The sequence below is a fragment of the Triticum aestivum genome, chromosome 6D (genome assembly GCF_018294505.1).
Source record: "Triticum aestivum cultivar Chinese Spring chromosome 6D, IWGSC CS RefSeq v2.1, whole genome shotgun sequence".
NCBI lineage: Eukaryota > Viridiplantae > Streptophyta > Magnoliopsida > Poales > Poaceae > Triticum > Triticum aestivum.
In genome coordinates this window covers 113,304,592-113,376,105 of record NC_057811.1, presented here as the reverse complement: position 1 = coordinate 113,376,105, position 71,514 = coordinate 113,304,592, and the positions used below count along the sequence as shown (strand labels likewise).

The window sequence follows — 71,514 nt, the reverse complement described above, 5'->3', positions numbered from 1 at the left end:
CAAAACAGACTCCGTATGAGTCAGATATCCATGTTTCAGTTAACACTTCGCAAAACTGATTCCGAAGGAGAGTTACAGACTAGTTCTTGTGTAGTTGCATTCGATTTTTTCAATTCTACTTCACCAAACATCTCCATATGAGATCCAATTACTTGTAGATAAATGCAAGAGACCTCGGTTATGAGGATGCACTAGGTCCATAGATGGGACTTTGTGTATGTTCTCGAAATGCGTTTGACGAGTGCTCATTAAGAACGTTTCTATACAAGTTTCTGAACGAACTGCTTAAGAAAAGTTCTCCAAAAGTTCCCTATGAAAGAATTCTGTGAAGCATCTGGTCGTCACAAACGTTTTGACTACTTATGGTGACAAAACAGACTCCGTATGAGTCAGATATCCATGTTTCAATTAACACTGCGCAAAACTGATTCCGAACGACAGTTACAGACTAGTTCTTGTGTACTTGCGCTCGATTTTTTCCATTCTACTTCACTAAACATCTCCATATGAGATCCAATTAATTGTAGGGAAATGCAAAAGACCTCGGTTATGAGGATACACTAGGTCCATAGCTGGGACTTTGTGTACGTTCTTGAAATGCGTTTGTCGAGTGCTCATTAAGAAAGTCTCTATACAAGTTTCTTAACGAACTCCTGAAGAAAAGTTCTCCAAAAGTTCCCTCTGAATGAATACTTTGAAGCATCTGGTCATCACAAACGTTTTGACTACTTGTGGGGCCAAAACGAACTCCGTATGAGTCTGATATCCATGTTTCAGTTAACACTGCGCAAAACTGATTCCGAATGACAGTTACAGACTAATTCTTGTGTACTTGCACTCGATTTTTTCCATCCTACTTCAGTAAACATGTCCATATGAGATCCAATTACTTGTAGGGAAATACAATAGACCTCGGTTATGATGATGCACTAGGTCCATAGCTGGGACTTTGTGTATGTTCTCGAAATGCGTTTGTCGAGTGCTCATTAAGAGAGTTTCTATACAAGTTTCTGAACGAACTCCTTAAGAAAAGTTCGCCAAAAGTTCCCTATGAAAGAATTATTTGAAGCATCTGGTCGTCACAAACGTTTTGACTACTTGTGGAGCCAAAACGCACTCCGTATGAGTCAGATATCCAAGTTTCCGTTAACACTGTGCAAAACTGATTCCGAACGACAATTACAGACTAGTTCTTGTGTACTTGCACTCGATTTTTTCCATTCTACTTCACTAAACATCTCCATATGAGATCGAATTACTTTTAGGGAAATGCAAGAGACCTCGGTTATGAGGATGCACTAGGTGCATAGATGGGACTTTGTGTATGTTCTCGAAATTCGTTTGTCGAGTGCTCATTAAGAAAGTTTCGATACAAGTTTCTGAACGAACTCCTTAAGAAAAGTTCTCCAAAAGTTCCCCATGAAAGAATCCTTTGAAGCATCTGGTCGTCACAAACATTCTGACCACTTGTGGAGCCAAAACGGACTCCGTATGAGTGAGATATCCATGTATCGGTTAACACTGCGCAAAACTGATTCCGAACGACAGTTACAGACAAGTTCTTGTGTAGTTGCACTAGATTTTTTCCATTCTACTTCACTAGACATCTCCATATGAGATCCAATTACTTGTAGGGAAATGCAAGAGACCTCGGTTATGAGGATGCACTAGGTGCATAGCTGGGACTTTGTGTATGTTCTCGAAATGCGTTTGTCGAGTCCTCATTAAGAAAAGTTTCTATACAAGTTTCTGAACGAACTGCTTAAGAAAAGTTCTCCAAAAGTTCCCTATGAAAGAATTCTTTGAAGCATCTGGTCGTCACAAACGTTTGGACCACTTGTGGAGCCAAAACGGACTCCGTATGAGTCAGATATCCATGTTTTAGTTAACACTACGCAAAACTGATTCCGGACGATAGTTACAGACTAGATATTGTGTACTTGCACTCAATTTTTTCCATTCTACTTCACTAAAAATCCCCATATGAGATCCAATTACTTGTAGGGAAATGCAAAAGACCTCAGTTATGAGGATGCACTAGGTCCATAGCTGGGAATTTGTGTATGTTCTCGAAATACGTTTGTCGAGTGCTCATTAAGAAAGTTTCTGTACAAGTTTCTGAAGGAACTCCTTAAGAAAAGTTCTCCAAAAGTTCCCTATGAAAGAATTATTTGAAGCATCTGGTCGTCAGAAACATTTTGACCAATTTTGGAGCGAAAACGAACTCCATATGAGTCAGATATCCATGTGTCAGTTAACACTGCGCAAAACTGATTCCGAAGGAGAGTTACAGACTAGTTCTTGTGTAGTAGCATTCGATTTTTTCAATTCTACTTCACTAGACATCTCCATATGAGATCCAATTACTTGTAGGTGAATGCAAGAGACCTCGGTTATGAGGATGCACTAGATCCATAGATGGGACTTTGTGTATGTTCTCAAAATGCGTTTGTCGAGTGCTCATTAAGAAAGTTTCTATACAAGTTTCTGAACGAACTCCTCAAGAAAAGTTCTCCAAAAGTTCCCTATGAAAGAATTCTATGAAGCATCTGGTCATCACAAACGTTTTGACCACTTGTGGAGCCAAAACGGACTCCGTATGAGTCCGATATCCATGTTTCAGTTAACACTGTGCAAAACTGATTCCGAACGACAGTTACAGACTAGTTCTTGTGTAGTTGCATTCGATATTTTCCATTCTACTTCACTAAACATCTCTATATAAGATCCAATTACTTGTAGAGAAATGCAAGAGACCTCGGTTATGAGGATGCACTAGGTCCATAGCTGGGACGTTGTGTATGTTCTCGAAATGCGTTTGTCGAGTGCTCATTAAGAAAGTTTCTATACAAGTTTCTGAACGAACTCCTTAAGAAAAGTTCTCCAAAAGTTTCCTATGCAAGAATTATTTGAAGCATCTGGTCATCACAAACGTTTTGACTACTTGTGGTGACAAAACGGACTCCGTATGAGTCAGATATCCATGTTTCAGTTAACACTGCGCAAAACTGATTCCGAACGACAGTTAGAGACTAGTTCTTGTGTACTTGCACTCGATTTTTTCCATTCTACTTCACTAAACATCTCCATATGAGATCCAATTACTTGTAGGGAAATGCAAGAGACCTCGTTTATGAGGATGCACTAGGTCCATAGCTGGGACTTTGTGATTGTTCTCGAAATGCGTTTGTCGAGTGCTCATTAAGAAAGTTTCTATACAAGTTTCTGAACGAACTCCGTAAGAAAAGTTCTCCCAAAGTTCCCTATGAAAGAATCCTTTGAAGCATTCGGTCGTCACAAACGTTTTGACTACTTGTGGTGCCAAAACGGACTCCGTATGAGGCAGATATCCACGTTTCAGTTAACACTGCGCAAAACTGATTCCGAACGACAGTTACAGACTAGTTCTTGTGTACTTGCACTCGATTTTTTCCATTCTACTTCACTAAACATCTCCATATGAGATGCAATTACTTGTAGGGAAATGCAAGAGACCTCGGTTATGAGGATGCACTAGGTCCATAGATGGGACTTTGTGTATGTTCTCGAAATGCGTTTGTCGAGTGCTCATTAAGAAAGTTTCTATACAAGTTTCTGAACGAACTCCTTAAGAAAAGTTCTCCAAAAGTTCCCTATGAAATAATTCTGTGAAGCATCTGGTCATCACAAACGTTTTGACCACTTGTGGAGCCAAAACGGACTCCGTATGAGTCAGATATCCATGTTTCTGTTAACACTGCGCAAAACTGATTCCGAACGACAGTTACAGACTAGTTCTAGTGTACTTGCACTCGATTTTTTCCATTCTACTTCACTAAACATCTCCATATGAGATCCAATTAGTTGTAGGGAAATGCAAGAGACCTCGTTTATGAGGATGCACTAGGTCCATAGCTGGGACTTTGTGATTGTTCTCGAAATGCGTTTGTCGAGTGCTCATTAAGAAAGTTTCTAAAGAAGTTTCTGAACGAACTCCTTAAGAAAAGTTCTCCCAAAGTTCCCTATGAATGAAACCTTTGAAGCATCTGGTCGTAACGAATGTTTTGACTACTTGTGGTGCCAAAACGGACTCCGTATGAGGCAGATATCCACGTTTCAGTTAACACTGCGCAAAACTGATTCCGAACGACATTTACACACTAGTTCTTGTGTACTTGCACTCAATTTTTTCCATTCTACTTCACTAAACATCTCCATATGAGATCCAATTACTTGTAGGGAAATGCAAGAGACCTCGGTTATGAGGATGCACTAGGTCCATAGCTGGGACTTTGTGTATGTTCTCGAAATGCGTTTGTCGAGTGCTCATTAAGAAAGTTTCTATACAAGTTTCTGAACGAACTCCTTAAGAAAAGTTCTCCAAAGTTCCCTATGAAAGATTCCTTTGAAGCATCTGGTCGTCACAAATGTTTTGACTACTTGTGGGGCCAAAACGGACTCCGTATGAGTCAGATATCCATGTTTCAGTTAACACTGCGCAAAACTGATTCCGAACGAAGCATTCGATTTTTTCCATCCTACTTCAGTAAAAATCTCCATATGAGATCCAGTTACTTGTAGGGAAATGCAAGAGACCTCGGTTATGATGATGCACTAGGTCCATAGCTTGGACTTTGTGTATGTTCTCGAAATGCGTTTGTCGAGTGCTCATTAAGAAAGTTTCTATACAAGTTTCTGAACGAACTCCTTAAGAAAAGTTCTCCAAAAGTTCCCTATGAAAGAATTATTTGAAGCACCTGATCGTCACAAATGTTTTGACTACTTGTGGAGCCAAAACGGACTCCATATGAGTCAGATATCCATGTTTCAGTTAACACTGCGCAAAACTGATTCCGAACGACAGTTACAGACTAGTTCTTGTGTACTTGCACTCGATTTTTTCCATTCTACTTCACTAAACATCTCCATATGAGATCCAATTACTTGTAGGGAAATGCAAGAGACCTCGGTTATGAGGATGCACTAGGTGCATAGCTGGGACTTTGTGTATGTTCTCGAAATGCGTTTGTCGAGTGCTCATTAAGAAAGTTTCTATACAAGTTTCTGAACGGACTCCTTAAGAAAAGTTCTCCAAAAGTTCCCGATGAAAGAATCCTGTGAAGTATATGTTCGTCACAAACATTCTGACCACTTGTGGAGCCAAAACAGACTCCGTATGAGTCAGATATCCATGTTTCAGTTAACACTGCGCAAAACTGATTCCGAACGATAGTTACAGACTAGTTCTTGTGTAGTTGCACTAGATTTTTTCCATTCTACTTCACTGGACATCTCCATATGATATCCAATTACTCGTAGGGAAATGCAAGAGACCTCGGTAATGAGGATGCACTAGGTGCATAGCTGTGACTTTGTGTATGTTCTCGAAATGCGTTTGCAGAGTGCTCATTAAGAAAGTTTCGATACAAGTTTCTGAACGAACTCCTTAAAAAAAGTTCTCCAAAAGTTCCCTATGAAAGAATTCTTTGAAGAATCTGGTCATCACAAATTTTTTGACAACTTGTGGAGCCAAAACGGACTCCGTATGAGTCAGGTATCCATGTTTCAGTTAACACTGCGCGAAACTGATTCCGAACGATAGTTACAGACTAGTTCTTGTGTACTTGCACTCGATTTTTTCCATTCTACTTCACTAAACATCTCCATATGAGATCCAATTACTTGTAGGGAAATGCAAGAGACCTCGGTTATGAGGATGCACTAGGTCCATAGCTGGGACTTTGTGTATGTTCTCGAAATACGTTTGTCGAGTGCTCGTTAAGAAAGTTTCTATACAAGTTTCTGAAGGAACTCCTTAAGAAAAGTTCTCCAAAAGTTCCGTATGAAAGAATTATGTGAAGCATCTGGTTGTCACAAATGTTTTGACCACTTGTGGAGCCAAAACGGACTCCGTATGAGTCAGATATCCATGTTTCAGTGAACACTGCGCAAAACTGATTCCGAACGACAGTTACAGACTAGTTCTTCTGTAGTTGCATTCGATTTTTTCTGTTCTATTTCACTAAACATCTCCATATGAGATCCAATTACTTGTAGGGAAATTCAAGAGACCTCGGTTATGACGATGCACTAGGTCCATAGCTGGGACTTTGTGTATGTTCTCGAAATGCGTTTGTCGAGTGCTCATTAAGAAAGTTTCTATACAAGTTTCTGAACGAACTCCTTAAGAAAAGTTCTCCAAAAGTTCCCTATGAAAGAATTATTTGAAGCATCTGGTCATCACAAACGTTTTGACTGCTTGTGGAGCCAAAACGGACTCCTTATGAGTCAGATATCCATGTTTCAGTTAACACTGCGCAAAACTGATTCCGAACGACAGTTACAGTCTGGTTCTTGTGTAGTTGCACTCGATTTTTTCCATTCTACTTCACTAAACATCTCCATATGAGATCCAATTACTTGTACGCCCTGTTTGGATGTAGATATTGGGTGCTAGAATTCGGGTTTGGCATTGGCCTAGCCCGAATGCAGCTGTTTGGGTGGCCTGGGCATTCGGGTAAGGTATTTGCCCACGATATCGTAACTTGCTCCCCAACACTATACTGGCCCATTCTGAATACTTTGCCCCAGCCCTCTGTATTCAATGCATTCCTCACCCCTTCGCTCTCCCTCGCGACAAAATAAAGAAATAAAAGACCCGAAGGATGTGGGAGACCGAGCAGACGCACAGGGCGGCGGCTGCGCGCTCTCCGGCGACCCTACAGCCATCCCCGGCATCGACTTGACCAGAACCCTCCACCTCGCCCCCGTAAATCATCCAGTCCCTTCCTTCCCCGATTCCCCCTCTGTCTAGATGTATTGCTCCGGGTGTGGTCAGGCATGGCCATGCCGTGGTGTGCCAGTCGACCACGGCTGTGAGTTCCCGTGGGCCTCCTAGAGGCATGGTGGTTGTGTTACTGGAGGGAGATAGGACGACGGGATGTAGGAGATCTGAGGGAGAGAAATCACGGGGAAGAAGACAACACGGTGAAGAGGGGAGCTAGGGGGAACGAGGAAGAAGAGGACTTGGGGCCTCTTCGCGGTGCAGCCGCCGCTCATTTTAGTGACGCCGCCAGTCCACTGGGAGCTGCTGCATGATCTCGCCTGACTCCGCCGCAACTACAGGACTTCTTCTCTAGGTGCCGCAGGCCACCAAACACAATTCAACGCTTTTTACATCCAAACACAAAATTGGAATTGGTAGCCCGTTTGATTCCAACAACCAATGTTTTGTACAGCCAAACAACAAATTCGGCATTGATACTCAATACCAATGTCCTTGGATATTTGGCATTGGAGTCAATACAATGCCAAGCCCTCCAATTTCTACATCCAAACATAGCAGTAGGGAAATGCAATAGACCTCGGTTATGAGGATGCACTAGGTCCATAGCTGGGACTTTGTGTATGTTCTTGAAATGCGTTTGTCGAGTGCTAATTAAGAAAGTTTCTATACAAGTTTCTGAACGAACTCCTTAAGAAAAGTTCTCCAAAAGTTCCCTATGAAAGAATCCTTTGAAGCATCTGGTCGTCACAAACATTCTGACCACTTGTGGAGCCAAAATGGACTCCGTATGAGTCAGATATCCATGTTTCGGTTAACACTGCGCAAAACTGATTCCGAACGATAGTTACATACTAGTTCTTGTGTAGTTGCACTAGATTTCTCCATTCTACTTCACTAAACATCTCCATATGAGATCCAATTACTTGTAGGGAAATGCAAGAGACCTCGGTTATGAGGATGCACTAGGTCCATAGCTGGGACTTTGTGTATGTTCTCGAAATGCGTTTGTCGAGTGCTCATTAAGAAAATGTTTCTATACAAGTTTTTGAACGAACTCCTTAAGAAAAGTTCTCCAAAAGTTCCCTATGAAAGAATCCTTTGAAGCATCTGGTCATCACAAACATTTTGACCACTTGTGGAGCCAAAACGGACTCCGTATGAGTCAGATATCCATGTTTCGGTTAACACTGCACAAAACTGATTCCGAACGACAGTTACAGACTAGTTCTTGTGTAGTTGCACTAGATTTTTCCATTCTACTTCACTAAACATCTCCATATGAGATCCAATTACTCGTAGGGAAATGCAAGAGACCTCGGTTATGAGGATGCACTAGGTCCATAGCTGGGACTTTGTGTATGTTCTCGAAATGCGTTTGTCGAGTGCTCATTAAGAAAATGTGTCTATACAAGTTTTTGAACGAACTCCTTAAGAAAAGTTCTCCAAAAGTTCCCTATGAAAGAATCCTTTGAAGCATCTGGTCGTCACAAACATTTTGACCACTTGTGGAGACAAAACGGACTTCGTATGAGTCAGATATCCATGTTTCGGTTAACACTGCGCAAAACTGATTCCGAACGACAGTTACAGACTAGTTCTTGTGTAGTTGCACTAGATTTTTCCATTCTACTTCACTAAACATCTCCATATGAGATCCAATTACTTGTAGGGAAATGCAAGAGACCTCGGTTATGAGGATGCACTAGGTCCATAGCTGGGACTTTGTATATGTTCTCGAAATGCGTTTGTCGAGTGCTCATTTAGAAAATGTTTCTATACAAGTTTTTGAACGAACTCCTTAAGAAAAGTTCTCCAAAAGTTCCCTATGAAAGAATCCTTTGAAGCATCTGGTCGTCACAAACATTTTGACCACTTGTGGAGCCAAAACGGACTCCGTATGAGTCAGATATCCATGTTTCGGTTAACACTGCACAAAACTGATTTCGAACGACAGTTACAGACTAGTTCTTGTGTAGTTGCACTAGATTTTTCCATTCTACTTCACTAAACATCTCCATATGAGATTCAGTTACTCGTAGGGAAATGCAAGAGACCTCGGTTATGAGGATGCACTAGGTCCATAGCTGGGACTTCGTGTATGTTCTCGAAATGCGTTTGTCGAGTGCTCATTAAGAAAATGTTTCTATACAAGTTTTTGAACGAACTCCTTAAGAAAAGTTCTCCAAAAGTTCCCTATGAAAGAATCCTTTGAAGCATCTGGTCGTCACAAACATTTTGACCACTTGTGGAGACAAAACGGACTTCGTATGAGTCAGATATCCATGTTTCGGTTAACACTGCGCAAAACTGATTCCGAACGACAGTTACAGACTAGTTCTTTTGTAGTTGCACTAGATTTTTCCATTCTACTTCACTAAACATCTCCATATGAGATCCAATTACTTGTAGGGAAATGCAAGAGACCTCGGTTATGAGGATGCACTAGGTCCATAGCTGGGACTTTGTGTATGTTCTCGAAATGCGTTTGTCGAGTGCTCACTAAGAAAGTTTCTATACAAGTTTCTGAACGAACTCCTTAAGAAAAGTTCTCGAAAAGTTCCCTATGAAAGAATTCTTTGAAGCATGTGGTCGTCACAAACGTTTTGACCACTTGTGGAGCCAAAACGGACTCCGTATGAGTCAGATATCCATGTTTCAGTTATCACTGCGCAAAACTGATTCCGAACGACAGTTACAGACTAGTTCTTGTGTAGTTGCACTCGTTTTTTTCGATTCTACTTCACTAAACATCTCCATATGAGATCCAATTACTTGTAGGGAAATTCAAGAGACCTCGGTTATGAGGATGCACTAGGTCCATAGATGGGACTTTGTGTATGTTCTCGACATGCGTTTGTCGAGTGCTCATTAAGAAAGTTTCTATACAAGTTTCTGAACGAACTCCTTAACAAAAGTTCTCCAAAAGTTCCCTATGAAAGAATTATTTGAAGCATCTGGTCGTCACAAACGCTTTGACTACTCGTGGAGCCAAAACGGACTCCGTATGAGTCAGATATCCATGTTTCAGTTAACGCTGCGCAAAACTGATTCCGAACGACAGTTACAGACTAGTTCTTGTGTAGTTGCACTCGATTTTTTCCATTCTACTTCACTAAACATCTCCATATGAGATCCAATTACTTGTAGGGAAATGCAAAAGACCTCGGTTATGAGGATGCACTAGGTCCATAGATGGGACTTTTTGTATGTTCTCGACATGTGTTTGTCGAGTGCTCATTACGAAAGTTTCTATACAAGTTTCTGAACAAACTCCTTTAGAAAAGTTCTCCAAAAGTTCCCTATGAAAGAATCCCTTGAAGCACCTGGTCGTCACAAACGTTTTGACTACTTGTGGAGCTGGCAGGGGCTACATCGGCAGACTCCATCTCATAGGTGATGTCACGGAGCCGTCATCAGCATCCAGAGGCTGAGTTGAGCTGCGGTACACAGTTGGGTTGAGGCGCATGAAATCCTGCAGAGTTACTCGGGTTGGCTGCTGGTCCATATTGGGGCGAGGAAACTGAGCCATCATATTTTCCATGAATTGGCGGTTCAGTTCGAACTGTTGGATCATACCAGCCATGTACTTAGGTGGTGGTGGGGCATTTCCACCACTACCACGACCACCTGGTCTAACCATCCTGCTAATATATAACAGGGGTAGTTCAGCATTGAGAAATTTGCAAAGACAAGAATCATTCATGATGAAACATGCATAATGAAAGGAGCACGATAGCTACTACATAGTAGTCGGCATAACTTACAAAAGGGGTCATCCATAGAGTTCAGTACAAAGGCTAAAACACCATAGGCGGCACACAGGCTCGCGGCGAATGCATCTAACACTAACAAGCAAGCCTACATTAGTCCCAAGAGGTACTGTGGAGGTAGGTGTAGCCTGAAAGCTGGTAGTGTCGCATCGGGAACTCCACGTCAGCAACCTGGGGTCCGCGAATACTCTGATGCAGAACCTGACGCTCAGGTGGCAGAAGAGGACCAAGTGCGGGAGAGTAGCCTCCCACATCTGGCTAGCCGACACCCTGGGGCATCATAGTCCTGGCTGGGTAGATCGCAGAACGGGGCATCTCTCTAGATTGGACAAAGGGGTGCAACAGCGTCAGAGCACGGTAAAGGTGCTGACGGGTGGTGTACAACTCGTGGCGAAGAGCTCGGTTAGCTCGATCCAGCCTATCAGCATGCAGAACCAGGTTCTGATGGTAGAAGGGCTCTCGGGTGACAGTGGAGTAGGCAGCAGTATAGTATCCCTCCGCACCAACATCAGATGTGATAGCAATGTGCCTAAAAGGGGAGGTGTCCAACTCCCGATACTCTCCACGAAGACGTGTCAGAGCAGCATAAGCAGCATCGTGAACAGCCATATCGATGGTCACTCCAACACCATGAGCGGTGTGCAGCACAGTAGTGGAGTCATACTCCCGCGAGTAGAGGTGGACGATGGCACGGTACTGCTCCTGGTTAAAGTCCTGGTACTCCTCGTAGACGGTGTACTCAGGGTTCCAGCGATAACCCGGATAGGTCATCATCTCAGCTAGCACAACAGGTGATCCCGAGGCACCAATGGCCGTCGTGTGGCACACGACCTGCCTCGTGGGTTCCATCTGAAAGCAAAGACGTTTCAAAGGAGTCAAATGACAGTGTGTGAATTGTTCAAAATACTATTCTAAGAAACAACTATAGCTTATCCAACTTTGGGGTGAATGCGGTCACGGGATCCTAGTGTTAGAGTTAGTAAATTCGTTTAACCCGAGTAGAAGAGAGTTCAGAGTCCCAGAGTAAAGGTCGAGGATTAAAAGATCCTAGTACCACCCAATGGCGACGTGGGCCCGTAAGACACACAGCCATGTTAGTAAAAGTTTTGTAATGTCTAGACTCGACTTCGGCCAAGGAGTGTGGGAAGGGGGATTCCTACAGGCAGTCGGCTCTGATACCAACTTGTAACGCCCCCGATTTGACCGTACACTAATCATGCACGCAAATGTGTACGATCAAGATCAGGGACTCACGGGAAGATATCACAACACAACTCTACAACAACAAAAAAATCATACAAGCATCATAATACAAGCCAGGGGCCTCGAGGGCTCGAATACAAGTGCTCGATCATAGACGAGTCAGCGGAAGCAACAATATCTGAGTACAGACATAAGTTAAACAAGTTTGCCTTAAGAAGGCTAGCACAAACTAGGATACAGATCGAAAGAGGCGCAGGCCTCCTGCCTGGGATCCTCCTAACTACTCCTGGTCGTCGTCAGCGGGCTGCACATAGTAGTAGGCTCCTCCAGTGCCGTAGGAGTCATCGTCGACGGTGGCATCTGGCTCCTGGACTCCAGCATCTGGTTGCGACAACCAGGTAGAAAGGAAAAGGGGGGAAAAGAGGGAGAGAAGCAACCGTGAGTACTCATCCAAAGTACTCGCAAGCAAGGAGCTACACTACATATGCATGGTTATATGTGTAAAGGGCCATATCGGTGGACTGAACTGCAGAATGCCAGAATAAGGGGGGGATAGCTAGTCCTGTCAAAGACTACGCTTCTGGCAGCCTCCATCTTGCAGCATCTAGAAGAGAGTAGATTGAAGTCCTCCAAGTAGCATCGCATAGCATAATCCTACCCGGCGATCCCCTCCTCGTCGCCCTGTTAGAGAGCGACCACCGGGTTGTATCTGGCACTTGGAAGGGTGTGTTTTATTAAGTATCCGGTTCTAGTTGTCATAAGGTCAAGGTACAACTCCGGGTCGTCCTTTTACTGAGGGGCACGACTATTCGAATATGTCACGATCGGTTTTTCAATAAAATAATTATTGAGAGACCAATCCCTTTTATGGACCAGTAAGGAAGAATTCCTTCTCACTGGTAGACAATATCTTGGTCACAGAAGAAAAATACCAGGAGTACTGAATATAATACAAGGTTGAGCGGAGACTGCCGAACAATTTATTACATGCACACCGATAACACATGACGGCGGATGGGGTGGCATAACTACTAACTCACGATAATAACGGTGGCGGAAATATCACCGCAAAGCGAGTGATATGACTCATGAAGACTACAGCTCTTCGAGCGTCGGAGTGAGGCTCGAGGAGACTTATTACGGGTGGCGGAAGCGTATATAATACAAGTGACCAATATCCGGGATCGCACAGGACTGACTGGGACTCCTCTAGGCGTCGGACGCACTATCAAACTCTCCATCCAAGAGATCGCCTTCGTCAACATCTGGCCAAAACAACAAGCCAGGTGAGTACTATGAAAGTACTCGCAAGACAGTTCGGACATAAGATATAACAAATGTAAACATGGAGCATATGTATAGATTAACCAGTGCGTTCAGGCATAGAGATAATAAATACTGGGTGCCAAACGAGGGTCTGAATGACTCCTCGAGAGGAAACTGCAAGAATAGTAATACTGGTGCCAAACGAGGGTCTGAATGACTCCTCGAGAGGAAACTGCAAGAATAGTAATACTGGTGCCAAACGAGGGTCTGAATGACTCCTCGAGAGGAAACTGCAAGAATAATACTGCCGCAGTCGGGCGTCGGGGCGACACCACATAAAGGGCTTATATTTAAAGTAAGAAACAAAAACACGCCACAGTCGGACGTCTGAGCGACATCACATAAAGGGCTTATATTGTAGCTCAATAATTCAGTAGCTCGGGATTATAAATTATTACAAGTACGAGACAAATATAAGGTTAGTCCATCCACAGTAATAATAATTAAATTGGGTTCACCACTTGAGCTTGTTCACCGGGGGACAAGTTTTCCACGTGGATAGATAGGGATATACTGACTTCACTACTTGATCATGGATACGATGACTTGGAAGAATTTGACTCTGCAGAGTTTGTACTTAACCACAGCCAACGGATTTCAGTAGTCACAGGGACTAGTTCCGTTTACGGTGTTTTGGAAGAAACACGTCTAACCAGTACACACCCTTTCAATCTTCCGAAGCCAGGGATCACCCTCGGCAACGTTCAAGAAAAACCTTGAGACGGGGAGGCTACAACCTCGCGTAGCATGGGATCAAATTTCTATACGCGCGCTCCAAGGGGGTGCCCCCCCTCTCGGTCCCAACCGGAAACACCCATGCCCCCTGACCGGATGACTGGCTTTAATCCTGGGCCAAGGTACCATCATCCCGGCCCCTCTGTTTGGTGTGTACACGGAAAGAGGTTACCAACTTACTAAACCGCATCCTGGCAAAGAAACATGTGGTAGCACGGAAGGGAAAAGAATGATAACGTGGCTCCGTCCACGTTAACGTCGAGATTTGTCGGATGACGCAAGGCTGGTATGCTACAACAGTACCACCTTGCTGCCCTTCATGTCACCACATGATTAGGCCATCTCTCACCAGAGATCATCGCAACTTTGGAACATGCGGGTAGTTGCCTCGCAAGCAACGGGGAACTCACCGATACTCATATGCCACGCACAAACTTTCACGCAAACATGCAAAACACCTATCATATCAAAGGTTCAAACATGCTTGCCTGGTTCGGAGAAGTCGGAGTCTAGCTCGGCGAAGTTCGCGGCTCCGTCACCTCTTCCGGAACCTACGGCAATAACGAAAACGGGCACTAACGTGAAAACCAACGCGTGCATAAAAATTTCTCCAAAATTTTTCCAAATAAATCTCATAAAAAACTAGACAAAATTTTAAGACTGTCAGAAAAAGAATCACTCAAAAATCCCTTTTTATTAAAAAGTTATAAAGGTTTCTGTCCAGGGACTCATCTGTAATGAAACAGAAAAGTTCCAGGGTTTAAACTGAGAAACCAGAAAACGCTTCGGAAAGAAATGCGCTAGCTAAAGAGGGAAAGCGTATTTTGCCCGAGGCGCCAACAGAAAACGGTTCGAGGGAGAATAGAACAGAGGCTGACATGGGGGGTCCACATGTCAGGTTCAAAAAGCTCGCCGGCGCCCGAAGACTGCGGTGGACGCCGGCGTCGAACCACGGCGAGTCAGGAAGATCGGAGGGTACCAAGAGCTTCAGCGTGTTCTTCCGCGTCGGTGGGTGGTGGACTCGACCAACGGGAGCACCACGTCGACGGCGACACTTTCTCCGGCGGACGGCGGCTCGGGTGATGGTGGAGAACTCCGGTGGAGGGCTGCAAACTTCGAATTGAAGCGCGGGTCAGAAGGAGGGATGCATAGTGAAGCTACTGGCAAGAGATGGGAGGCAGAGGCGCACGCACGGGAGCGAATCGAGCTGGATCCCGTGGCGGGTCGCGGCGGCCGGAGTCGAGGAAGGAGACCTCCTCGGGGCTCTTCCAGTGGCTAGGCGTGCTCTAGGTGGAGTGCAGAGGTGGTGTGGGTTCGAGTTGAAGCTCGGGGCCTCTATTTATAGGCGGATCGACGGGGTGGCCGTGAACGGAGAATCTCCGGCGAGCAATTACGGCGATGCAGTGGATTGGCAGGAGGTTTGAGTGGCCAGGCAGCATCAGTGGAAGTTACTGGTGTCGTTCCCCCGCTAATCCCGGCTGGTCTTGGCGTAACGGCGCCGGTCCACGGTGGGGTGGCCGCACGGGCACGACGGCGGCAGAGAGCGCGCTCCGCGCCCTGCGGTTCACGACGAGAGTGGCAGCGCGTTCTGGGGAGTGGAAGGCCACGCGGCGAGCTCCGGTGGCTTGGGCGGCGCTGGGTGGCGCCGTCAGCGCCGCGCCTCTCTCTGGCGGCCGCAAAGCCGCCGCTGGCGTCGGTCACGGGGCGGCGCACCTTCTGCTGCTCGTCGCTGACGTCCGCAAGGTGCCAGACACTCGTGCGGTGCAGAGGACAAGGGGGAGGGGACAGGGAACACGGCGACACAGCGGCACTGGCGAGATCGACGTCGGGTTCTGAAGAAAACGACAGTGCACTGAAATGTTCTCTGAACTTTACTGAACCTGATTTTGACAATGCACTGCAGGTGTTCGACAGAATGATTTGGCAATGAGAAAAAATTTCCTGGGGCTGGGACTTGGTGAGGTGACCACTCAATGCACCCAGAGGCTGCCTGATTTTACTTGGAATTTTTGGAGAAAGATTTGAATGAATTTCACCAAATTTGACAAATCTGGTCCAAACTTGCAGCAAGTGTAGTTTGAAAAATTTGAACTGAAGACCAGTGGATCTTCATGGATCTTGGTTGAGGGTTCAAGGGACTAGGAAGGGAAAAAGGTTTGGGGGCAAAAATCAAAACAGAAAGTGGAGTTCCTTTGTAAATCACCAATGGCTAGAATAGAAGACAGAAATTTGTTTGAATATGATTTAAATGGAAAAATAATCATATGGGGAGGTTCAACTTGCTGGATTTGATGCAAATCATGATCCAAAGGTGAGGGAAGGTTTAGGAGAGTGGATTTGCACTAAGGCCATGGCAAGAGAGAAATGTTGAAAGTGGCAAAGGATTTATCCAAAAGCCATAGTGCATTTTCAAAGAGATTTTCAAAAGGCATTTTTCTCAAGTGAAAAGTATTTTGTCTTGAGTTCAAATAAAAAGGCAAGGACCTCCAAGACCAAAAGCAAGTCTTGGGTGAATCCAAATAAAACTCTTGTCATGAGAAAAATATTTGAAAGGGAGGGTCCTTTTGAAGAAATTTTTAATTCACCTCCCTCAAGTCAAATAAAATCTTTTGAAAAATCCAAATAAAATTTGGGTGTCACAACACCTACCCCCTTAGGAAAAATCTCGTCCTCGAGATTTCTGCTGATCCTCAAATAGATATGGATATTCTGCCTGAAGAAAATCTTCCCTTTCCCATGTGGCTTCATCCTCAGTGTGGTTGCTCCACTGAACTCTGAAAAACTTTGTCGTTTTCTGACGGGTCCTCCGTTCAGACTCTTCTAAAATCTTTACTGGCCTCTCTCTGTAGGTGAGGTCTGGTTGCACATCAATGCTCTCATGGGATACCTGCTTCTCTGGGTTACTTACACATTTTCTCAGTTGAGAGACGTGAAACACGTCATGGACGTCCGACAGCTCCTTGGGTAAGTCTAGTTGGTAGGCTACCGTGCCTCTTCGTGCCTTTATACAAAATGGTCCAATAAATCTTGGGGCTAGCTTCCCTTAATTTTGAACCGTTGCAGACCCCTCATAGGAGATACTCGGAGGTATACGGAATCACCGGGTTCAAAGCTGACCTCACGATGCTTCTGATCATAGTAGCTCTTTTGTCGGCTCTGTGCTGTCTTGAGTCTGTCCCTGATCTGTTTAACTTTCTCCTCGGCCTCTTTAAGCATGTCTGGGCCGAAGATACGGCTGTCACCTGTTTCTGACCAATTCAGTGGGGTACGACACCTCCGTCCGTACAATGCTTCAAAGGGTGCCATTTGCAAGCTGGCTTGGTAACTGTTGTTGTAAGCAAATTCGGCATACGGCAAACTCTCTTCCCAACTGGATCCATAGGTAAGCACACAGGCTCTTAGCATATCCTCTAGGATTTGGTTTACACGTTCTGTTTGTCCATCAGTCTGAGGGTGGTACGCTGTACTGAAAGCTAGTTGCGTGCCCAGAGCTTGTTGTAGGTGATCCCAAAATTTGGAGACAAATTGTGTGCCTCGATCGGATATTATAGTCTTTGGGACTCCATGCAAACAAACTATACGGGAGAGATAAAGTTTGGCCAGTCTTTGCGTGGAGTAGGTAGTCTTCACGGGAATGAAATGAGCAACCTTGGTTAGTCGGTCTGTGATGACCCATATGGCGTCATTTCCGCGTTGTGATCGGGGTAATCCGACAATGAAGTCCATTCCTATTTCATCCCATTTCCACTCCGGTATCCTGTTTGGCTGGAGTAGCCCTGCTGGCTTTTGATGCTCGGCCTTGATGCGCTGACATGAATCGCAACAAGCAATAAATGTGGCTATATCTCTTTTCATACCGTGCCACCAAAATCTTTCCTGAATGTCCTTGTACATTTTGGTTCCTCCAGGGTGGATCGAGTATGGAGCGGTGTGGCTTTCGGTTAAGATTTGTTGCTTGAGTTCCTCAATGTTAGGTACGCAAAGTCTGTCTCCGTACCATAATGTTCCTTCACTGTCTGTGACGAACTCTGAAGCCTTACCAAGGTTCATTTTCTTCTTTATACCTTCGATGCTGGGATGTCCCTGTTGAGCCTTCTTAATTTGTTCCACCAGGGTGGGTTGTATCTCCAGATTTGATACGGTGCCCTCAGAGACTAACATCATGTTGAGCCTAGCGAACTCTTGCTGAAACTCAGGCCTCAAGTTTCGCGGACCGTCATTGTCCGGGCTGGGGTTTCGACTAAGGGCATCGGCCACTACATTTGCTTTCCCTGGATGGTAGTGAATACCGACATCATAGTCCTTGACCAGTTCCAACCAGCGTCGTTGGCGTAAATTTAGCTCTGGCTGTGTGAAAATATATTTGAGGCTCTTATGGTCTGTATATATTTCACAGCGATTTCCCAACAGAAAGTGCCTCCACTCCTTGAGTGCATGAATGACTGCTGCTAGCTCCAGGTCATGTGTTGGGTAATTTTCCTCATGTTTTCGCAGCTGCCTGGAGGCATATGCGACAACTTTGCCATCCTGCATCAGCACACACCCGAGACCCTTTCGGGACGCGTCACAATATACTTCAAAACTCTTGTGTATGTCTGGCACAGTTAAGACCGGTGCGGTTGTCAGCTTCTTCTTGAGTTCTTGGAAGCTTTTCTCGCATGCTTCCGTCCATACAAATTTCTTGTCTTTCTTGAGCAACTGTGTTATGGGTTTTGCCACAGTGGAGAATCCTTCAATAAATCTTCTGTAATATCCGGCCATTCCTAGGAAACTCCGCACATCTGTAACGTTGGCGGGTGGCTTCCAGTCAAGTATGGCTTTGACTTTTTCTGGGTCTACGGCCACGCCTTCTTGGTTCAATATATGGCCTAAGAAACCAACTTGTCTTAGCCAAAATTCGCACTTGCTAAATTTGGCGTACAACTGATGTTTCCTCAATTCTCCCAAAACAATTCTGAGATGCTCAGCATGCTCTTCTGGTGTCCTTGAGTATACCAGAATATCGTCGATGAATACCACAACAAATTTGTCCATGAATTTCATGAACACCTTGTTCATGAGGTGGACGAAATATGCGGGGGCGTTTGTTAGACCAAAAGGCATCACTGTGAACTCATATAATCCGTATCTGGAAGTGAATGCTGTCTTGGGGATATCTTCTGTCCGTACTTTCAATTGATGATATCCCGATCTCAAATCAATCTTTGAGAATACCTTGGCTTGTGCGAGCTGGTCAAACAAATCATTTATCCGTGGCATCGGATATTTGTTTTTGATGGTGACCATATTGAGGGCTCGATAGTCTATACACAGTCTCAGTGTCCCATCCTTTTTCTTGGCGAACAACACTGGCGAACCCCATGGTGAGGAGCTGGCTCGAATAAATCCTTTGTCCAACAATTCCTTTATCTGCTTCTTCAACTCCACCAATTCTGAGGGTGCCATTCTATAAGGCTTCTTATAGATGGGAGCGGTGCCAGGTGCTAGTTCGATGCTGAACTCTATCTCTCGGTCTGGTGGCATGCCTGGTAGTTCTTCAGGGAACACATCAGGAAACTCGCATACCACTGGAACTTTTCTCAGTTCAGAAATGTCCACTTTGTTCAGTTTTGGTTGCTGTGACTGTGGCCTTTCTTGAGCTGAAACCTTATTGTCTTGCCTTGATGGTGAGTGAGAATCACGGTCCGATTGAAACAGTCAATGAATCCTTTGTTGGTGGTCAACCAGTCCATCCCTAAAATGACATCCAGTCCTTTACTCTCCAACACGATGAGATTTGCTTGGAATTGTAGTCCTTCGAACTCAATGACCACTCCTTGGCAGTAACCCTGAGCGATTTGCTTATTTCCGGGGGACTTGATGATCATAGATTTTTCCAAGGGAAGTATCGGAAAATCATGTTGTAAAACAAAACTCTTCGAAACGAACGAATGGGAAGCTCCAGAATCAAACAAAACCGTGGCAGGTACTGTGTTGACAGGGAACGTACCGAGCACGATGTCTGGGGCATTCTGCGCCTCTTCCCTGGTCACATGGTTCAGGTGACCCTTCTTGTGGTTGTTGTTGGGATTGAAATTGTTGCGCTTGGGGGCTGGATTGTTTCCACCATTGTTTGGCTTGGGGGCCGCGTTCCTCGGCTTTGGGCATTGTTTAGCATAGTGCCCTTCTTCCCCACAAGCATAGCATGTGACCCCTGGACGGTACGTGAACTCTTTGTCCCTGGCATGAAACTGTCTGACGGGCCTTGGATCGGTAGTCGTGGATCTCCTTGCTTCTGTCCTTGGAACCTCAGTCTTGCTTCGGTTGTTGCGAGCAAGAGTCGTCTTGTCCCTCTTTCGCTTACGGATATCTTCCAGACTACGGCGCTCATTCTCCAAGGTAATGGCCTTGTCCACCAGAGTTTTAAAGTCCGGAAAGGTGTGTACAATCAGTTGGCATCTTAGTGCTGGTGCCAGGCCGTCCAGGAATTTTTCCATCTTCTTGTTTTCTGTCATGTGCTCGTCGTAGGCATAACGAGATAGCTGGGTAAACTGACCATTGTATTCTGTTACTGACATGCCTCTCTGCTTCAGGTCATCAAACTCTCTCTTCTTGATTTTTATGATGCTCCTGGGGATGTGTGCCCCACGGAAGCCTTCCTTGAACTCTTCCCAGGTGATGTTGTGTTCACTGGGATGCATGTGTAGGAAGTTTTCCCACCATGCTGCAGCTGCTCCAGTGAGGTAGTGTGGTGCATAAAGCACCTTCTCATGATCTGAACACTGAGCAATAATTAGTTTCCTTTCAATGTCACGAAGCCAATCATCGGCTTCCAACGGCCTATCGGTGTGAGCAAAAGTTGAGGGGCGAGTCTTCTGTAACTCAGATAACTTGGAATGTGGTTGATAGGGTTCACGGTGGTTTCCCATATTGATGACATGATTCATCATCTCTTGGTGCTGTTGCTGGCTTTGCTCGAAGAGACGGCATACTTGAGACAGGGCTGCTTCGCTGTCCTGTTGACTGGACTGACCCTGAGTGAAATTGTTGCTAGTCTGTGCCCCATAAACCTCTTCTGGCTGATTGGGCATGGAGCGAGTCCACGGACGAGACATTTTTCCAGTCTGGGGTATTATTTTACAAAACCCATGAGAAAAGCTGTGCAGCACAAGGAAAATCTTGCAAAGGCAACAATTTAAAAGACCTCAAGGTTTTTAAGAAAACATAAACGATTTTGCACGGAGAAGAACTGCTTAGCATATATCTTACACGCGAAAAGCAAACACGCGATACAGCACTCAGGATGCGCGTACACATTCCTGACATGTTATTTAGACTAGCGTACTCCTCCGGAAGGCAGCAAACACACCAATACAAACTAGCGTACAGAGAAAAACACATCATACAAGCAGACATAACGCGCGGCTACTCGGCGCTCTCAGTCGGAGATGGTGAAGATTTCCTTCCCCTTGCCGATGGCAAGACTCAGCGGTCCAGGAGAATCAACCTCCACCTCCTCTCTAGCTGGCTCCTGGCGCGTAACGCTGCGCTGCGGTGATGGCGCGGGAGCGACAGGTGGTAGAGCGGGTGCGGCAGGCGGTGCAGCTCTGACTGGAGTAGGAGCGATGACTCGGTCGAACTCCTCAGTGGTAGGCAGACGGCGAGCAGTGGCCAAAACGGCCGGTGCATAAGAGGCTGAAGACGAGACGAATGTCAGAGGCGGTGCCGTGTGGAGAAGCTCCTTCCTGCTGGCAGGACCGCCCCGGACTAAGTCCATGCGGGCAGCCACAAGATCGTCTACGAGGTTGTCGAAAGACTCCTCCAGAGCCTTGAGATACTCCACAACCATCTCGATGGCTTCATCTCGCTCTCCCCGATGGCAGGCGAATGCATAGTGACTGGTGTATGGCACATGGCATGGGAGGTAGCGGTAGCGACGAGTCTTCATCGTAGGAAGGATGTCCCGAAGACGAGCTATCGCCTCACGGGCAGCCATCTGCATGGCATGCCTCTCCGTAGGCATGGCCCTTCCCACAAAACGGAAGTGGCGAGCTGCAGAACGTCCTCCCTTGAATTGCACCACAGCTTGGTGCATAGACACGTCGTCGCTGAGCTTGTGCTGATAGAGCGTGAACTCCGGGCGAGCTGCTGGCCCGATCGCGAGCTTGGTGATGGAGACGAGGAGCTTGACAAACCCCTCGGGCACGTTCGTGAACACTCGATTCTCACAGCTACTGCCAGCCATCTACAAAAGTAGGCAAAAATTCTGAGTAGTCATGTCATAAATTTATGATGACCAACAGAAAATAGCTACAATTGCAAAATGCTGAAAAAGCACAAAAGACGCTAATAACCGATTAGCGATCGCACCTAGTGGCTTCCTACAGTCAGCCTGGCTCTGATACCAAGCTTGTCACGACCGGTTTTTCAATAAAATAATTATTGAGAGACCAATCCCTTTTACGGACCAGTAAGGAAGAATTCCTTCTCACTGGTAGACAATATCTTGGTCACAGAAGAAAAATACCAGGAGTACTGAATATAATACAAGGTTGAGCGGGGACTGCCCAACAATATTACATGCACGCCGATAAAACAAGACGGCGGATAGGGTGGCATAACTACTAACTCACGATAATAACGGTGGCGGAAATATCACCGCGAAGCGAGTGATATGACTCATGAAGACTACAGCTCTTCGAGCGTCGGAGTGAGGCTCGAGGAGACTTATTGCGGGTGGCGGAAGCGTATATAATACAAGTGACCAATATCCGGGATCGCACAGGACTGACTGGGACTCCTCTAGGCGTCGGACGCACTATCAAACTCTTCATCCAAGAGATCGCCTTCGTCAACATCTGGCCAAATCAACAAGCCAGGTGAGTACTATGAAAGTACTCGCAAGACAGTTCGGACATAAGATATAACAAATGTAAACATGGAGCATATGTACAGATTAACCAGTGCGTTCAGGCATAGAGATAATAAATACTGGGTGCCAAACGAGGGTCTGAATGACTCCTCGAGAGGAAACTGCAAGAATAGTAATACTGGTGCCAAACGAGGGTCTGAATGACTCCTCGAGAGGAAACTGCAAGAATAGTAATACTGGTGCCAAACGAGGGTCTGAATGACTCCTCGAGAGGAAACTGCAAGAATAGTAATACTGGTGCCAAACGAGGGTCTGAATGACTCCTCGAGAGGAAACTGCAAGAATAATACTGCCGCAGTCGGGCGTCGGGGCGACACCACATAAAGGGCTTATATTTAAAGTAAGAAACAAAAACACGCCACAGTCGGACGTCTGAGCGACATCACATAAAGGGCTTATATTGTAGCTCAATAATTCAGTAGCTCGGGATTATAAATTATTACAAGTACGAGACAAATATAAGGTTAGTCCATCCACAGTAATAATAATTAAATTGGGTTCACCACTTGAGCTTGTTCACCGGGGGACAAGTTTTCCACGCGGATAGATAGGGATATACTGACTTCACTACTTGGTCATGGATACGATGACTTGGAAGAATTTGACTCTGCAGAGTTTGTACTTAACCACAGCCAACGGATTTCAGTAGTCACAGGGACTAGTTCCGTTTACGGTGTTTTGGAAGAAACACGTCTAACCAGTACACACCCTTTCAATCTTCCGAAGCCAGGGATCACCCTCGGCAACGTTCAAGAAAAACCTTGAGACGGGGAGGCTACAACCTCGCGTAGCATGGGATCAAATTTCTATACGCGCGCTCTAAGGGGGTGCCCCCCCTCTCGGTCCCAACCGGAAACACCCATGCCCCCTGACCGATGACTGGCTTTAATCCTGGGCCAAGGTACCATCATCCCGGCCCCTCTGTTTGGTGTGTACACGGAAAGAGGTTACCAACTTACTAAACCGCATCCTGGCAAAAGAAACATGTGGTAGCACGGAAGGGAAAAGAACGATAACGTGGCTCCGTCCACGTTAACGTCGGGAATTGTCGGATGACGCAAGGCTGGTATGCTACAACAGTACCACCTTGCTGCCCTTCATGTCACCACATGATTAGGCCATCTCTCACCAGAGATCATCGCAACTTTGGAACATGCGGGTAGTTGCCTCACAAGCAATGGGGAACTCACCGATACTCATATGCCACGCACAAACTTTCACGCAAACATGCAAAACACCTATCATATCAAAGGTTCAAACATGCTTGCCTGGTTCGGAGAAGTCGGAGTCTAGCTCGGCGAAGTTCGCGGCTCCGTCACCTCTACCGGAACCTACGGCAATAACGAAAACGGGCACTAACGTGAAAACCAACGCGTGCATAAAAATTTCTCCAAAATTTTTCCAAATAAATCTCATAAAAAACTAGGCAAAATTTTGAAGACTGTCAGAAAAAGAATCACTCAAAAATCCCTTTTTATTAAAAAGTTATAAAGGTTTCTGTCCAGGGACTCATCTGTAATGAAACAGAAAAGTTCCAGGGTTTAAACTGAGAAACCAGAAAACGCTTCGGAAAGAAATGCGCTAGCTAAAGAGGGAAACCGTATTTTGCCCGAAGGCGCCAACAGAAAACGGTTCGAGGGAGAATAGAACAGAGGCTGACATGGGGGGTCCACATGTCAGGTTCAAAAAGCTCACCGGCGCCCGAAGACTGCGGTGGACGCCGGCGTCGAACCACGGCGAGTCAGGAAGATCGGAGGGTACCAAGAGCTTCAGCGTGTTCTTCCGCGTCGGTGGGTGGTGGACTCAACCAACGGGGAGCACCACGTCGACGGCGACACTTTCTCCGGCGGACGGCGGCTCGGGTGATGGTGGAGAACTCCGGTGGAGGGCTGCAAACTTCGAATTGAAGCGCGGGTCAGAAGGAGGGATGCATAGTGAAGCTACTGGCAAGAGATGGGAGGCAGAGGCGCACGCACGGGAGCGAATCGAGCTGGATCCCGTGGCGGGTCGCGGCGGCCGGAGTCGAGGAAGGAGACCTCCTCGGGGCTCTTCCAGTGGCTAGGCATGCTCTAGGTGGAGTGCAGAGGTGGTGTGGGTTCGAGTTGAAGCTCGGGGCCTCTATTTATAGGCGGATCGACGGGGTGGCCGTGAACGGAGAATCTTCGGCGAGCAATTACGGCGATGCAATGGATTGGCAGGAGGTTTGAGTGGCCAGGCAGCATCAGTGGAAGTTACTGGTGTCGTTCCCCCGCTAATCCCGGCTGGTCTTGGCGTAACGGCGCCGGTCCACGATGGGGTGGCCGCACAGGCACGACGGCGGCAGAGAGCGCGCTCCGCTCCCTACGGTTCACGATGAGAGTGGCAGCGCGTTCTGGGGAGTGGAAGGCCACGCGGCGAGCTCCGGTGGCTTGGGCGGCGCTGGGTGGCGTCGTCAGCGCCGCGCCTCTCTCTGGCGGCCGCAAAGCCGCCGCTGGCGTCGGTCACGGGGCGGCGCACCTTCTGCTGCTCGTCGCTGACGTCCGCAAGGTGCCAGACGCTCGTGCGGTGCAGAGGACAAGGGGGAGGGGACAGGGAACACGGCGACACAACGGCACTGGCGAGATCGACGTCGGGTTCTGAAGAAAACGACAGTGCACTGAAATGTTCTCTGAACTTTACTGAACCTGATTTTGACAATGCACTGCAGGTGTTCGACAGAATGATTTGGCAATGAGAAAAAATTTCCTGGGGCTGGGACTTGGTGAGGTGACCACTCAATGCACCCAGAGGCTGCCTGATTTTACTTGGAATTTTTGGAGAAAGATTTGAATGAATTTCACCAAATTTGACAAATCTGGTCCAAACTTGCAGCAAGTGTAGTTTGAAAAAATTGAACTGAAGACCAGTGGATCTTCATGGATCTTGGTTGAGGGTTCAAGGGACTAGGAAGGGAAAAAGGTTTGGGGGCAAAAATCAAAACAGAAAGTGGAGTTCCTTTGTAAATCACCAATGGCTAGAATAGAAGACAGAAATTTGTTTGAATATGATTTAAATGGAAAAATAATCATATGGGGAGGTTCAACTTGCTAGATTTGATGCAAATCATGATCCAAAGGTGAGGGAAGGTTTAGGAGAGTGGATTTGCACTAAGGCCATGGCAAGAGGGAAATGTTGAAAGTGGCAAAGGATTTATCCAAAAGCCATAGTGCATTTTCAAAGAGATTTTCAAAAGGCATTTTTCTCAAGTGAAAAGTATTTTGTCTTGAGTTCAAATAAAAAGGTAAGGACCTCCAAGACCAAAAGCAAGTCTTGGGTGAATCCAAATAAAACTCTTGTCATGAGAAAAATATTTGAAAGGGACGGTCCTTTTGAAGAAATTTTTTAATTCACCCCCCTCAAGTCAAATAAAATCTTTTGAAAAATCCAAATAAAATTTGGGTGTCACAGAATAGATAAACTTCCCTGCAGGGGTGCAGCACATAACCCAACACGCTCAATCCCATTTGGCCGGACACACTTTTCTGGGTCATGCCCGGCCTCGGAAGATCAACACGTTGCAGCCCCACCTACGCACAACAGAGAGGTCAGCACGCCGGTCTAAATCCTATGGCGCAGGGGTCTGGGCCCATTGCCCATTGCACACCTGCACGTTGCGAACGCGGCCGGAAGCAGACCTAGCCTAGTGGCGTTCCAGTCCAATCCGGAGCGTGCCACTCAGTCGCTGACGTCACGAAGGCTTCGGCTGATACCACGACGTCGAGCGCCCATAACTGTTCCCGCGTAGCTGGTTAGTGCGTATAAACCAAATGGCCAGACTCAGATCAAATACCAAGAACTCGTTAAGCGTGTTATGTTGAAGTAACCGCGGACGCCGTCCAGGGCCAGGCCCACCTCTCGCCTAGGTGGTCTCAACCTCCCCTGTCGCTCCGCCACAAAGATCCACTTGCGGGTACTCCTACGAGCCGACCCGACTTTAGTCACCACATGTGTCATGTATAGAGTATATAAGTATATACCCGTGATCACCGCCCAAGTGATCACGGCCCGATAGTATAGCACAGCAGACGGACAAGAATGTAGGGCCACTGATGGAAAACTAGCACCCTATACTAAGCATGTAGGATTGCAGGTAAAGGTAACAACAGTAGAAGCAAGGGCAGGCTATGCATCAGTATAGGATTAACGGAAAGCAGTAACATGCTACACTACTCTAATGCAAGCAGTATAGAGAAGAATAGGCGATATCTGGTGATCAAGGGGGGGCTTGCCTGGTTGCTCTGGCAAGTAGGAGGGGTCGTCAACTCCGTAGTCGAACTGGGCAGCAGCAGCGTCGGTCTCGTAGTCTACCGAAGAGAAGAGGGGGGAAGAAACAATAATACAATGCAAACATAAGCATGACGATGCGTGACATGACAATGAGCGGTGCTAGGTGTGCCCTAACGCGGCAGTAGGTGGTACTGGCGAAGGGGGGAACATCCGGGAAAATATTCCCGATGTTTCGCATTTTCGGACAGATGAAACGGAGGGGGAAAGTTGCGAGTTCGATAGGTTAGGGATGTGTGGCGGACAAACGGGCTGCGTATCCGGATTCGTCTCGTCGTTCTGAGCAACTTTCATGTAGAAAGTATTTTCATCCGAGCTACGGTTTATTTTATATGATTTTTCAAAGATTAAACCATTTTCTAGAATTGTTTTTATTAACATAAATCTATTAATGCGTCAGCAATGCATCAGCATGACGTCAGCAGTCAACGTTGACCGTTGACCTGGTCAACCTGACAGGTGGGTCCCACCTGTCAGGGACTGTTAGCTAATTAACAGTAGTTACTTAGGTTAATTAGTTATTAGGTTAATTAATCTTAATTAGTTAATATTAACAGGATTAATTAAGTTAATTAATTATCTTTATTATTTATTTATTTATTTTTATTAATTTAAAAAATTAATCTTTTTTATTATTATTAAAACGTCCTCTCGGCGGGGCCCACCTGTCTGTGGCCCATAGGGGGTTCGGGCCCAGGGGCAGTGGCTCAGGGGCGCGGGCGCACGAGCGTGGGCGTGGGCGACGGGCGCCCGTAGCCTGCCCGGGGCAGGGCGGGGCCGTGGCCATGGCGGGGGGCTGCCGCATCGGGGCACGAGGGCCACGGCGGGCGGAGGTGGGGCGAGCGGCGAGCGCCGTGCGGGGCGGAGGAAGTGGCCGAGCGCGGCCACGGCGGGCGCGCGTGGTCGCAGGGGGAGCCGGGGGAGGGGGTGCACCACCCGCAGCGACGGCACGGCGCGGTGAGCGCGGACGGGACGAGGGAGCAGCGGGACGGTGCGGCGACGAGCGTGGTTGTGGCCGCGCCGGCGCGCGCGTGCACGACTGCGCGACGAGCTGACGCGGGCAGGGGGAGAGAGGAGGAGAGGCCGAGGCCTCACCGGCGGTCGTGGGGACAAGGCAGTGGGGCGCGAGGGAGAGACGGGGACGACGGCGTCGGTGGTGAAGCAGGCCGGCTGGGGAGCGCTCCGGCGACGGCGTCCAGGCGCGTGGCGCGGCTCGATCCGTCGGCTTCGGGGTCGGTGACGAGGCGAGGCGCTGGCGTCAAGGAGTGGGGCGGCGCGGTCGCTGGGGAGAGGTGGCGGGGTCGGGACGAGGCCGACGGGGGGGCGTCGGGGGCGAGCGGGGCGACGGGGTCGTCGGGGCGGCGTCGCCCCGATTGGATCGGGGGAGTGGGGGGGAAGAGAGAGCGAGAGGGGGATCGAGGGGGAGTGGGGTGCGGTAGGTGGCTAGGGTTTGCTGGGGGGTGGCTAAGGGGAGAGTGGGGGTGGGCCGGCCGGCTGGGCCTTTGCCCAGTTGGGCTGGCCAGCTGGGCCACAGTTGGCCCAGTGGGGGGGCTTCTCTTTTCTTTTCTTCTGTTTTCTGTTTTGCATTTCTTTTATTTATTTCTCTCTTCTGTTTTATTTTATTTTAAATTATCTAGGCATTTTATAAAAATGTGTTTATTACACCATATTTATTTATCCAAAATATGGCACCTCCCGAACATTTTTGTTTTAAATTTTGAAAAACTTTTATCGTTGACATTAATTTGAATTTGAATTTTTAAACGGTTTGACCTAACGGTAGATTAGCAAAGTAACCGTGGTGACGTGGCACCATTAGCGTGGGATTACTGTAGCATGATTACCCGGGCGTTACAGATCCTCACAACTCTAGAACGAAACCGAAGCTAACGAGAGAAGCAACCCGGAAAGAAACAAACAACATAGTAAACAACCACCACATACACATGGCATGATGCACAAACAAGTATGATGCATGTCCGATTTAATGAGGCATGGCATGGCAAAGTGCAACAAACAACACTACAAATTAAGTGGAGCTCAATATGGAACGAGTTGCATATTGACGAAACACCACATCAATTATTTAGTTCACTCTTGTTTAGGTACCCAACAATATTTAATGTTATTAAACATGGCAAGAGGTGAAACATATGAAAACTACCTATCTAGGCAAGTTTAAATGAGGCCGGAACAACGAACAACAATTCCGGAAAATCCCCATGTGCATATTTTAGATTTGGTACTGTTCTGCCATAAACACAATTTTAATGTTATTAAACAGTAAAACAAAGTGCACCATGTTAATCTATGCATTTTTCTACCCCATTTACATATAAAGTTTATTAATTTTGGAGCTACGGTTAATTACTTATGAAATAAAACATTTTAACATGGCATTTATGCAAATTTAAACGAACAACAAGTTAAACATTTCAAACATGGATGAAAATAGCAGATTATGAAACTAGATGAAATTCTAGACATTTTTCATGTATGAAGTTTTTACATATGATGCACGGTTGTGGAGTTATTATATGCATGAACACTAGGGACTTTTCTGCAAAACAGTAAAACCTGGGGTAATAGCTAAATTCGCAGATCCTGAAAAAAACATCACATGGGTCGAATCTGAACAGGAAGCCCAACAGAGGAAAAAAACAAGAGGAGGGGCGCTGGGGTGTGGCCTCACCCAGTGGGCCTTGGCCCGTTCGGTGAGAGGCTGGATCGACTGCGCAGTGGGCTGGGGAGGCGCTGGGCTGCGCGATGCAGGCATAGGTGGCCTCGCGCGGGCGAGTGGCGCTCGTCCACGCTGGCGCTGGACCGGTCAACGCGGGGCGGTGCTCGTTCCTGGGCAGAACGGGAAGCAGGGCGCGGAGGCGTTCGTCCTCCTCTGGACGCAGGGGAGGCAGCAGCGCGAAGCAGGAGAGCAGCAGAGGGACTTGGCGGGGCGAGTGCACACGAAAAACCGGCCGGATCTGGCGAGACAGCAGGAGCGCGGGGACGACGGGGCTTGGCGCGGATCCAAGGCGGCGATGTCAACCTGCAGAGGGCGTCGCGGCGGGGTCAGAGAAACTCAGAGAAAGGCAAGCGGGAGGAGAGGAAAGGAGCAGGGGCTCGTCGACGGGACCTGCTGGCGAGGTCCGCCATGGCGTGGCAGCGTCTTGGTTCTCCGGCAAGGCAGCGGGGCCGGACGGAAACAGAGACGGAGGGAGTCGGCGGTGGAGAAACTCCAGGCGGCTTCGCTGTCTCCTGTTCGAGCAAACAGAGAGGGAGAGATGTGAGGTGAGGGAGAAAGACAGGGAAGGGAGAGGAAGGGAGTGGGGTGCGGGAGCGGCCTGGTTCGCGGATCATCGGTGGTGCAGCTCGCCGGCAGGGCGGCTGTAGTCGAGGCCAGGCGCTAGAGCCGAGGGGCTCGAGGAGCTCCTCTCCTTGGTGCGGGACGTGCACGAAAAGCGGGGACACTTGGGGTAATGAGCTGGTTGCAGGCGCGGGAAGGAGGAGGCTGCGGCTTGCTGGTGATTTGGGTGGCGCGGAAATCATGGGAGTTGGTCGGAGTCTACGGTTGGAGGGGGGTGGATCTGAGGTGGATGGTGGTTGGCTCGGTGGGGAAGACGAGGAGGAGACCAGGTGGGCTGGCGGCGGCGGGGAGGATTTGATGGATGGATGGGACAGGGCTAGGGTTAGACTAATATATATAGCAGATGAATTTAGGTTAGGGGATATTTGGTCCCTCCGATTTAAATCGGACAGTCAAGAAAAATAAGCTAGGAGAGTCCAACAAAGAAAACGGTGATGTTTTATAGATGTTAGGGGATGATCCGGACCCATCGATAACAACAACCCGGGTCGGGTTCGGGACAATTTTCGGACGCGCGCGAGGGGTGGTCTGAGAGGGGTCGACAAAGACAAAGTGTCTGACAAAAGGCCCCGGAGAAGACAAGAGAGAAAACGAGGAGCAAGGTTGCAAGTGTGGTTGGTCTCGAAACGGTCAACGATAGCAAGGGGGGACGCGGCAACTATGAGCGGATGCAAGTTTTAAAAACAATGACGACAACGAGTGCCGATGCAATGCGGATGATGCGATGATGAATGCAACAAACAAATAAAACACACAATGATAACGAAAAAATATGGAAGGCGTCTGGAGCGTCGGTCTCGAGGTGTTACAGCCTCGCACCCACGCGCGTGCATGTATGAGAGAAACGCGCATCACTCGGCCCCGACCACCCACCATAACCGGGAACACCCCGATATTTTCCTCGCCCTCGCTTCTACCATGGTTTTTTCCGTCATGGACGGCCCAAAGAATGTCATGCATCTGCGTCTCCGGCCCGTCCAGGACGAAAAGCCCATTTTCTGTCATGATTTTTTGTCATAGAAGTAGGACCCCACCACATCTATGATGATACCGGGTTTTGTCAGAATTATCGTCATAGAAGTGTCATAAGTATGACAGAAAAAATTTCGTTCGGCCCAAAATGTCACGGATGTGTCTTTTTTTGTAGTGATATGTGGATGACATATTGTTGATTGGAAATAATACAAAATTCCTAGATAGCACAAAAGGATACTTGAATAAGAATTTTCCAATGAAAGACCTCGGTGAAGTTGCTTATATATTGGGCATCAAGATCTATAGAGATAGATCAAGACGCTTAATTGGACTTTCACAAAGCACATACCTTGATAAAGTTTTGAAGAAGTTCAAAATGGATCAGTCGAAGAAAGGGTTCTTGCCTGTGTTACAAGGTGTGAAGTTGAGTCAGACTCAATGCCCGACCACTGCAGAAGATAGAGAGAAAATGAAAGTCATCCCCTATGCCTCAGCCATAGGTTCTATCATGTATGCAATGCTGTGTACCAGACCTGATGTGTGCCTTGCTATAAGTTTAGCAGGGAGGTACCAAAGTAATCCAGGAGTGGATCACTGGACAGCGGTCAAGAACATCCTAAAATACTTGAAAAGGACTAAGGATATGTTTCTCGTTTATGGAGGTGACAAAGAGCTTGTCATAAATGGTTACGTCGATGCAAGCTTTGACACTGATCCGGATGACTCTAAGTCACAACCGGATACGTATTTATATTGAATGGTGGAGCTGTCAGTTGGTGCGGTTCCAAGCAGAGCATCGTGGCGGGATCTACGTGTGAAGCGGAGTACATAGCTACTTCGGAAGCAGCAAATGAAGGAGTCTGGATGAAGGAGTTCATATCCGATCTAGGTGTAATACCTAGTGCATCGGGTCCAATGAAAATCTTATGTGACAATACTGGAGCAATAGCCTTGGCGAAGGAATCCAGATTTCACAAGAGAACCAAACACATCAAGAGACGCTTCAATTCCATCCGCGATGGAGTCAAGGAGGGAGACATAGAGATTTGCAAAATACATGCGGATCTGAATGTTGCATACCCGTTGACTAAGCCTCTTCCACGAGAAAAACATGATCAGCACCAAGACTCCATGGGTGTTAGAATCATTACTATGTAATCTAAATTATTGACTATAGTGCAAGTGGGAGACTGAAGGAAATATGCCCTAGAGGCAATAATAAAGTTGTTATTTATATTTCCTTATATCATGATAAATGTTTATTATTCATGCTATAATTGTATTAACCGGAAACTTAGTACATGTGTGAATACATAGACAAACAGAGTGTCACTAGTATGCCTCTACTTGACTAGCTCGTTAATCAAAGATGGTTAACTTTCCTGACCATAGACAGTGTCGTCATTTGATGAACGGGATCACATCATTAGAGAATGATGTGATGGACAAGACCATCCGTTAGCTTAGCATACTGATCGTTTAGTTTTATTGTTATTGCTTTCTTCATGACTTATACATATTCCTCTGACTATGAGATTATCCAACTCCCGAATACCGGAGGAACACTTTGTGTGCTATCAAACGTCACAACGTAACTGGGTGATTATAAAGATGCTCTACAGGTGTCTCCGATGGTGTTTGTTGAGTTGGCATAGATCGAGATTAGGATTTGTCACTCCGAGTATCGGAGAGGCATCTCCAGGCCCTCTCGGTAATGCACATCACTATAAGCCTTGCAAGCAATGTGACTAATAAGTTAGTTGTGGGATGATGCATTATGGAACGAGTAGAGAGACTTGCCGGTAATGAGATTGAACTAGGTATGATGATACCGACGATCGAATCTCGGGCAAGTAACATACCGATGACAAAGGGAATGACGTATGTTGTTATGCGGTTTGACCGATAAAGATCTTCGTAGAATATATAGGAGCCAATATGAGCATCCACGTTCCGCTATTGGTTATTGACCGGAGATGTGTCTCGGTCATGTCTGCATAGTTCTCAAACCCGTAGGGTCCGCACGCTTAACGTTCGATGACGATTTGTATTATGAGTTATGTGTTTTGGTGACCGAAGTTTGTTCGGAGTCCCAGATGAGATCACGTACATGACGAGGAGTCTCGAAATGGTCGAGAGGTAAAGATTGATATATTGGAAGGTTATATACGGACACCGGAATGGTTCCGAAGAAGATCGGGCATTTTTTGGAGTACCGGGAGGTTACCGGAACCCCCCGGAAAAGTTAATGGGCCTATTGGGCCATAGTGGAGGAGAGGAGGCAGGCCACTGGAGGTGGCGCACGCCCCCCTTGCCCCAATCCAAATTCGACAAGGGGAGGGGGCGCGGCCCCCCTCTTTCCTTCTTCCTTTCCCCTTTCCCCTCTCTGTTAGATGGAAGGAGGGGGCGAATCCTACTAGGAACGGAGTCCTAGTAGGACTCCCCCCTCATGGCGCACCCCCTTGGGCCGGCCTCCTCCTCCCCCCTCCTTTATATACGGTGGGCAGGGGGGCACCCCAAAGGCACAACAGTTGTTTCTTAGCCGTGTGCGGTGCCCCCCTCCACAGTTCACCACCTCAGTCATATTGTCGTAGTGCTTAGGTGAAGCCCTGCGCAGATCACATCACCAACACCGTTGCCACGCCGTCGTGCTGACGGAACTCTCCCTCGACCCTCTACTGGATCAAGAGCTTGAGGGACGTCATCGTGCTACACGTGTGCTGAACATGGAGGTGCCGTACGTTCGGTACTAGGATCGTGAAGACGTTCGACTACATCAACCGCGTTATAAACGCTTCCGCTTTCGGTCTACGAGGGTACATGGACACACTCTCCCGTCTCGTTGCTATGCATCTCCTAGATAGATCTTGCGTGATGGTAGGATTTTTTTTGAAATATTGCGTTCCCCAATACTAACAAAGTGTGCAAGCTCCAGCGATCCATTTATGGACTGGTGCAAGCATCTCAGAGTTGGAATATACGCTTTGATGAGTTGATCAAAGCATATAGTTTTATACAGACTTGCGGTGAAGCCTGTATTTACAAGAAAGTGAGTGGGAGCACTACAACCTTTCTGATAAGTATATGTGAATGACATATTGTTGATCGGAAATGATGTAGAATTTTCTGGAAATCATAAAGGAGTGTTTGAAAGGATTTTTTCAAAGAAAGACCTCGGTGAAGCTACTTCATATTGGGCATCAAGATCTATAAAGATAGATCAAGACGCTTGATAAGACTTTCGATGAGTACATACCTTGATAAGATTTTGAAGGAGTTCAAAATGGATCAGTCAAAGAAGGAATTCTTGCCTGAGTTATAAGGTATGAAGTTGAGTAAGACTCAAAACCCAACCACGACAGAAGATAGAGAGAGAATGAAAGTCATTCCCTATGCCTCAACCATAGGTTCGATAAAGTATGCCATGCTGTATACCAGATCTATTGTACGTACCTTGCCATGAGTTTGGCAAAGGGGTACAATAGTGATCCAGGAATAGATCACTGGACAGCGGTCAAAATTATCCTTAGAGGACTAAGGAAATATTTCTCGGTTATGGAGGTGATAAAGAGTTCATCGTAAAGAGTTACGTCGATGCAAGCTTTAACACCGATCTGGATGACTCTGAGTCTCAATCTGGATACATATTGAAAGTGGGAGCAATTAGCTAGAGTAGCTCCATGCAGAGCATTGTAGACATAGAAATTTGCAAAATACATACGGATCTGAATGTGGCAGACCCGTTGACTAAACTTCTCTCACAAGCAAAACATGATCACACCTTAGTACTCTTTGGGTGTTAATCACATGGCGATGTGAACTAGATTATTGACTCTAGTAAACCCTTTGGGTGTTGGTCACATGGCGATGTGAACTATGGGTGTTAATCACATGGTGATGTGAACTATTGGTGTTGAATCACATGGCGATGTGAACTAGATTATTGACTCTAGTGCAAGTGGGAGACTGAAGGAAATATGCCCTAGAGGCAATAATAAATTTATTATTTATATTTCCTTATCTCATGATAAATGTTTATTATTCATGCTAGAATTGTATTAACCAGAAACTTAGTACATGTGTGAATACATAGACAAAACAGAGTGTCCCTAGTATTCCTCTACTTGACTAGCTCGTTAATCAAAGATGGTTATGTTTCCTAACCATAGACATGTGTTGTCATTTGATGAACACGATCACATCATTAGAGAATGATGTGATGGACAAGACCCATCCATTAGCTTAGCATAATGATCGTTACGTTTTATTGCTATTGCTTTCTTCATGACTTATACATATTCCTTTGACTATGAGATTATGCAACTCCCGAATACCGGAGGAACACCTTGTGTGCTATCAAACATCACAATGTAACTGGGTGATTATAAAGATGCTCTATAGGTGTCTCCGAAGGTGTTTGTTGGGTTGGCATAGATTAAGATTAGGATTTGTCACTCCGAGTATCGGAGAGGTATCTCTGCGCCCTCTCGGTAATGCACATCATTATAAGCCTTGCAAGCAATGTGACTAATGAGTTAGTTGTGGGATGATGCATTACGGAACGAGTAAAGAGACTTGCCGGAAACGAGATTGAACTAGGTATGATGATACCGACGATCGAATCTTGGGCAAGTAACATACCGTTGACAAAGGGAATAATGTATGTTGTCATTACGGTACGACCGATAAAGATCTTCGTACAATATGTAGGAACCAATATGAGCATCTAGGTTCCGCTATTGGTTATTGACCGAAGACATGTCTCGGTCATGTCTACATAGTTCTCGAACCCATAGGGTCCGCACGCTTAACGTTTGATGACGATTTGTATTATGAGTTATGTGTTTTGGTGACCAAAGTTTGTTCGGAGTCCCGGTTGAGATCATGGACATGACGAGGAGTCTCAAAATGGTTGAGAGGTAAAGATTGATATATTGGAAGGTAGTATTCGGACACTAGAAGGGTTCCGAAGTGTATCGGGTACATACCGGAGCACCGGAGGGGTTACCGGAACCCCCCGGGGAAAGATATGGGCCATTTGGGCCATAGGAGGGAGGCTAACCAGCCCACAAGGGGCTGGCACTCCCCCCACAAAGGAGGAGGCCGAATTGGATTAGGGAAGGGGGCGGCGCCCCCCTTTCCTTCTCCTACTCCCTCTCCTTTCCCCCTTTTCCCCTCCGAAAGAAGGAAAAGGGGGGGGGGGGCGAATCCTACCAGGACTGGAGTCCTAGTAGGACTCCCCTCTCCCTGGCGCGCCCCTTGGTGGCCGGCCTCCTCCTCCCCTCCTTTATATACGGGGGCAGGGGGCACCCCAAAGCACAACAATTGTTCTCTTAGCCGTGTGCGGTGCCCCCCTCCATAGTTTACTCCTCCGGTCATAGCGTCATAGTGCTTAGGCGAAGCCCTGCACGGATCACGTCACCATCACCGTCACCACGCCGTCGTGCTGACGGAACTCTCCCTCGACCCTCTGATGGATCAAGAGTTCGAGGGAAGTCATCGAGCTGAACGTGTGCTGAACTCGGAGGTGCCGTACGTTCGGTACGTGATCGGTTGGATCGTGAAGACGTTCGACTACATCAACCGTGTTAACCTAACGCTTCCGCTTTCGGTCTACGAGGGTACGTGGACACACTCTCCCCCTCTCGTTGCTATGCATCTCCTAGATAGATCTTGCGTGAGTGTAGGATTTTTTTTGAAATTGCATGCTACATTCCCCAACAGTTAAGTATGGGTATTGTATGGATTGTTAGTTATATATGGTTCATGCAATTACTACTAATTTAGGTTATATGATAAGGTGTATGCATGTGATGCAATTATTAGGTAGACTTGATATTAGAGCCCAAAATGGTGCCATGGCACCATCTTGGGCTACAAAATGTTGCATGGCAGCATTTGAATCCTATTTTACTGTCATTGCAGCCATAATGCAATGGTAGCAAAATTTGATACAAAATCATGCCTGTAGAAAGCATTTTAATATTTTTCATTCAAGAAACTGAAACACTATGGACCCAAACGCCACTAGATTTATCCAGCTTTAGTAGCGTTCAGGTTAAGCAAACGCCACCGAGTCATACCAACTTAGCAGCGTGCATGTTGCTGGCAGTAAAGCCACTAGCAACGTTCCATGTGCACGCTGCTGAAGCACTGCCTTTAGCAGCGTCCATCGCGAACGCCGCTAGTCTGAACTTACCAGCAGCGCTGCACTGACGGCGCTTAGCTTGAACGCCGCAAGTGCTCACATACGAATGCTGCTAATTAGGGGTTCCTGTAGTACTGATAGCTCCACACGCCCATTTCAACACGACAACGATTATCACAAAATTCTCCCACGGCTTCGGACGTCATTGCAGCGCGGTGACCATCACAACACCCCCCCCACAACTCCGAACACCCATTACAGCACCGTTGCGACCACCACGACACCGGTTTACAACCCCAATGGGGCTCATCACAACACTGGCCCGCAACTCCGACGATGGGTTTCAACAGTCCTCACAGCACCGCTTGTAGCAGCCTAGCAACACTGGCTCATGGCACCGACTGCACTTGTTGAAAAGCGTGTTGAGAAGTATCCATCAATAGATTCTTCATCATCCATTGTTCAGCTCTGCGAGGAAGAACACAAACCACAACAAAATAAAAATGGTGTACTTGTTAAAACTATGCAACACCATCAGTAGACCAACTGGGTAAAACCCACACTCTCTCTATATTGGCAACTACTTGATGAAGCACACACCTGCTAGATTATAACCACTATCTCTGCATTGGCCCTTCACTGGCGACACACAACACCCACCACCCTAGATAAAATCCACTACATACATAACATAATCCATGAGCCACTTATGAGAAACTTTTTGCATTTGGCCACTGCATAAAACAAAAATACAGATGCTACTGCTAACTGTCTAGCATGAAAAATCTGCTAGAGCACGCATACAAAAGTACCGCTGCTGGTGAGAAATGAAAAGAAAAACTACTGATGAAGCCATATCACATTATCTATCCCCATGCATGTAAGCAAAATTCAGAAGCCCCGTTTGACAGGGAAATCCTAGCAAATGAACAAAAGACACCACTAAATTCTGTGCTACAACGAAACATCGCTCCTCGGTGCATAGAATTAAATCAATCCCCAGCCAAAATCGAAGCCCAGTGCCTAGAGAAATCAAAGCACGTCCCATTTTGTGCTACAATGAAGCACCATTCCATTTTGCATAGAAAACCCACGCAAAAACTGGAGAACAAGATTGTCCAGCTCTGTCAAGCTCAGGATCATATCCCTCTCTCGCAGTGAATTCCCGCGCTGCTTTGAAACGAAGCAAAATCCACCCACACGGATGATCTATGTTGCAGAAAACGTACCTAATTGCCCTGACATCGAGCCCCTCTGCCCCACAATAGCCCTCCGATGAGTCCCTCAACCCTCAAGAGCGTCGCTCCATCGAGCCCCCTTGCATGCATACCTCGCGCGATTTGCAGATCTTGAGCATTTCTGGCTCGATTTGGGGGTGTTACCTGCCGGTGGAGCGTCATCGTCGATGTGCTTGCTTCTGTTCCCCTTCGTCGTCTTGGCTTCGCCGCTTCGGAAGCTCGCCGTCACGTGGAGACTCTCGCATATCGTCGGATCTGCTGCCAAGCTTGATTTTGGCCTGAGCAAATGCGCCCCTCCCGTCTGGGCACATCACGGTCAAACTGGGCCCAGTTGCGCGAGACTATTCGGTTGGCACGCACGAGAGACGAGTGCCACATGATCAAGCTCGATCGGACGGCTCGCGACGCGGTTGACACTAGAAGGAAGAGTTTTCCTAAATAAACTGCTTTCTTCTTTCGGTTTTTTAGGTTCCTCTTAGAAAAATCTCTAGAGTAATGCTTTTGGCCGTTCGTCGCTCATTTTACGAAAACCCCCTGTGTTTTTCTGAAATCAACCCGTAGTCCGGACTTAAGTGACAAAAACGAACCATTTTTGTATTTTTTAGAAATCCCCTTCTGTTTTCACGAAATAAACTCTCAGTCTGGACTTAAGTAAAAAACGAATCGTTTTTCGTGTTTTTCTAGAAAACCCCTACCGTTTCTATTAATAAATTCCCAGTTCAACTATAAGTGACTAATACTTTAAAAATCACATCTTTTAAACTGTAACTCTAATTTTAAATTATTATATATGAAATTTGATTAAAAATGTGTAGAATTTGAATATGATGTTATTTTTACCTATTTAACATTTTAAAAATTCTATTTATGGTGTAATTTTAATCAACAGCGATGTGTACAATCTGAATATGATGTTATTTTACCTATTTAACTTTTTTAAAATTCTATTTATGGTGTAATTTTAATCAATAGCGCACAATCCGTCTTTTTTTTCATACCGAGGCCAATCCTTGTTGCAAATGAAAACCTCACGAAAATCAGACCGAAGACAAAAAAGCCATCAATGACCACCCATGCATGGCAAAACATCGCATAGAAAAAAGAAAGTTGATGTTCATCTTATGCCGAGAAAGTGGCAACATAGAAGGGATGCCATGTTCAAACAAAGGACATGGATCTATTGGGGTCTTGAGTCATGATTATTGGGTTACGGCGAATGACTTTTTCTATACAGTACTGAAGTAATAATCAGGCCAACCGCGAACAGTCAAGGGCTAGTTTGGAAGCAAAGTTTCTAAAGAACTGTGGTAATTGAAAACCACAGTATTCCCATGGGTGGGCAAAGAATACTACAGTTTTCTAAAACTATTGTTTTTCTCAGTTTTACATGTGTTTGGCTAGTGCTGATTTATCAAAGTTTTGACCGAGTTATTCAAAAGGGAATACAAATCCTAGGAGCGTGTTGCCATTATATGTCTATACGTGCATGTATTCTTTTGTGCCGTTGTTTACACTGAATCGGCTAGCTAGCATATATAGCCTGCTGCTAACGAGTGGTTTTCTCCAAAAGGATCAATCGATCTAATCAGTGCACTACTCGCCAGAAATAAATTGACAGCCAAGGACTCGATGGAGAAATAGCCTGAATCGGCTATAAACAGGAGATATAATAATATATGTCATTTACCATATAACAAAAAGAACGAAAATAGGATGGGATCGCAGCTGGATATCTTATCTCGACGTAGAGGGCAACATCAACTGCAATCGTCCTGATGATTACTCTTCCTTCTGTTTAGAAAAAAGAGGTCGGGACCTCTTTTCCAGATACAACAAAAATACCATAGTTTCTGGGATACCGTGGTTTACAAAACTTCAATTTTTCTGAAGCCAAACGCATTAAAGTATTCAAAACCATGTCTTTTTTCAGAAACCGCGGTATTGTGAGAAAATTTTAAAAAAACTTTGCGGCCAAACGGAGCCCAAGTGTCCAACTCTGTTTTCCAAACCTGACGCAGACGCACCGTTCCACGGCCGTACCAAATAAACTAGTCATTTCCCCTTCCCGCGCCCCAATTCTGGCCTCGTCGCCGCCGACTCGGACCCCCAAAGCCCCAAATCCCACACCCCAGGCAGCAAACAGCGGCGCTTGGCGGCCGGCGGCCTGCGAGAGTAATCCGAGATGTGCGGCAGGGCCAGGTGTACCCTCAGCGCGGCCCAGGCAGCCAGGGCCTTTGGCTTCCCGACCACCACCTCCGCCGGCGGCGGCGGCGGCGACGGAGGAGGAGACGCCCCCGCCGTACGGACGCTCCAGATGGACCGGTAAGAGGAGAATCTCGACCTTACGTGGTCACATATGCCATTAGGAAGCTTCTCGTTTCTTCAGCTATTCGATTCTCGGTTGCGGCGCGCAGGTTCCGGCCGTCGTACAACGTGACACCGGGGGCGTACCTGCCGGTGGGGACCCTGCGAGCGCGGGCGGCGGGCGGCGAAGGAGGTGCGGAGGAGCAAGGGCCGGTTATCCAGTGCATGAAGTGGGGGCTCGTCCCCAGCTTCTCAAGCAAGACCGACAAGCCCGACCATTTCAGGATGGTTCGATATGCACTGACTTTCCACAAGTTTCTGTAGATGGGGCACTGTAGATTGGACTTCACTGGCAGTGCAGTGCGGTGGTTAAGTTGCTATTAGCCACGTTTTGACAAGAATGCGGTTGATTTGGGCCAATGGGCTGTTAATACAATGAAAAAGCCAGTGGCATGCTTTGTACTACCACTTATCCGACTATATGCACCTGCCCTTAGCATGGCATGTAGTATATTGGACCATGCCTGCCTTGGAGCTTAGTTTCTTTTTATGTCTCTATGCTCATTCAATGTTCGGTTGGTTTTGCATTACATTAGCTGATTGCTTTTGTTTTGCAGTTCAATGCCAGGTCAGAATCTGTAAAGGAAAAGGCTTCGTTTAGGCGACTTATCCCGAAGAATAGATGTCTTGTTGCAGTAGAAGGGTATGAACATATGGTTGACTATTACTATTTGCATCTGCTATTTATGGATATGTTATATCTCTGTTGATCCTAAGCATGACCCCAGATGCTCCCTGCCCAAAGTCATTGATACATTGCAAATTGCATGGTATAGGTTTAAGGTTGTAGAAGAATGCTTTGTACCTTGAATCCTTGATGTGAAATTGAGCCCTGTCAGTTATTACTCTGAAGTCCTTTTTTGTCCATTTCACCTTGTATCCCCCCCTTCCTCCCTACCTCCCCTCCACTCTCTTTTAGTTTAGCGCTGCTGCTGCAATGGTGCTTATGGACGAGCCACCAGTCAGGCGCAGGGAAGTAAAGTAAGATTATATGTATAGATATCGCAATTGGTTATTCTTGTTCGATCAAGATCATGAGTAATTTAAACAGATTTCCTCTTTGAATTAGAAATCCCAAGTTCACATATACTTCTGAATTGATACAGCTTTCATTCCGAATCCCAGGTGGTCCAGGTCTTTATGGCATATAAGTGGAGATAACAAGCTTCCCTCTACTCGATGCATGTGCCTACTACTAAAGCCTTTCACCAATCGCAAAACCACCAATAATCTATTCACACAAAAGTGCAACTTGGCTAAGCACGTTGGGGGGCTTTGCAACAATTTAGATTAACAACTGAAACGTAGAAGCTCACTGAAAAAGAAAAAAACACTGGAAAATGGAAACCAGAATATCAATTACACACATTGAAACTATCAAATATGTCTACCAAAATTTCAAAATTCAAATAATAGGTTCTAATTCACCTGAAAAAACTATTAGCTGGTAAAAGCAAAGTGCTCAGTACATGTTTATAGGCCTCAAAATAAATACAGCTGAGCTAAATGTACTAGTGTTACTCCCACTCTGAAGACACATGAGCGCATGACGGCCAACATCATAAGTTATTTTACGTGGATTGCTGTTGATTTACCAGAAGTACCAGGCTTAACTTTGACCTGCTCTGTTCGGAGTTGAGGCGAGTACAACCTAGGGGCTGCAACTAGCATGATATCTGATTGCCACATGTCACACTTCCATATTCTATAAATCTAATATGGTCCGCCTTTATGGTTGTTTGTGTTTATAGCATAGAGCATTTGGTTGTTAGTTCATTTATATGTGGGCGTGTTTTAATCGATGTAAGCCCTTGAATGATAACAAACTTTTCATTTTGTAAAAATAGTTTGTGACTAAATTCTTGTATTAATAATGCATTAGTGTTTTGTAGGTTCTATGAGTGGAAAAAGGATGGATCCAGAAAGCAACCATATTACATTCATTTCCGAGATGAGAGGCCTCTTGTGTTTGCTGCCCTCTTTGACACTTGGACAAATTCAGAAGGTTGGGATACTTAGTTTTTACACATTCCGTTGTATTTTGTATCTTGAATGCCATTGGTGTTATGGAACTGAAAGTTTGAGTTTTCGCGTTTTGGTGATCACACTCTCTACATAGTTCAGTTATATATACATAACAGCAGCTGGACTTGATATTACTAGTTTTTAGTATCATGGTTGTTATTTCCAGATGGTGAGGTTCAAAGCTGTCTCCCTCCGTTTTGTTCCTGTGATTCAATCCTTGGGAGTTGCTGCAGCGGAACTTTTTCTGCTAACACCTTTTGTAATTTATTCTAGCCAAATGTTTAGTGACTACTGTAGCATCCATACGGCTGTTCACCGGTTTGGTGGTGTCAGTTGGAAGATAGAGATAAGAATAATTGCTTTGCTTGTTAGGAGAGATTGTTTCTTCAGGTGTTTCTGATCAAGCACAAACTAGTTAAAGTAGATCAAAATTATCCAGCCAATTAATTCAGACATTTGGGCTCATAATTAAGTTTTTTTTTAATATATCCATACCAGCAGTTGTAGCCACAGATATGTAGATCATAATCGGTTTAGAGACAGGAAGAATTTGTGACTACATTGAATTTTTTCTTGTTATCTTAATGTGCCTCACGGTGTAGACATTATTAGTAGGAAGAAATTCGATAATGAAAATTTCAAACTGTATATTTTATACCGAACTTGAATTACTACCCTCATGAATAATCACTGTTTTTTTAAATTAATGCATCAAATGTGCAATCGTTGCATGGGAAGGGTGGATAAGCTATTACCTGGATGGCTGGACATTGGTAGAACACTACATATTATAATATCTTTATTTTAAAAGTAAGACATTAGCAAATATATAGCATTGGCTAAGTTGTCACACTATTGATGTTTTTTTTTGACAAACACTATTGATGTTTTGTAGTACATTACTTTGTAATTATGTTTCTTTTATGATTTCTTGTGGTCTGCCTTTTCCTTTTTATGTATCTCATTTTGCTTTCTGTTGTTCACGATGTATAATTGTGCCAATTTGTCAGAATTGAATTATAAAAATGTAAAGGCTGTTATTACTCTAATTCTTAAAGGATAATTTATTTACTGCAATACTAATATTACCTGCTATTTTTTCACAGGAGAGACCCTCCATACATTTACTATTTTGACTACCCATGTTTCAACTTCTTTGAAATGGCTTCATGGTTAGTTGCTTACTCTTTGGTCTTTGCCCCAGGTTCTCAGATTGTTCATTCATGTACTATCGCCTACTCTTTAGCTGCTCTGAAACTGCTTCAAAGTTCATTGGATAATTGACTAGACCTATTATTTTACATTCCTTAAATTTTATATAGCCCTACTCTAGAATGACTTCATGATTAATGGAACTACTGAATGGATAGTTCGGGAATCCACTGGTGGTTAGTGCATGGAGTGGCTTTCTTCATGTTCCTTTTGCAAAGTCTTGTTTAGGACCAAGGGAGATAGATAGTTGGTTCTCAATGAAGTACCAATATATCATCTATGATGGAACCATAGTTTAGTAAGGATTTCTGCTGGTGTGCAATTTAACAGGGGTGAATGGATAATGCCTCATTTTGGTAATAGATATAGGAAACTTATTTGAAAATGGTGTTTCTGTGAGATGCACTATTTGAAACTTTAACATGTGCTGACAGATAGAATGCCGGTAATCTTGGGCGATGAAGACTCTGTTAATGCTTGGTTGAACAATAGCTCCGTGAAGCTGGAAGAAATAACTGTACCCTATGAAGGAACTGATTTAGTAAGTCCATGATGTGAATCATGTTACAGTACATACATGGCCATCTTTCTAAATCACCTTTTTTGATTAAACAACATTGAGTTCGATTAAATTCTAGTTTAATGATGTTACATTTTGTTTTCTACTATAACCCGGCAGGAGACACATTTCCAAGCCCTCTCATTTTCAAAAAGCTAGTAGCACATTTATGGTTATTCAGTATTACTCTGTCCGTTCCAAAGTAAGTCTCGTGGTATTTTGGAACGGAGGGAGTATGAATCGTATAAGGTTAATGGTCTCGGCCTTCAAACAGGCGAAACAAGTCTGTCAGGTTTGCATCTTAGGTAAAAGTGTCCCGTCAGGTAGCATGCCCCACTATGTCGGTGGGCTGGGTCAGCAACATTCGCTCCCAGCTCAAAGAATTGACATTTTCCCCCTATTCATCCATCCTCTCAAATTAGACATGGCTCTGTTCTTTGGCTTAGTTTTTAGTGCTATACTGTTGTTCTTGATCTCGTATTTTCATTTAAGCATCCTGCAACAGCAGCATGTCGATATATGTTGCTTGAGCTGTTGAGCATAGATGATGTCTTGCCTAGAGTATTGTTGTTGTTAGTTTACAACGATGGATGGGGAACGGGTGAGGTGGTGGCAGATTTCGAGAGAATTCTGCTGGACCAGATGGCATAGCCGTGATGGACATGTTGTCCTCTTTGGCCATGTTTACAGGCAGCTTGCATCTTGTATCTTATATCTTCGTCCTGTAATCTTACTGTCCGTCACTCAAAGGACATCCTTAGGGACTTATTTGCGCCTTTTGAAACTTAAAATGACCAATGTGGTCCCTTAGCCAAACTCGTGGGACCAAAATGATCATCACTCTGAATTTCTGATAGTATGACACTATGACTCTAACGTTATTTAATCGATCCCTTCTGCAGGTTTGGTATCCAGTGACAACTGCAATGGGCAAAACATCATTTCAGGGTCCTGACTGCATCAAAGAGGTACTCCCTCCATCCCAAAATGTAAGATCATTTTTGACACTGAATAGTGTCAAACATGGTCTTACATTTTGGGATGGAGGGGTAGGAAACTATGCTTAGTATGTTGTTATTGGTTTTTGTTGATGTCTGATACATTGGGCATTACTATTGTTTGGGATTAAACTGTGACAGGTGGTACACTTTGTGTTTTGTTCATTGTATTGCTGCCCTTGCCTAATGTTGGCAGGGTAACTAAAAAGGGCAAAAAGGGCAGCCCGGTGAACGTAGCTCCCGCTTGCAGTAACACACTACTTTTCTTTAAGAGGAGAATTACCCTGAGCAGCAGAGAGGCCAAGCCTTGAACACAGGCGGGCTGGGGGCAAAGTCGCCCCTCTAGCTAACAGATGGATACTTGGTCCTCATTGACCTAGCATACAAATGCGGATTTCCACTGCTTTGTACACTGATTATCCATTAAACATGCAATTACCCTGGTGTACATAATGAAGGACCCATGGGTTTCTTGCGTGCCGAAATGAGATGCTTGATAAATGTTCTTCTTTTTGCTCTTTGGTTGTATGTGATCTGAAGATATATCACTGTTTAGGTGTTTATCTTCAGCACTATTAACTGGTTTTTGAACTACTTAATGCTACTTAAGTACAGTAGTAGTAAGATTCCTCCAGTGTACTACTGGGTACACACAGTTGTACCACCCAATTTATACTGATGATAATTCTGCAACTACCCTATTGTGTGTTTTCTGCATATCAACAAGATGCGCAATGATTTTTTTCCTTCTGCTGCTTGCCAAATTGCAGGTGAAAATAGGACCCAGTGAAAAGCCAATTTCAAATTTCTTCACCAAGAAAGCAGCCGGGCCAGTGAAGTCAGAGAAGGCATCAGGAGAGTTTGCAGAAACACAAGCTTTCAAGACGGCGAAAGAGGAGAGCGATGATGATTCAGGAGAAAATCCATCAAACAAAACAGAGAAAATCCATCAAACAAGTACAGTAGTTAAGGATGAACCTGTTACTTTGGATCCACAAGTTTTCTATAAAGCTGATGAAGGTATTAAGAAAGAAGACGGGATGCTGCCAGACGATCCAGTCGAGGAGCGAGATCCTTTCAGCATCAAGAGGAAGATAGAGGATGCTGGAGTCGAGGCGGAGATGGAGATGGAGAAGAGCGGGAGATCGCCGGTCATCCCTGCGAGGAAAAAGGAGAAGGGCCCGAAGGATGGGCAAGCGTCGCTGTTTTCCTACTTTGCAAAGAAGTAGAGTAGCTTCTCAGGTAGTCTAGCTTCCTGCACTTGTGCTATGTATCAGCTGTTAAGCAGTTACTAGTAGTAACAGAACCTTATCTAGTGTAGTAGTACTAGTTCTCTTCAGTACTGCAACTGGCGCTATGCATGCAGGCTTGGCCAATACTGCATGCATAGCGCCAGTTAGGAATGTTGGGAATTAGTTCAGAAGTTGTGGTTTTGTGTTACAAAAACTCAAGTTTTTGTAACACAAAACCACAACTTCTGAACTAATTCCCAACATTGAGCCCACAACTATCAGTCAACTTCTTGTAGTAGACAATTTGATTGATTGGGCCCACATGTTAGGACCTAAGCAGGAAAAAGGTGGCATGTGCGCATCTCCTATGTGGCCTACCATTTCCTCCTCTTGCCATCCCGTACCGGCGCTATGAACTTCACCGATGCATTGAGCAGGGAGCTGAGCGTTGTTGGGTTTGTCAAATTCTGCCACATGACGATCACTCCGAGCATCCTCGATGGCGTGGTTCCTAGTGCCGCAAAGCCGCGCCCGCATGTCACTGTCGTTGACGATGGAGTTCCAAATGATCTCGACGTCATAATCAGTGAGGACGAGCACATTGCAGTGGTTGTGAAGAAGCATCAGGTGGCAGCCCTGATTGTGCACAATGTGGCAGCACGGATGTGCTGGCAGTGCCCGTTCGGACTATGGCATGGTCGGGCGGGGCGCGATAACTAGACAGAGAGGCCCTGGGGAGGACGAGCGCGTCTCCACGACCGTGGAGTACAAGGCAGGAGCCTTGTCTATGCACAACGCGATATAGTGCATGTGCTAGCTGCGGCTGTCCAGACGACAACATGGTTGGGCGGAGTGCGCCAGACAAAGAAGGTGAAGACAGTGGATTTGTTTTCTTTTTTGGGGTAGATGGTGTAGAAGCTGCAGGTGAACGTGTCGTCAAGGAGACGACGATGTTGTATGCACACTGCTATGTTACACAAATTCAGTCAGCACCACATAGGAGGGAACTTGTCGCCTAGAGACTGACATGTGGGCCCAATCATTCAGATTGGTTGTTAAAAGAAGTTGACCGATAGATTTGGACTCAATATTGAGAATTAGTCCAACAATTATGGTTTTGTGTTAAAAAACTCAAAAGCTGTGGTAAAATGTTATAAGTTGCCGCGAAGTTGTGGTTTTGTGTTAAAAAACTCAGACGTTGTGGTAAAATGTTATAAGTTGTGGTAAAGTGTTATAAGTTATTCTGAAGTTGTGGTTTTATGTAATTAACTCTAAATACTTCTATCATCTGAAAATATTTGTCGGAAAAAATGGATAAAAATGATGAAGGGAGTTGGACGACAGTCAGTTTCCAGCCCAGTCCACCGCCAACTTCCCTCTTTCCCCTTCTCCCCTCCCCAAAACCTGACCTCCTCGCCGCCGGCCAATCGGGCATCCGCCATGGCCTACCTCCCGCCCCACCGGCGCCACTCCAGCAGCTCCGAGCCCGCCCCAACCCCTTTCCCGCCCATCTCCTCCCTCCAGTCCCTCTCCATCTCCTCCCCTCGCGGTCGCGGGCGTCACCACCTCCGCCCGTCCAACAACAAGATCATCCACGCCGCGGGCTGCGTCTCCCGCTGGTCCCCGCTCCCGCCCTTCCCCCCCGGCCCAGACGACGCCGAATCTTTCCGCCTCGTTCCCTTCCCCTGCGATCCCATCGAGCGCGAGACCGGCGCCAAGCCCCTCGTCCTCGCCCTCTCCTCCCCCCAAAACTCCTCCGACTCCACGGAGGTCGCGGTCGCGGCCATCGTCGAGAGGTTCTTGCCGGACCTCCTAACCGCGGCGGAGAGGGCGAGGGCGACGGCGACGGCGCACGATGCGCCCACGGAAGACGAGGAGCTGAAGCTGAGCCTCGTGGCAAGGGTGGGCAAGGTCCTGTTCCAACCGTGAGTCTTCTCCTACATTTGTCCGTCCCACCATTCTACTTCTTGAGCCTGTGCTTCGTGTCACATCACATTGTGATTAATGCGCAAAGAGCTGCTTTCTCTGGGTGATGTTGTGTAGCGGACCTAGCGGCGGACCCGTCTCCGTGGACTCTGTCCGCGACGCAGCAAAAGCAGGGGCAGAAGGATCGAGGAGCCAGGTCCGTAAATCTTTCTATACGAATTTGCCCGGCAAGTGTGTGGATGAGATTGGGATGTATATCGGGAAGCTGACGGATCTGAAGTTCGATTCATCAAAAAAGCACTACCATGTTAAGGTTTGGACGTCCTAACAGTTTGAGAGTTATAGCTGGTTATTTTTCAGATGAGTGTGAATTGACTTTGGGGCCTGTAAATACCTGACAGGTGTTTGACAAGCAGCGAAGTGACACGACGATGTCTTGCAAATGCACTGTGCAAGAGGATGGGAAGCTTGTGATCCACAAGGTGTGTATAGTATACATTTCTGTCCTTTCTTTTGGTTTTCAGAACTCAGCGTGACAGTTAGCGTTTAGCGCTAACACAGTATGAAATATTGGGATTGTGCATACTTTTATTCTTTTATGCTTGACAATTAAGAACCCCAAGACTGTCGAGATAAGTAATCTATAAGTTGGTATTCATTGAGACGATGTATGCTGCTAAATTTTAGCCATCAATTATCATGCTTGTCTTTGTTCAAAGGAATTTTTGGGCAATTCAGATGAAGGAATGCGTAAATATGATCAGTTTGTATACACAATATCATTCACTGTATGTGGTCTTCTGATTGCCACTCAAGTGGCGGTGTTTCCTTCTTTCTCTAAAGCAGCCGTGTCTCTTGTTTGTGGTCTATAACTTGGACAATTAGCTCTGAACTCAGTATGTTTTTTAACTCAAAACTGCAGCAATAAAACTCAGTGTGACAGCATTGTTATGGAAAAGCAACTATGTTTGCTTGAAATGAGTTGAATCGAGATTGTTTCACTGGCAGATGTAGGCTATAGTCGATGCGATTTATTATTCTTTTTTGCCTTGTTTCTTTTCATTCTACTGCTGATATTGTTGGGCATAGCATTTTCCCTTAGATAGGTGAGGAGATGTGCAAAATTTCATTTATACCATGTATAGGGCCAGTTGGTTAGGTTATAATACGTGACCCGCATACTGTGGCTTGTGCTAAATTGCTCAGATATACTATTCATTACAAGCCGCCAGCTAACAATGGTTTTCTTTCTCATTAGTCTCCACTGTTACTTCTTGTGCAGGTTGAATTGAACCAGATACGGCAGCTGGTGGAAGACATATCCTGCCTGTCCAAAGATTTTGATTTAAGGCTGATGTTGCGTACAAAAAGGATCCTGAAGAACATAGACGTGAGTTCATATTAGATACCTTGAGCCTTTCTGTTACGATCTTATCTTCTGCAGACTCATCTGATATCACTTGCAGATCAACTTGAGCCTTTCTGTTACGATCTTATCTTCTGCAGACTCATCTGATATCACTTGCAGCCTGAAGTGGAAAATGCCATAAAGAGCTTAGTGTCTTCAGCTATTGTTGATCCTGATGCCAAAGGGGGACTTAAATGGCCACTTGGGTTTGAGTCGATTGGTGAGTGGTTCAGCATAGTTGGGGTGTGGCATACAAGCTATAGTGCTTTCAGGAATAAAACCTTAAGGTTGAAGCTCAGGTGTGCTGACCGGTTTGACCACCGGAGCTCCACTGGAGAGATTTCCAATGAAGTTACCTTCAAACTAACTGGCATATCTGAGAGACTGCAGGTACTACACGATAAATCAATTCATAAGATAATATATTTTTTGACGCGTTTTCATAAGATAATATCATTTTTTTTATTTGTGATTTTCCTGACCAAATTATTTGGTTGCATGTGGGAGGGTAACTTTTGGTCTACGGGTGTATATACACCCTATATGGATAAACATATTAGTAATTAAATAAGAAGTCAAAAAATTCTGAAAATATTTTTGAATTAAAGTTGACCTTCCATTATACTTTTAAGAAAAATTCCATGAAAAGAAAAAACCCCGTTGACTTCTTTTCAGAAAAAACAAAAATTTCGGCAAAATTAGTGAATAGTGACCTATAATAGCAGATAAATTTTTTTTGCCCTGAAGTCAATGCTGGGTTTTTGTTCGCGGAAATTTATATACTAGTGCAAAAGAAAGTCAAGTTTATTCCAAACAAACTTCTAAACTTTTTTGATTTTTTTTTTGCAATTATTAAAAAAATAATCTCATATAGGGTGTATATACACCCATGAACCCAAGGGTATTTCCCGTTGCATGTGTGACTTACCTGCATTTTATAGTGGTTTTGCTTGACCTAATGTCCAAACAACAACCCTATTGTGTGTATTTCATATGCATGTGATGCGCACACTTAATATCCTGTTTTAGTGCTGACATTTGGGTACTCTCAATTGGAATTATCATGTCATGTGCACACCTAATATTCTGTTCTCCTACCAACATACGAGTACTTGGAATTAGAATTATTGCTGTTGTGTTTTCTAACCGACTGTGGATTGAACAGCACAATGACTCTGTCTCCTTAATCATTTACCAGGATGGGAATGAAGAGGTGGACACTCTGAAGGGGATGCTGGAGTCTGCGGTGCAGATGATCTGGGACACTGTTTTGAGCTACAAGATCTAGCCTTGAGCTTGGGTATGCTGACATACAGAGGGAGTACATTGCATTGTCATTGTGTGCCATACAGTTGTTTGACGATGCTTTGGTCTTCCTTGCTAGTTGCTACTGCAATGGGTGTGGGTCTGCAGCCCCGCTGTCTATAGAGTTGTAGTAGTATTTAGTAGTGAATTACTGCATTGCCATGCTGGTTAATTGCACGGGAATGCGGTTTGTGCTACCTGCTGAGTTGCAATTTTCAGATTGTTCGCATTTCAGTTTTCGTTCCTCACCTTCCCTTGGCAACCTAGATGGATATCTGCCTTCACGAATGAACTAGATGGATATGTTTGCCCCATTGCCTTAGATTGCTGGTGGTGCCTGGTAACAACATATAGTCTCCCCTTGCGAAACAACATATACTCCTCTGTTCCTAAATATAAGTCTTTTTTAGAGATTTCAATACGGACTACATACGGATGTATATAGACATAGTATGTAGTCTATATTGAAATCTCTAAAAAGACTTATACTCCCTCTGTAAACTAATATAAGAGTGTTTAGATCACTAAAATAGTAATCTAAACGATCTTATATTAGTTTACGGAGGGAGTATTTAGGAACGGAGTAGGAGGTTAGGCTGTGCTGTTTAAACAAATTAAGGAGTGCTATAAGCATGGCACATTAGGTTGTAAACCTAGTATTACAGGCAACATAGCATCTTTGCTAACATCCAATAATCTGCCAATACCAAACAGCAAAGCAAGCATGGAATGCATCACACTTACAAATCAATGGAATACAGTGACTAATTTGATGGGTTATACTAGTGTCAAAAACACTCTTATATTATGGGACGGAGGGAGTACATCATAAAGGTAAGCTGATTTCAAATAGTTCAACATATACACAGGACTTTCGCAACAAAAAAACACAGGACACCATTGGTTGCAACCATCACACTATCACATGATGCTAATTTTATTTTCCATTATGCACAGCCACACATGTGGAGCTATCACAGGTAAGATTGCAATATGATGATTGTCTTGTAAATGAACCACCATGATGAAATAAAGATCATGTTTACGTTCTGGTATGTAAACACTAAACAGAACATAAGAATATCAACTGAATATCGCAACGATATGTGATTCTTGAATGTGGAAATACTCAAAATTTCTAGATACCCCGAAGGTACATTTTGCCGTCTTTCCTGTAAATACCTCGTTTGGACGCATGAGATGCGATCAACGACAACGTTCTGAGACCTAACCATTGGATGCTTTCTACCTTCTAGTTTTCTCCTTTGCAAGCACCTAGTGATGCTATATCACAACCATTACTTGTTCTTTCAGTAACTTTCTTAGGAGTCTGCTAAAACAGGTACTCATAAAGTTAGTACAAAGTTGAGTCATCTATTTTGCAACGGAGGGAGTACAAGATACGAGTTTATGTGATCAAAGAATGCGGATACAATATCAAATGCCAGTAAGAAATACCAGACCAGCGGGCAGCGGAGGACATGGTCAGAAACATATATACTTTTGGTTTCAACGGTATTTTGCGACTTTGTGTGCATACGTCTAGCACACATAAAATTTTATTCATTTTGGTATACGTATATTAGTGAAGAGTAAATGGCAGGGATCGGTGAGGCCGTGAGGGAACTAGAAGAAGGGAAAACACCATATCCACTACAAGAGGGGAAAATGGAGAAAAGCATCACACCCAACAGGGTTTTATAAACGCATATGGTACGATTTTGGAGCTTTATTAAATTTCAACATACGGTGGAGAAAGGTATAAAAGCATCACAAGGAAAGAAGACTCCAAGAAAAGTGTAGACGGTGGCGCACACAAGAACAGAAGCAGGGCTACTACTCCCCACACTGAACTACTCGTACACAAATGTTAAAGGGGAATCCAACCATACAAGTGAGGTGACACAATTAGTCGGTCACTCTCCCTTGAACGACTCGAGCGGAGGAGTATCCGAGCTCATCCACGTGTTAGCTGCATTGTAGGTCCTGAACCCTTTGACAGCGTCTGCGGCAGCGTAAGATTCTAGCTCAGCCATCTCCTCCGGCGTAAGCCTGAGTGCGAGCGCCGCGAGGTTGCTGTCGAAGTTGTCCATCTTGGTAGTCCCCGGGATCGGGCACACGTCTGGTCCCTGGTGGTGAACCCAGGCCAGAGCGAGCTGCGACGGCGTGCATCCTTTCCTCGTCGCCATCTCGTTCACCCTCTCGAAGATCCGCTGGTTGTGCTCCAGGTTCTCGGCCTGGAAACGAGGCAGATTCTGCACAAATGAAATGGGTTGAAATAGGTCACTTGCAAACTATCAAACTCTATTCTCCTCTTATTAGATGACGCAAATCTTTTGCCTCCGTTTCGTAAAAAATGGGTTGAAACCAAATTTTGTATACCGTGTGATGATGAAATTCGAACTGTGCATTCAAGATGAGAATGCGTTACCTTGCGGATATCGCGTTCTGAGAAATTATCTGCGGACTTTGCTCCTGAACCGAAGAATCCCCTGCCAAGGGGACTGTATGCCACTATGCCGATGCCAAGCTCCCTGTAGAATGAAGGTATGTGTCAAAAATTGCAGGGTAAGAAGACAACAATATAAGTGTGCAGTATGTCTTAATTGAAATGAAATGGTTTGGACCTGCAGGTAGGGATGATCTCCTCTTCAGAGTCTCTGGTCCAGAGAGACCACTCGAGCTGCACGGCGGTGATGGGATGGACGGCGTGGGCTCTTCTTATGGTGGAAGCGGAGGCCTCCGACAAGCCGACGTACTTTATCTTGCCCTCCCCCACCAGCTTCTTCAGCTCGCCCATCTAATGGCACAACAAAGCCGGTCAGCTGTGAAAGTAGAAGATACCGCGAGTAACTGAACTTTCCTTTGCTGTGATGATCGAGGACATCTGAACTGGACTCAGGAACAAGGCTGATCGTGATCTCGATGGGCAGACGGGTGTCGATGCGGTGCTGGTAGTAGAGATCGATGCAGTCGACTCCAAGGCGCCGCAGGCTGGCCTCGCACGCCTGCCGGACGTACGCCGGCGAGCCGCAGAACTCCCACCCCGGCGGCGCCTCGGTGAACTTGACCCCGAACTTGGTGGCCACCTGCACTCCCGCCCCACCGGTCGCCAACAACCCTCCCTGGAGCGCCTTTCCGAGAAGGAGCTCGTTGGTGAAGGGGCCGTAGGCGTCGGAGGTGTCAAGGAGAGTGACGCCGGCGGCGAAGGCGTGGCGGAGGAGCGCGAGCATGTCATCGTCCGGCTTCGCCGGGCCGTAGTTGGCGGACATGCCCATGCAGCCGAGGCCCTGCGCGGAGACCTCCAGCCCCTGCGAGCCCAGCTTCATCCGAGGCACCGTCGGCTTGGCCATGATGAACTAGCTAGCTGCTCACGAGTGATGGTCGTCCTGTGTGAGCTTCGCGGCGCAGGCGGGACCGCCTTTTATAGATTTTTGATTTGATTCGACCTCCTGGCTCTGTGTGTGTGTTGACGGAAGTGCTTGCATCACGTATCAACGGAGATTGTTTTTCCGCTTTAGTTTACTGAATGAATGTGACCAAAGAGACGGTAAGTTTAATCAACCACGGAGCGGCCGGTAGCACCAGCAGCCTGATCCTTTACATTTCTGCTCTCATCAAATTTTAAACATGTGCTCTGAAATTACCTATAGGTGGAAGAGGGCGCGTTATCCGAAAACATATCTTGTGAATGGCCTAAAGCACTCATGATATCATTATGAATGTACAAGCCATGTGCAGTAAATATTTGGTAAACGCTTGTGGCCAGTCGATTGGGTAACTTTCGGCCGGTCGCACCGCTCTAGTCGCGCAAATAGTATTCACGTGGGTCTCTCGAAGCCTCCAGTCCAATCATTTCTTGGCTGTCTTACCTTATCCTCTATTCCCTCTGGTCACTCAACCTTCTTTCTCTTAGATCCCCGCCGGTGAGCCGCTGTCTCCCCTGCATCCAGCACGCCCGGAGCCCACCCCCACCCCTGGCTTCACTCCGGCTCGCCGGCCGTAACCCTCCTCCCAGTTCCTTTCCAGCCATCCCCACCAGCCATGGCTACACGCTGCAAGGGGCGGAAATCATCGCCGCTGCGGTCGAAGAGTGGAGCGCCGGTTGCGTGCCGGCCATGAAGATCGCAACCCGGTTCAGATCAAAGGGGTCCGGAATACTGTCGCCATCGGAACAACCCCCAATCCGGCCATCTTGTAACTGATATAACGACTCGGTCTCTCCAGTCGATGACTCGTCGCTGGAATAAACGACGGTCTCACCACCAGATTCTGATCTATCCTCAGATTCCCCTCCATGGATAACTCCCATGAAGGCACGCTTCATGACAGGCTTGACCCGGGTAGATCTCGCACGCTGAGCCGTTTTGACGAGGTCGGTGCAGATGTCCGGCTCAGGGCCCGGTTCGCCAATCTTGCCAATGAAAACGTGTATGCCACCAAAGGGGACCCGGTACCCGTACTCGATTGAGCCGGCCTCGGGGCCCCAGCCTGCATCGTCGATGTAGAGCTTGCCGCGACGAATCTTGGTCATCCGGCCCACAGCGTAACCCTTGAGTCCTTCGAAGTTGCCCTCCAAGAACTTGAAACCATGGCGCGATAGCCCCACGGTGGGCGCCAACTGTCATGGTTTTGTCACGGCAGATGTCCTAGAGAAAGGACTTAGTCGTGGAGCCATCGCTACGGGTTAGCTTAAAGGGGTTAAAGCGGACAAGGGACGCAAGAGAGTTTTATACTAGTTCGGCCCCTTACGATGAAGGTAAAAGCCTACGTCTAGTTGTGATGGAATTGATGGGGTTTCGATGACCAGGGAGCGAATACGCTTTGCCTGAGTCTCGAGTTGTTGTCTGTTCTCCGTGAACCGCCGCCGGGTCGTCCCCTTATATACATGGGTTGACGCCCGTCGGTTTACAGAATCCCGAGGCTGGCTCATAATCGTGTCCGGCTCGGTCTCTGCTACTTCTATCTTACAACACAAGTTTACATATCAATGCCGGTTTATGTCTATAGGCCTTACACCGGCTTTGGGCCCTGGGCCTTCATGAAGCATCACCGTCTGTCTTCATGGACTTCAGATACAGATGAACTACTTATGGGGTTAACCCGGCCTCTCCTGGCCGGTTTACGTCCAGTGGTAATATCCCCAACATAACCCTAGCCACCTCTTGCGTCCGCCGCCGTCGCACCAGCCGCAAGGACGACGCCCAGCCGCCGGCCGCCGCGCAATCTCCTCCTCCCTCCTCCCTCCTTCCCTTACAGGCTACGCCCTAGACCGGGTAGAACCCTAGTTTCTACCAGTTTGGTATCCAGAGACTCGGGTTCGATCATGTCATCATCCCCACCCATGCCGCCGCTGCCCATCATCACCATCGCCCCGATGACCACGGCCGGGTCCCCGACGCCGCCGGCCCCGATCACCTCCGCGCCGCCGACCCCAGTCACCTCCGCACCGTCGATGATCCCCGTCTTCACGCCGGAGGAGATGTCCAGCAACTTGCGGGACCTCGTGACGGCCGTCCAGGGCATCTCCATGTACCTGGCTGGCCCGCACGCCACCCCGCCGGCTGCGTCCCCCGCCAACAGCCATCCGGTGCGGCACTGGCCGACCCAGGACGCGTCTGGCCCGAGCGGGGACGCCCCTGCTGCCGTTCTAGGCGGGACACGCCAGCGGGCCCCCGTCGCTGCTGCACCTACAGCCGCCCCCAGCCGCGGCCCAGCTCTGGCCGCCGTGGCCGTCCCAGGGCGCGCCTGCAATTGGCGGGCCACCGCTGCTGACGTTCCAGGTGGGGCACCACAGCGGGCTGCCACCACTGCTGCTGCACCTGCAACCGCCCCAGTCGCGGCTCCCCTCTGGCCGCAGTGGCCACCTACTGCCACCGCGGCTGCCGCCGCGCCCGCCCACTCTCCACAGCAGCTGCTGCAACCCCAGACGCCACCTCTGCCTAGCTCCGGACTGCCATCACCGGCCGGCCTGCCGATACACCAGGTCCGGTTCCCACCCTCCCCGTCGCCACTACCAGCTTGGCCGATCGGGTCTTCGCCACCACCGGTCTACACCACGGCTCCAGAACAGCCGACTCCGTCCCTGCAGTTCGGCGGGCCATCCGGCTCCGCGGGCCCCTACCCGGGGTACTCCGACCAGGCGCCGCCCGCCTCGCTGCTACGCACCTCCGAGCCAGTCCGACGCAGCGCTCCGACCCAGACACCGCCGCGGTTCGCCAAAATTGACTTCGCCACTTATGATGGCACGGAGGACCCCCTCAACTGGCTCAATCAGTGCGACCAGTTCTTTCGCGGGCAGCGCACCCTCGCATCAGAGCGTACCTGGCTCGCCTCCTACCACCTCCGCGGCACGGCACAGACATGGTACTACGCCCTCGAGCAGGACGAGGGCAGCATGCCCCCTTGGGAGCACTTCCGCGAGCTCTGCCTCCTTCGTTTTGGGCCACCGATCCGCGGGAGCCGCCTGGCAGAGCTAGGCCGCCTTCCCTTCACCTCCACGGTTCAGGACTTCGCCGACCGTTTCCAGGCCCTGGCATGCCACGCGTCGGGTGTGACGGCGCAGCAATGGGCCGACCTCTTCGTCGGTGGACTTCCGAATCACATCCGCGTGGACGTGGAGCTTCGGGGACCCCAGGATCTCCAGACGGCCATGTACTACGCCCGCGCGTTCGAGCGCCGCGCGGTGGCCATCCAACAGGAATCACCGTCCCAGGCCACTAGGTCGCTACCCTGGCCGGATGTTACCGCGCAGGGTCGGCCTGCTCAGGCTTCCGTGGCACCCCTCACCGCGACCGCGGCGCGCCCGTTCCGCCGGCTCACCTCCGCCGAGCTACTCGAGCGTCGCCGCCAAGGGTTATGCTTCAACTGCGACGAGCCATACACGCCCGGCCACGTCTGTCCGCGACTCTTCTACCTGGAGGTTGCAGACTACATTCATGAGGACGCCGTCGCCGCCGACCTGGCCGCCCCAGCTGACGCGCAGGTGTTTGACGCTGGTTGATCACCTCGAGGAGTTCAGCAAGCGCTTCCCCACCTTACAGCTCGAGGATGAGCTGTTTGTGTAGGCGGGGAGAAGTGTTATGACCGGCATAGTAGGGGCTTAGCCCAGTGGGTCATGGCCCAAGTTATCTTATCGTTATTAGGGGCTTAGCCCAATTATCTTATCGTTATTAGGATCGTTTGCTTAGGAGTCAACTAAACCTCTCTATATAAGGAGAGGAGATGTATCAATCTAATCAAGCAAGAAGCAATCAATATTTGCTCGGCTTCCCTTAGGGAGCCGGGAGACCTAACCCTAGCCACCTCTTGCGTCCGCCGTCATCGCACCAGCCGCAAGGACGGCGCCCAGCCGCCGGCCGCCGCGCAATCTCCTCCAACCTCCTCCCTCCTTCCCTTACAGGCTACGCCCTAGACTGGGTAGAACCCTAGTTTCTACCAATGTCATTCACATATACTTATCAGAAATGCTGTAGTGCTCCCACTCACTTTCTTGTAAATACAGGCTTCACCGCAAGTCTGTATAAAACTATATGCTTTGATCAACTCATCAAAGCGTATATTCCAACTCCGAGATGCTTGCACCAGTCCATAAATGGATCGCTGGAGCTTGCACATTTTGTTAGCACCTTTAGGATCGAGAAAACCTTCTGGTTGCATCATATACAACTCTTCTTTAAGAAATCCATTAAGGAATGCAGGTTTGATATCCATTTGCCAATTTTCATAAAATGCGGCAATTGCTAACATGATACAAATGAGAAAATCTCATCATAGTCAACACCTTGAACTTGTCGAAAACATTTTTGCGACAATTCGAGCTTTGTAGATAGTAACACTATTATCAGCGTCCGTCTTCCTCTTGAAGATCCATTTATTCTTTATTGCTTGCCGATCAACGGGCAAGTCAACCAAAGTCCATACTTTGTTCTTATACATGGATCCCATCTCAGATTTCATGGCCTTAAGCCATTTCGCGGAATCTGGGCTCATCATCGCTTCCTCATAGTTCGTAGGTTCGTCATGGTCAAGTAACATGACCTCCAGAACAGGATTACCGTACCACTCTGGTGCGGACCGTATTCTGGTTGACCTACGAGGTTCGGTAGTAACTTGATCTGAAGTTTCATGATCATCATCATTAATATTCCTCACTAATTGGTGTAGGCATCACTGGAACTGATTTCTGTGATGAACTATTTTCCAATTAGGGAGAAGGTACAATTACCTCATCAAGTTCTACGTTCCTCCCACTCACTTCTTTCGAGAGAAACTCCTTCTCTAGAAAGGATCCATTCTTAGCAACAAAGATCTTGCCTTTGGATCTGTGATAGAAGGTGTACCCAATAGTTTCCTTTTGGGTATCCTATGAAGATTTACTTCTCCGATTTGGATTTGAGCTTATCATGTTGAAACCTTTTCACATAAGCACCGCAGTCCCAAATTTAAAAAAATGACAGCTTAGGTTTCTCGCCAAACCACAGTTCATACGGTGTCATCTCCACGGATTTAGATGGTGCCCTATTTAACGTGAATGTAGCTGTCTCTAATGCATAACCCCAAAATAATAGTGGTAGATCGGTAAGAGACATCATAGATCGCACCACACCATTACACTGTGGTGTTCCAGGTGGCATGAGTTTGTGAAACTATTCCACATTGTTTTAATTGAAAGTCAAACTCGTAACTCAAATATTTGCCTCTGCGATCAGATCATAGAAACTTTATTTTCTTGTTACGATGATTCTCTACTTCACTCTGAAAATCTTTGAACTTTTCAAGTGTTTCAGACTTGTGTTTCATCAAGTAGATACACACAAATCTGCTCAAATCATCTGTGAAGGTCAGAAAACAACAATACCCACCGTGAGCCTCAACACTCATTGGACCGCATACATCGGTATGTATTATTTCCAATAAATCAGTGGCTCGCTCCATTGTTCCGGAGAACGGAGTCTTAGTCATCTTGCCCATGAGGCATGGTTCGCAAGCATCAAGTGATTCATAATCAAGTGATTCCAAAAGCCCATCAGCATGGAGTTTCTTCATGCGCATTACACCAATATGACCTAAATGGCAGTGCCACAAATAAGTTGCACTATCATTATTAACTTTGCATCTTTTGGCTTCAATATTATGAATATGTGTATCACTACGATCGAGATCCAACAAACTATTTTCATTGGGTGTATGAGCACAGAAGGTTTTATTCATGTAAACAGAACAACAATTATTCTCTAATTTAAATGAATAATCGTATTGCAATAAACATGATCAAATCATATTCCTGCTCAACGCAAACACCAAATAACACTTATTTAGGTTCAACACTAATCCCGAAAGTATAGGGAGTGTGAGATGATGATCATATCAATCTTGGAACTACTTCCAACACACATCGTCACTTCACCCATAACTAGTTTTTGTTCATTCTGCAACTCCCGTTTCGAGTTACTACTCTTAGCAACTGAACCAGTATCAAATACCGAGGGGTTGCTATAAACACTAGTAGAGTACACATCAATAACATGTATATCCAATATACCTTTGTTCACTTTGCCCTCCTTCTTATCCGCCAAGTATCTAGGGCAGTTCCACTTCCTGTGACCATTTCCTTTGCAGTAGAAGCACTCAGTCTCAGGCTTAGGTCCAGACTTGGGCTTCTTCACTTGAGTAGCAACTTGCTTGCCGTTCTTCTTGAAGTTCCCCTTCTATCCCTTTACCCTTTTCTTGAAACTAGTCGTCTTGTAAACCATCAACACTTGATGCTCTTTCTTGATTTCTACCTTCGTCGATTTCAGCATCGCGAAGAGCTCGGGAATTACTTTCGTCATCCCTCACATATTATAGTTCATCACGAAGTTCTAGTAACTTGATGATAGTGTCTAGAGAACTTTGTCAATCACTATCTTATCTGGAAGATTAACTCCCACTTGATTCAAGCGATTGTAGTACCCAGACATTCTGAGCACATGCTCATTAGCTGAGCTATTCTCCTCCATCTTGTAGGCAAAATACTTGTCAAAGGTCTCATACCTTTCGACATGGGCATGAATCTGAAATAATAATTTCATCTCTTGGAACATCTCATATGCTCCGTGGCGTTTCAAAAACGTCTTTGAAGCCCCGATTCTAAGCCGTAAAGCATGGTGCACTAAACTATCAAGTAGTCATCATATCGAGCTTGCCAAACGTTCAAAACGTCTGCATTCGCTCCTGCAATCGGTCTGTCACCTAGCGGTGCATCAAGGACATAATTCTTCTGTGCAGCAATGAGGATAATCCTCAGATCACGGATCCAATCCGCATCATTGCTACTAACATCTTTCAACTTAGTTTTCTCTAGGAACATATCAAAAATAAAACAGGGGAGCTAAACGCGAGCTATTGATCTACAACATAGATATGCTAATACTAGCAGGACTAATTTCATTATAAATTGAAGTTTAATTAATCAAATTACTTAAGAACTCCCACTTAGATAGACATCCCTCTAATCATCTAAGTGATCACGTGATCCAAATGAACTAAACCCTGTCCGATCATCACGTGAGATGGAGTAGTTTCAATGGTGAACATCACTATGTTGATCATATCTTCTATATGATTCACGCTCGACCTCTCGGTCTCCAGTGTTCCGAGGCCATATCTGCATATGCTAGGCTCGTCAAGTTTAACCCGAGTATTCTGCGTGTGCAAAACTGGCTTGCACCCGTTGTATTTGAACGTAGACCTTATCACACCCGATCATCACGTGGTGTCTCAGCACGAAGAATTGTCGCAACGGTGCATACTCAGGGAGAACACTTGTACCTTGAAATTTAGTGAGAGATCATCTTATAATGCTACCGTCGAACTAAGCAAAATAAGATGCATAAAGGATAAACATCACATGCAATCAATATAAGTGATATGATATGGCCATCATCATCTTGTGCCTGTGATCTCCATCTCCAAAGCACCGTCATGATCACCATCGTCACCGGCGCGACACCTTGATCTCCATCATAGCATTGTTGTCGTCTCGCCAATTATTGCTTCTACGACTATCGCTACCGCTTAGTGATAAAGTAAAGCAATTACAGGGCGATTGCATTGCATACAATAAAGCGACAACCATATGGCTCCTGCCAGTTGCCGATAACTCCGTTACAAAACATGATCATCTCATACAATAAAATATAGTATCATGCCTTGACCATATCACATCACAACATGCCCTACAAAAACAAGTTAGACGTCCTCTACTTTGTTGTTGCAAGTTTTACGTGGCTGCTACGGGCTGAGCAAGAACCGTTCTTACCTACACATCAAAACCACAATGATAGTTCGTCAAGTTAGTGTTGTTTTAACCTTCTCAAGGACCGGGCGTAGCCACACTCGGTTCAACTAAAGTTGGAGAAACTGACACCCGCCAGCCACCTGTGTGCAAAGCATGTCGGTAGAACCAGGCTCGCGTAAGCGTACGCGTAATGTCGGTCCGGGCCACTTCATCCAACAATACCGCTGAACAATAGTGTGACATGCTGGTAAGCAGTATGACTTGTATCGCCCACAACTCACTTGTGTTCTAATCGTGCATATAACATCTACACATAAACCTGGCTCGGATACCACTGAAGGGGAACGTAGTAATTTCAAAAAATTTCCTACGCACACGCAAGATCATGGTGATGCATATCAACGAGAGGGGAGAGTATTGTCCACGTACCCTCGTAGACCGAAAGCGGAAGCGTTATGACAACGCGGTTGATGTAGTCGTACGTCTTCACGATCCGATCGATCCAAGTACCGAACGCACGGCACCTCCGAGTTTAGCACACGTTCAGCTCGATGACGTCCCACGAACTCCGATCCAGCAGAGCTTTGCGGGAGAGTTTCGTCAGCACGACGGCGTGATGACGGTGTTGATGATGCTACCGACGCAGGGCTTCGCCTAAACACCGCTACGATATTACCGAGGTGGAATATGGTGGAGGGGGGCACCGCACACGGCTAAGAGATCAATGATCAATTGTTGTGTCTCCAAGGGTTGCCCCCCTCCCCGTATATAAATGAGTGGAGGAGGGGGAGGGCCGGCCCTCTCTATGGCGCGCCCTAGGGGAGTCCTACTCCCACCGGAAGTAGGATCCCCCTTTCCTAGTAGAACTAGGAGCCCTTCCAAGTAGTAGGAGTAGGAGAGAAGGAAAGGGAAAAGAGAAGAGAAGGAAGGAGGGGGCACCGCCCCTCCCCCTAGTCCAATTTGGACTAAGTCTTGAGAGGGCGCGCAGCCTCCCCTCTCTCTTTCCCCTAAAGCCCAATAAGGCCCATATACTCCCCGGCGAATTCCCGTAACTCTCCGGTACTTCGAAAAATACCTGAATCACTCGGAACCTTTCCGATGTCCGAATATAGTCGTCCAATATATCGATCTTTACGTCTCGACCATTTCGAGACTCCTCGTCATGTCCCCAATCTCATCCGGGACTCCGAACTACCTTCGGTACATCAAAACACATAAACTCATAATACAAATCGTCACCGAACGTTAAGCGTGCGGACCCTACGGGTTCGAGAACTATGTAGACATGACCGAGACACGTCTCCGGTCAATAAACAATAGCGGAATCTGGATGCTCATATTGGTTCCTACATATTCTACGAAGATCTTTATCGGTCAAACCGCATAACAACATACGTTGTTCCCTTTGTCATCGGTATGTTACTTGTCCGAGATTCGATCGTCGGTATCTCATACCTAGTTCAATCTCGTTACCTGCAAGTCTCTTTACTCGTTCCGTAATGCATCATCCCGCAACTAACTCATTAGTCACATTGCTTGCAAGGCTTATAGTGATGTGCATTACCGAGATGGCCCAGAGATACCTCTTCGACAATCGGAGTGACAAATCCTAATCTTGATCTATGCCAACTCAACAAGTACCTTCGGAGACACCTGTAGAGCACCTTTATAATCACCCAGTTACGTTGTGACGTTTGGTAGCACACAAAGTGTTCCTCCGGTATTCGGGAGTTGCATAATCTCATAGTCATAGGAACATGTATAAGTCATGAAGAAAGCAATAGCAACATACTAAACGATCTAAGTGCTAAGCTAACAGAATGGGTCAAGTCAATCACATCATTCTCTAATGATGTGATCTCGTTAATCAAATGACAACTCATGTCTATGGTTAGGAAACTTAACCATCTTTGATTCAACGAGCTAGTCAGGTAGAGGCATACTAGTGATACTCTGTTTGTCTATGTATTCACACAGATTTCGGTTAATACAATTCTAGCATGAATAATAAACATTTATCATGAAATAAGGAAATAAATAATAACTTTATTATTGCCTCTAGGGCATATTTCCTTCACCGTCAACCTGTGCGCCGTCTCGACCGCCTTCAAAGCCCCAGATCTAGCCACCTAGATCCGGCGACCAACCGCAACAGCAGTGCCACCGTAGGAGTCCTGGTGCACCGACCACAGCCAGAGTGTGCCACCAGTGGAGCCTGGGAGGAGGGCTCCCACCCCCACCTTGCCAAACCGCGAGAGCCGCCGAGATGGATCCCGCGCGCTCGTCACCGTCTCTGATCCGAACAGATCGCTGTCACAGATCCGCCTTGGACAGGGACTGCACCACGCCATGCCGCCGCAGGAAGCCCGAGCTTCACCGGCCACCACCATCCAGAGCCGCCGCCCCGGGATCCAGACGGAACATCGCCGCTGCCACCGGCCTTGTTCCGCCGCCGCCGACCGGCCACTGCGACCTCCGCCGCCATGCCGCCGCCGGATCTGGGCGAGGATATCCATCCTTCACGAGGGCACACGTCGCAGCCTCTTCTCCGCGTACCTCCGTGTCGCACGGGAAGCCACCGTGGCCGCGTCCCCACGCCTCGCCGGATGCCGCGCACATGCCGCCTCGCCGCCGGCGAAGGCCGCCGCCACGAGGAGACCCGCACGCAGCCGCCATACGGCGAGACGTCGACCCATCTGCAGCCGTGCCATCGGGCCCGCCGCCGTCAAGATCGTCGCCGTCGTGCCGCCAGGATCCGCGCGCCCCGGCGCCTCTGCCCGGCCTGGCCGCCCCGCAGGCCATGGACGCGAGGAGGGGAGAAGGCCCCCACCGCCAGCCACTGCGGGGGGCTTTGCCCCGGCGGCCATAGTAAAGTTGTGAACTATGCCATAATAAAGTTCCGGCGAGCGGCACCAAGGGATGACACAACTGTGGTGTTGCTGGATGAGTCAGAGGTTGATGGGTGAGGGTGAGGGGCGCGCGGGGGGGGGGGGGGGGGGGGGGGGGGCTGGTTTTTTGCCGGTTAGAATCTGATGCGGTCTAGAGGGTAGCCGAGGACGGTTGTAGGCCGGCTGAGGCGAATGCTCTGCCATGTTGGGGTTACGAGGCGGTGCGTGCCATTGCTCGCCTGCCAAGTGGGAAGGACCAGGCGGTTGGGCGGGTGTCAGGGGGCAGTTCTAGGAAGAACATGAACAATGCATCTAGGGGGGGGGGGGGGGGGGGGGGGGGGATGGCCAACAGGAGTTGGATTGAACGAAATCGAAAAAGAAGCAAACGTTGAGTAGGTGGTCCTTTTAAAATTATGCCATTGAAATTTTAAATCAGATACAATCTCAACATTCAGTGACAAAAGATGCGGATTTTGTTGTAACTTTGTAGCTACGGTATTTTTAATCATCTGCTCGCAGCCAATTCAGAAAAATTGACACCTGGGTGGATGGCGTGCTGACGGAAGGGCTTGCGCGAGGGGAGGCAGCAGCACGTGGCGCCTCAAAAATAATTCAACTACATTCCAGGTGTAGAAGTTAAGACAGACGCATCTCCACAGTCAAGCATGATTGAATGAAACCAACAAAAGGCCTTTAAAAATTCATCGACGCACTACAAGAACGGCATCTGCTCATCGGCCAGGCATCACGGATGACACTCTCCTCGAAGCAGCATCACCCATGACGTATAGTTCGTATTACATGGACCCTATATAAACGGTTGATATGCCTCCGATACATTCATCAAGCCAGTACCCAGCAAATCACAAACAGCTAAAACGATCTCAGCCTTCACACACACACATCCATCGTTCTAGGCTTCTAGCTAGTTGGAGATGGCCGGAGGGGATGACCTGAAGCTGCTCGGCGCATGGCCAAGCCCGTTTGTTACCAGGGTGAAGCTGGCGCTCGCCCTGAAGGGCCTGAGCTACGAGGACGTGGAGGAGGACCTGTACAAGAAGAGCGAGCTTCTCCTCAAGTCCAACCCGGTGCACAAGAAGATACCCGTGCTCATCCACAATGGCGCCCCGGTCTGCGAGTCCATGATCATCGTGCAATACATCGACGAAGTGTTCGCCGGCACCGGCCCGTCCCTTCTCCCAGCGGACCCCTACGAGCGCGCCGTTGCTCGCTTTTGGGTGCCCTACGTTGACGACAAGGTTTAAATTTTCCTCAATTGGTTGAACTAGTAGTATATGTTCTTTTCCATTTAGATATTAGTAAGGCATCGAACAAAGGATCTGTGACCATTATTTTCTATGCACATATTGGTAGAAAATTATAAAAGTAAGTCCTATCCATCCTAGAATGATATAGTTATAACAATAATACAAACTACAAAAAAAAATCGTGTAGAAGCTAGCGGCCAATAATAATACTAGAAGTTTGACTGTGCTTTACTGATCACTGAAGACTGAACTAGATTTCTTTTCCTGGAGATCGAAGACTGATCCCTAGCTAATATGATGTGATATGCAGCTGGTAGCCCCATGGAGGCAGTGGTTGAGGGGCAAGACAGAGGAGGAGAAATCCGAGGGAAAGAAGCAGGCGTTCGCCGCGGTGGAGGTCCTCGAAGGGGCCCTGAGGGAGTGCTCCAAGGGAGGGGGCTTCTTCGGCGGCGACAGCGTCGGTCTCGTCGACGTTGCGCTGGGAGGTGTGCTGTCGTGGATGAAGGTGACCGAGGTGCTGTCCGGTGACAAGATCTTCGACGCCGCCAAGACCCCGCTCCTGGCCGCATGGGTGGAGCGCTTCAGCGGGCTCGACGCGGCCATGGCCGCCCTGCCGGACGTGGGCAGGCTGCTTGAGTTCGCCAAGGCACGAGAGGCTGCCGCTGCAGCGTCTAACTGAGCCAGCACACATCCAGAATAATTAAAATTTGTTATTTTTAAATGTTGTTTGTTCGGCTGCTTGATGTAATAATGTAGCAGTAACTCATGTCGTCCATTTATTCGGTGTTGATTATGTCCTTGAGTTTTTTAATATTTTGCTTTTGTGTGGAGTTCCCAAATTTGATAATGCGTGCATGTAGAGGTTCTCTTTCTGATTCAAGAGATGAGTTCGACAGTCTTTTTTAAACTGCCACCAAAATGCTTATTAATTGAACTCTATGGTAAATTTGGTCTGAATTTATATATTCATTCATTGCAGTGATATTTGAGCTAGACCAAGTAAAGGAAAAATAATCAATATTTCATCGCACCTTCTGAGGGCATGGCCAATGGTCCACCCTGGACAGCTGCCTCACTGTATTTCCACGTCAGATACAAACCTCCGTGGACAAGCCTGAGCAAAAAGGCAGCAGCTTGCAGAGCAAGGTGCAGCTTGCAAAGCCAGGTGCATCTTGCAGAAGAACCAGCTGCTCGATAGAAAAAGCGTGGTCCTTGTAGAAAAAGAACGAGAGAGAAAGAGAGTACATGCGCCCAAATTTCCTTTACGTACTCCCATCGAGGCTGCCATGTGACATCATCCGCGTTGGATGAACATTTTCTATGCTATAGCCTAATCTGATGTGGTACTTGAGAGTTGAGACCACCACTAGGTGATGCCTCCATTGTACATGCCCTCAAACGCCTGCTCATGTCACTTCTGAAGCGCCCGAGCCTCCTGGGTTGCTCCTGGGCGACTCCGGAGGCGCACACAGCCGCCACCTAAAGAACCGTTGGCCACCACTAGAATCCTCGCCGCCATAGGAGGAGGCCGTCCAACGGCGGATGGCGGCGGCGGGGCGCTCTCCCGTCCCCCTCCCGACCTTCCTTGTCTTCTGGTCTTGTTCGTCAGCACGCTCAGATCCAGATCGAGTGGGCATGTCCCTACTCATGGTAGCCTTAGTGGCAGCCGTGAGAGGACGACTTGATCCCATCCCTAGAGGCATCTGCTTGTGAGGTTTGGGCTGGAGATTGCTCCCTCTTGTGTTGGTGGCTGGCCACGTCCTACTAGATTTGGCAACAGCCGGTTGGGATTATTCCACGACGGTCGGAGGGGCAGCTGCCATCCCATGACGCGGATGCCTTGCGACGGAATGACGATGCTTAGTCCGTGTTGGTCCCTGTGGTGACAACTTCAGGCTGCGGCGACGGCCTCGTTCTGGATTGCGGTGGCCAATGGAAGGTCTTTGTGAGATTTCTTCATCCAGATCCGGTGGTTGATTTCGGCAATGTGTAAACTACAGACAACGACCCGACGCAAAGGAATGGTTGTGCAGCGCCGGTGGTTGCACATCGCATGTAGCTGCCGGGATCATGGAAAAGTGGCGGTGACAACACATGAGCGACATCGTTGGTGGTGCTACTTGAGCACCCAGTCTCGAGCTCCGAGGCGAATGAAGGAAATATGCCCTAGAGGCAATAATAAAGTTGTTATTTATATTTTCTTATATCATGATAAATGTTTATTATTCATGCTAGAATTGTATTAACCGGAAACTTAATACATGTGTGAATACATAGACAAACAGAGTGTCATTAGTATGCCTCTACTTTGACTAGCTAGTTAATCAAATATGGTTAAGTTTCCTAGCCATAGACATGTGTTGTCATTTGATGAACGGGATCACATCATTAGAGAATGATGAGATTGACTTGACCCATCCGTTAGCTTAGCACTATGATCGTTTAGTTTATTGCTATTTCTTTCTTCATGACTTATACATGTTCCTATGACTATGAGATTATGCAACTCCCGAATACCGGCGGAACACTTAGTGTGCTATCAAACGTCACAACGTAACTGGGTGATTATAAAGATGCTCTACAGGTGTGTCCGATGGTGTTTGTTGGGTTGGCATATATCGAGATTAGGATTTGTCACTCCGGGTTTCGAAGAGGTATCTATGGGCCCTCTCGGTAATGCACATCACTATAAGCCTTGCAAGCAATATGACTAATGAGTTAGTTACGGGATGATACATTACGAAACGAGTAAAGAGGCTTGTCGGTAACGAGATTGAACTAGCACTACTGGAATCAGCTAATTTGCCATCTGCCAGCTCTTTGCCGTCTGCTAGCTGACGGCAAAGAAGCTCTTTGCCATCAGCTACCCAGAAGCTGACGGCAAAGAAGTGGCAGACGGCAAAGAAGCTCTTTGCCATCTGCGGGCTCTTTGCCGTCCGCCAGCGGACGGCAAAGATCTTTGCCGTCGGCTGGCGGACGGCAAAGAGAGAGGTGGCCCCCACCCCCCGCCTGTTTGGGAAAAACTTTACGCCCCACCTCTTTGCCGTCTGCCAGCAGACGACAAAGAGGCAAAAGGACGGACGGCAAATAGTGGCGGACGGCAAAGAGGAGACTACCTAACGGCCCGTACCCCCACGCCCGTTACTCTCTGTTCTCTCCCTCTCTCTCCTCGCCGACGCGCACTACATCCCACCACACATCCCACCCCACATCCCACCCCACCGCCGTCGCCCGCCGCGCGCCGCCGCCCCCAGCACTCGCCGCCGCCCGGCGCCCCGGCCCCACCGCCCCGGGGCCCCGCCGCCCCGTCGCCCCCCGCCCCGGGGCCCCGTGGCCCTGGCCCCCCGCCGCCCCGGCGCCCCGCCCCCCCGCGCCCCACCGCCCCGGGCCCGGCGCCGCCGCCCCAGGCCGCCCCGCACCTCTCCTCCACCGGCCACCTCCTCCACCGCCCCGCCCCTCCTCCACCGGCGACCTCCTCCACCGGCCCTGCCTCAGGTGAGCTCTACCCCTTTTTTTTTTCCTTTTTTTCTGTTTTTTTAGTTTTAGGTTTAGTTTTAGTTTAGTTTTAGGTCCGCAAACAACACACTAAAAAAAGTTCGTACATAAAGTAGTTCGTACATAAATACTAAAAAAACTACTCGGCGTCGCTATCGAGGTCAATCACGGCCGGGCCGTTGCCACCGTCATCGTCGCTGCTGGACCGGTTCGCGACGTCGTCCCAGTCCACCGGGACGTCGTCCGAATCCTCTTCCTCCTCCGCCGCTGGCGCCTGCTGCCACTCCTGCTGCCACTCCGGCGGCACCTGCTGCCACTCCGGCGGCGCCATCGCCGCCTGCTGCACCGCCATCGCCGCTTGCAGCGCCGCCTCCTCCTGGGCCTCCAGCGCCGCCGCCGCGGCGGCCTCCTCCGCTGACTGCGCCAGGATCGCGAGGAGCCCGGGCGTGTCCTCCGGGTCGCCGTCCTGCTGGAGCGCCGCCTGCTTTGGCGGGATCACAACGTCGGCCGGGGCTGCTGGGAGGGCCCGGCTCCACCAGAGAGATCACCGACAGGGAGCCCTCAGGCGGCGCACTTGAAGGCGCCGATGACGTCGTCGAACCGCTTGCCCTTCCAAAAATGGCGGCGGCCCTTCCGGTTGTAGCGTCCCCCGGGGTGCGCGCGAAGCTCTGCCGGCGTCGCCGGTACGCCCTGCGTGGGGAATCCGTCCGCGGAGATCCTCCACGGCCGCGGCAGCTTCGCCGCCGGCGGCACGTAGAGGCCGAACCGAGCGAGGTCCTCCGTCTGCCCCAACGTGAGGCTCGACGGCCAGTGGCCGC

At 47.3% G+C, this 71,514-nt stretch overlaps 3 protein-coding genes and 1 pseudogene across 5 annotated transcripts; 3 read left to right on the top strand and 1 right to left on the bottom strand.

Annotated features, from left to right (window-relative positions):
- The first annotated feature begins 40,776 nt into the window (after nt 1–40,776).
- Nucleotides 40,777–47,213, top strand: LOC123143967 (abasic site processing protein HMCES). The gene is made up of 8 exons (XM_044562964.1): nt 40,777–41,057; nt 41,150–41,327; nt 41,657–41,742; nt 42,992–43,104; nt 44,231–44,296; nt 44,771–44,877; nt 45,798–45,863; nt 46,664–47,213. Exons 1-8 carry the CDS (start codon nt 40,918–40,920, stop codon nt 47,120–47,122), a joined length of 1,215 nt encoding a protein of 404 aa, XP_044418899.1. The 5' UTR covers nt 40,777–40,917; the 3' UTR covers nt 47,123–47,213.
- Nucleotides 47,214–48,482: 1,269 nt separating this feature from the next.
- Nucleotides 48,483–51,998, top strand: LOC123143966 (uncharacterized). Of its 2 annotated transcripts, XM_044562962.1 has the most exons (7): nt 48,483–49,050; nt 49,169–49,364; nt 49,453–49,533; nt 50,334–50,441; nt 50,580–50,679; nt 50,759–50,849; nt 51,658–51,998. In XM_044562962.1, exons 1-6 carry the CDS (start codon nt 48,566–48,568, stop codon nt 50,824–50,826), a joined length of 1,038 nt encoding a protein of 345 aa, XP_044418897.1. In that variant the 5' UTR covers nt 48,483–48,565; the 3' UTR covers nt 50,827–50,849; nt 51,658–51,998. The 2 variants fall into 2 exon arrangements, with proteins under 2 accessions (XP_044418897.1, XP_044418896.1); XM_044562961.1 differs by having other exon boundaries at nt 50,580–50,849.
- A 1,462-nt stretch (nt 51,999–53,460) lies between these two features.
- LOC123141290 (probable aldo-keto reductase 2) lies at nt 53,461–55,145 on the bottom strand (annotated as a pseudogene). Its single transcript, XR_006470218.1, has 4 exons — nt 54,643–55,145; nt 54,392–54,584; nt 54,196–54,298; nt 53,461–54,019 (listed from the first exon to the last, which is right to left on the bottom strand). The product of XR_006470218.1 is annotated as a probable aldo-keto reductase 2 (transcript).
- An 11,593-nt stretch (nt 55,146–66,738) lies between these two features.
- Nucleotides 66,739–68,108, top strand: LOC123143965 (probable glutathione S-transferase GSTU6). The gene is made up of 2 exons (XM_044562960.1): nt 66,739–67,192; nt 67,512–68,108. Exons 1-2 carry the CDS (start codon nt 66,869–66,871, stop codon nt 67,878–67,880), a joined length of 693 nt encoding a protein of 230 aa, XP_044418895.1. The 5' UTR covers nt 66,739–66,868; the 3' UTR covers nt 67,881–68,108.
- Nucleotides 68,109–71,514: the final 3,406 nt, after the last annotated feature.

Coding starts and splice junctions, on each gene's coding strand:
- LOC123143967 (XM_044562964.1), top strand. CDS start 40,918: ATGTGCGGCAGGGCCAGGTGTACCCTCAGCGCGGCCCAGGCAGCCAGG. Junction 41,328..41,656: donor AGCCCGACCATTTCAGGATG/GTTCGATATGCA, acceptor TTTGTTTTGCAG/TTCAATGCCAGGTCAGAATC. Junction 44,297..44,770: donor TTCTTTGAAATGGCTTCATG/GTTAGTTGCTTA, acceptor ATGTGCTGACAG/ATAGAATGCCGGTAATCTTG.
- LOC123143966 (XM_044562961.1), top strand. CDS start 48,566: ATGGCCTACCTCCCGCCCCACCGGCGCCACTCCAGCAGCTCCGAGCCC. Junction 50,442..50,579: donor GGATCCTGAAGAACATAGAC/GTGAGTTCATAT, acceptor TATCACTTGCAG/CCTGAAGTGGAAAATGCCAT. Junction 50,850..51,657: donor GCATATCTGAGAGACTGCAG/GTACTACACGAT, acceptor ATCATTTACCAG/GATGGGAATGAAGAGGTGGA.
- LOC123143965 (XM_044562960.1), top strand. CDS start 66,869: ATGGCCGGAGGGGATGACCTGAAGCTGCTCGGCGCATGGCCAAGCCCG. Junction 67,193..67,511: donor TGCCCTACGTTGACGACAAG/GTTTAAATTTTC, acceptor TGTGATATGCAG/CTGGTAGCCCCATGGAGGCA.